Genomic DNA, 52,673 nt, shown 5'->3' with positions numbered 1-52,673 from the left:
TAACACAGAGAGGTAGATGCTAAGACAGAAAGGAAGATGCTAACAGAGATAGGCAGATGCTAACAGATGCTAAGGTAGACAGGTAGATGCTAAGGCAGACGGGTAGATGCTAACACAGACGCAGGTAGATGCTAACACGGAGGTAGATGCTTACAGAGAAAGGGAGATGCTAACACAGAGGTAGATGCTAACACAGACGCAGGTAGATGCTAACACGGAGGTAGATGCTTACAGTGAAAGGGAGATGCTAACACAAACAGGTAGACCCAGAAGATTTTCCTAGGGGCTGAAAAACCTGGGGTGGCAAATTAAAGTCGTAACTGAATTTCAGGAATTCTATTATGCAGTATTTAGACTAATGAGAAAACATGTTAAAATATGAGTTATGGAATCACAGACTGATATACTTTGGTTTCTTATTTTACAGTTAATGATACTAATTGTCTAATGTCCATAGACTAAAAACAATTCAGTTCACATTTTTAAGTCCATAAAAATCCTGTTTTAATGTGTTTGTGTGTCTGCATGTGTTGGGCAAGTGTTCTTCAAATACACTACTTGACCTTTTCCTTAAAAAACCAACTACAGCTTTTGCCTGCTCAAGATTACAGACATCAGGGAGCATAAATATTTTTCTTTCATATTAGACTATATAGTTATTTAATGGAAATATACAATGTGTCTGAACAGAGTCGTTAATTATTCTTTAACCATACTATTTTATAAAAATGGTTTCAAAACATAGATGCCAGTAAATCTACAATACTCTCTCTGGCTACTGTGTTTTTCATGTCAACAAAAAGCATGGCTCCACAGAGAGAGAGAGAGAGAGGAGTGCATTGACACAAGTTACAGAACCACTGTCACAAACTTAAAGTAAGAATGCAGTATTTAAGCCAAAACAACCGAGCTCAGAACAGATGAGCCTGCAGCAGTGAGCTGAGCACCAATGAAGTCAACAATGAGGGGCACAGACAAGTTTTAGGGATCCAGATCTTTCTATAGCTGCTTTCCACAGAGATCCCACGATCATAACAGAAAGAATGTCCGCCAATATATATCCCCTCCCCGGCTTCTTTTCTAGACATAATTATCTATTTTTGTCCAATATTACCTGTTTAATAATTAATGCGCAATATTCTCTGCTGCTATTTATTCATTAGTCCTTTTTGGTTCACCATAATAATTGTTCATAATGCAAATATTGTACATACCGACACACCTTTATATTTTTTATATTTATACTATTTATATACTCTTTATCTATCTACCTTTGACAAGTGTGCAATTGTGACAAAGAATTTCCCCTCGGGGATCAATTAAGTATTTCTGATTCTGATTTCATACAGCAGCAAGCTGGCATATTGGCATAATAATCTTGGATAATAAAGAAGCATGAAATCAATCGATCCAGCAAAACATTTGTCCCATGCAGGGAGCAGCAGCAGAGTCAGGATGATAAAAGATGATTTCACTCACCACAGCTGAGGCCTCACCTGAGGAGAAAGGCGGCAGCTCGGCGGTTTCTCCTCTGGGCAAACTTCTGTCCTCTGCAGTGCTGTTCAACATTCTCTTCAGAGTTTAATAAACATTATGATCAGACTGTCACTGAGCTCTAGCTGTTTTCCTCCACCTGTTTGTTAAGCTGTTTAATGGCTCGCCAGTGAACGTTAAGCCCAGTTTCACAGCATCGTCCAGATAACTCCCGCTGAAAAGATGAAGACGAAGACAGGTACAGGATGGTCTCCCTGAAGCCAAAGGTGCTTATCAGGACTGTCCATGGGACATTAGCTTGCTGTTAGCATGTTGCCAACCTGTTGCTGTCTGCAGACTAGCAGGGCTCTCACACACAGAACAGTAAGCAGAGTGACAAACCTATTATGACCCAGCCAGGCTACTGACTGTCTGTATATTTATTAAATTACATTCTTCTGCAGCTTGACGCCAAGTTACCTCCAGAGAAAAACAGCAGGCTGACCCTTAACTCCCAGGGCCCTTTAAAGAGAGAGTCGCGTCAGCGGGGGCCAAAACCCACGTGGTTCATTGAGACCGCAGATAGTTCCCGGAAGTCCTGGACGGAAAAACGACAAAATGTTGATTTTTGGTAATTTATACAATAAATGCCTTGATTTACAATATTTGTACCTGTATGTAGTTACATTACTATTTTTTTTAAAAAGGAGGACATATTTTTGACAATAACAGCTGCAGTCACCCACCTTGTTCACATTTCTTGGCCAACCTTGTACAGTGTTCCTCTTGAAAACACGTTTAAAATTCAGATCAGATTTACCTTTCTAACATTCCTTTTAGTGATCCCATGGGACCAGGGTTAATTGATCTTAATGACTAATGTAATCTTTATGACTTCAGACAGGTTCTATCAATGATTGTCATTTATTAACTTAATAAATCTCCAATAAACTCAGAAACAGCATCAGTTTGTGTCTGTGAACTGCAGGGTGCGACCTACCGGGGAGCCAGGGGGGGTTTAGCTCCCCTTAATAAGACATCAGCTCCCCTAAAAGCACGATTTGTGATATTTTGGGGGGGGGGGGGGTCTCTAAAATACTGACAGCATGATTTATTGCCAGTAATTTCTATATTTCTCTATCATCACAGATCAATGCGTAAATTCAGGAGCGTCAGACTTCATGAATATTACGCATGATCCACGCACTGCTGCAGCTGGAGGCTCTCCGCAGCGCCACGCAACTTTCTAAATTCCTCCCTCTCACGGAGAAAAGAAAGGACAGGTCGCCAACAGCTGTTGTGTGAAGCGTAATTGTAGCAAAATGGCTACAAATGATAATAATCTTAATGATAATAAGAATTACTATAATATAATCCTATAATAAAAAGTTTGACACCACACACACACACACACACACACACACACACACACACACACACTACTTTTTAAATCACTTACACCTGGCGTCTCTTTGATTGACAGGTTGGCCAACAGCAAGACTGCAATACCCTCTCTCACCACACAGGCTAACTGACGTTAAACCGCGTCAGTCCAGGGAGGCGCTGTTTGACTCTTCTGAAGATTCTCCCCATGTCCACCTGCTCCCATTTTCCCCCATTTTCTTTACTCATACAGACAATTATACGTAAACATTATTCGACAGTCAAAAGAGAATAAAAAATAAAAACGGAAGACAACAACACAATAAACTAGTTACATGATCAGGGGTCTAAACACAATAGTATTATAATTAACTCGAGTGTACAAAGTATTCACGTCCAGTTCAAAAGGGAAAGTATAGCATTCAAATTCCTACTTAAGTAAAAGTCATAGTCATTTTATTTGTCATCTGCACATTATAACATTGCATCATCCAGGAAATCTTGGCAGACATGGCAGTAGGCTTTAAACACACACACACACATATATAGAAATATCTATGTGTGTGTGTGTGTGTACACACAGCATTAAGAAAAGTAAATGGTGCAGCAACACAAACATGGGGAGTAGCCTATGGTCATTGTGAGTAGAAAAATCGAATTTAATAATGGTAGTGCCAGTGAAATGGTTCATTTTAAAATGTGCAAATAAACATTTATTTAATAATAAATGTAAAGTAGGAAAATGTTTCAGGAGTACCTGTTCTTCGTTACCTCTTTGAGCTTCAAATTCAGCTTAAAATATCTGAGCAGTTTAAAGGGAAAACCGATAACCCAGAGGTCACTGGGTTCACATCCTGAAAAGGCTGAAAATATCTGGTTTAATCTTTAGAAATGTGTTGAATTTCATAAGATTATCAAATGATTTTAATGTAAAATCTTCAACTGAAAATAGTAATTCCGGCTGTCAATAGGAGTAAAAAGTACAATATTAGCCTCTAAAATGTATTGTAATAAAAGTATAAAGTAGCAGAAAATGGAAATACTCAAGTACCTCAAAACTGTACTTGTACTTGTGAATGTATTAAGGCCTAGTGTTCCTTTCAGCACTGTTAATTTGCAGTGGTGGACAGTAACTAAGTGCATTCACTGAAATACTGTACTTTTGTACAAATTTGAGGTACTTGTACTGCATTTGATTATTTTGTTTTAATGCCACTTTCTACTTGTACTCCACCACATCTCAGAGGGAGATATTCTACACACAAACATAAAATATGATGTTTTGTTATGAATTAAACTGCCCAACAGCTGACAGGATTAGTCGACTGACAGAAAACTATTTTGATGGTTTAAGTAATTGTTAATGCAAAAACATTTCATGGTTCCAGCTTTACAAATGTGAAGATTTGCTGCTTTTCCTTTAAATTATTTTAGTAATTTTAATATATTGTTAATTATTTTGAAGTTTGGACTGTTGGTCAGACACAACAAACACTGTGAAGGTGTCACTTTGGGCTCTCGGTGACAGCATTTCTCACTATTTCCCGAATATTAGAAATAAATCAATCGCTTAATGGAGAAAATAATCAAAAGATTAATCCGTGATAAAAATACACTTACACATAACAAACACAAAGATGTGGTATGTTCCTGTTTAATTTTGCTTCTTTAATCTCTTATTTCAATCTGAAATCACATTTCATCTGTCAATGAAAAGAGAAAATCTTTCATTTCTCTTCACTGTTTTCAGGAAAAGGAGTAAATAAATGGTTTTAACCTTATATCTCACTGTTAGAAGTCTTGTTGTCTTTGTTCTGTGTTGATTTAGCTTCTGATCACATAACAACAGCAGTGTTTGTGTTGATGAAACATTTCGACAGTTTGACACCAGGATCTTGTTTTGACACATGCCGCCAACAGAAAATTTCCTGTTTTTCTGTCCTTCGCCAACGGACAGAACCAACGGTTGAACTGATCCCAGAGCAGCTTCTCTCCTCTGGAGACTGTCGGCGTTCTGCTCCAACAGTTTCTGTTTTCCACAAAGTCTCCAGTGTTCAGCGAGCAGGAACCTTAACAGGCTGACTGCAGCAGACTCGTTCATTAAGGTAGAGTATATTTAAAAAGACATATAAGGACTTTTAAAAGAGGTAAATGAGTAGTTTGATTGAGCATTTATTGGTGTGTTTATTTAAGGAAAAAACTTTATTATGAGCAAAACCATCAGGTTTGTATTTCTGGTAAAACCATCATTACAGGAACTTTAAATTAGGCTTGAAATGGTTCTTGTAGGACATTTATTTACAGTTTACTTCACCCTCACCAGGACATTTAGGTAAACTCTGCGTTGGTTGGAAAGGAAGATAAGACTTCAGGATGGACACCACACTGACCTTCATCCTCCTCCTGCGGTGAGCTTCTCTGATGGATCGGATCTGATCTTTCTGGTTTCTCTCTGTGTTTGTACTGAATCTGGTTCCTCCTGCTGTAGCTGCTGGTGTGTTTGGTCTCGGCCCACAGGACCGTCTGTCTCTTTCTCGATGGTCTTCAGTGTTGGAACTCAGCTGCTGGTGGACAAAGCAGCAAACTGTGATGAAGATGATCTCCATCAGAACAACACAGGTACGCAATTCAAAACACAGCGTTTGTGGTCGTTTGATTGATTTCCCAAAAACTTGTCTGTTTCTGATACTAATGAAGCAGACGTGTCGTTATTACCAGGCTGGACATCCAGTTGCATGTCATCTGCGTAACACAGGATGAGGTTATTATTATATCTGTGGAGGAGAAGCATGAGAATAGAGAATAACAGTTTGCATGACGAGCTGCTTTTACACTAAACAGAAGGTAACAAGAGTACAGATGCCAGCTGAACCACACGGATTCCATTAAATACCGTGAAACGTCTTAATTAGGCACCTGGTCTGGTTTTTCGGTTGTATTAAACCTCACTGGGTCGCCTGCTTGTGCTGCTTCAAAGCTGCTGAAATTGCACACACCAATATAAATGTATAAACTTTTGTCAGCGTGCACATGCTCCACATCGTTAGCTTGGTTAGATTCACAAAATTCAATCATTCAGTTCATTTTTATAGATAGTACATTAAAGTAATATTTGGGCTGGTGGAAATAATGTTTGATAGCAGCCTATTTCCCATCTTTGCTGAGCGAGAGTTTTGTGCCAAAGGATTTAAAGGCCTGTCCCAAATACAGGCCGGGTGAGTTCAGTGAGTGAAGCAAATAAAAGGCCGAGCTAATCATTGAAGTTTTACTGTGCTCTACGTTGATCTCACAGAAAAAAATTCCAAAAGACTTGGTAGAAATCTTTGAGCAGAATATCATAAAACTGGTTTCTTTTTCTTCTTAAATATTTTAAAAACGATCTATTATTTTTTACATTTTGCATGTAGCTAATGATTTTATGATCTCCACTTCCTGCTTTGTGTGAAGCACTTTGTTTCTTCCATCTATAAATAAAGATTATTCCTGTTCTTATTATTTCGTCCACGTCTGTCTCCAGATTCTGGTCCGTCTGTTCAGATTTTATCGTCCGTCACGCTCACTCAGGATCCAGAATCTCCTCACCTGCTGGTCTGCCTCCTCACCGGATTAAACTCAACTCTGCAGGACGTCCTGTGGTGGGTCGATGACACGCCGGTGACATCAGCGGACGCCGAGGTGTCGTGGACGATGTCAGAGGGGGGCTTAGCCTTCAGCGCCACCTCTGTGTGGGAGGTGTCAGCAGCAGACTGGAGGTCCAGATCCTCATTCTGGTGTGGGACGATCCAAGAGGGACGAGTTTACAGACAGAAGCTCTGCTCGGATGACTCAGAGGTCACAGGGTCGAACACAACCAGCACGAAGCCACCGGGGTCACGGTTTCAGCCTTGCTTTTGTGAACATTTATAGCTTCTTTCCGCTGGTTGTTTATCTGTCCGGCTTCCTGGTTCCCTCTCAGCGCTCTCATGGTGTCGTTTAAAAAACAGCAGTAAGGCTCATCAGAGAGCAGCAGGTGAACACAGTGGAGCATTTAGCAGCTAAAGAACCAGATATTTCCCTCAGCAGCTGGTGGAGACCAAACACAGAGCGAACAGAGACTCACCTTCACCAGGTGACACAAACACGCCTCACCATGTAGCAGCATGTTGCTCTGCAGCTGCTGGAGGGGGAAATAAACATATCTGTAATGCAGCTTTAAAATAAATTGATGTGGTGTCTCTCTATCATATTTATGTTCCAGGCAGTGTGAAGCAGCATTTAGTCCATCATGTTGGGAAAGTACCTGAGCAGCTGAATGAATAAATACATTTGGAAACAATTGAATGTGTCAGAAAATTTCTTGAGGGGGGCTGCATTTATGAAATCCTCACAGAATTGTACATCAGCGTGGTGATATGAAGGTTTCAAAACATAATACAGAAGGTGACATTTCACAATAAAATGCTAATTTCAGATTAATTCCAGTTTTTTTACACTGGGCCCTATTTTCACAAATGTTGGTGTGGAAATGACTCGTAGATACAAAAAGGTTTGAATGCGTGCAGTACATGCTTCTACGATGATTTTAGAGTGAGACTTTAGTTTCCTGTTAAAAACAAAGAGGGTCAGCGGGAGCCCCGAGGTCACAGCAGCGTCTGTCTGAAAAACAGAAGCCATGAGTTATTTCTATCAACTATCCTTACTTACTGAAGCCTACAGGTGATGAGAAACTGACACTGTGGTTATTTCAATCAGACTGAACCCAGATCAGTTACAGAGTCCTGCAGGACGCAAACTCTCTTTAATCAGATATGCTCAACAGAAATGAAATAATACATGCAAAGATACACGTGTAACAGCCGAGACCGTCACACTGTCAGTTTATATGTCATCCTTCAAAATAAAAAGTTTACTCCGCAAACACAAAACAAACATCATTTACTGTTTAGCCCCGCCCACCTCCACCCCCCCCGAATGACCCTTGGAAGCCGAGATAAATAGAAGCAAAATATTCATGTTTTTACATAAGAGTATATAATCAAATATACAGAGTACATGCTTTTTACCATGACAGCTAGTTTTCCAGTGTGTTCCATTTGGCAAGGACAGGTTAACGTCCTGGACAGGTAACGTCCAGCTGTAACAGATCAGGCCAACAGAAAACGTGTAGAACTCAAATTATTTAAAGAGGAACCAAACTATGAACCAAATTCTGTGTCACTCTTTGTTGACATGCTGGGGAGAGGGGGGGGTCTGAGTGGACCAGCAGGACAACCTGAAGCCTGACATCTAACAGCAGGTACTGAATTGTCCACCTGCTGCTGGCTGGTGTTTGATGTCTTCACCTGTCTCTGCTGTCTACCAGTCCAGCAGACGTCAGGATTCAGGCTTCAGTCCTGACAGATGATATTTTTTTATCTTGTCGGGGACTTTGGGGGCTCCGAAGGTTTTGGGGGGTTCGGTTCCTCTCTAAAGATAAAAGCCCTTACGGGACAAATGTGCTCCGCGTTACGATCCAGAACTTTGTACGGTGGCTGAGACAGAACAAAAAGCACAGCAACCTGAGAAAACCACGAGTGCACGAGGAACAGCAAACTGAAAGACTGGGACCTGAATTTATCAAGCATCTCAGAACCAGATCCAACCATCAGAGCAGGACCTATTCATTCGTTCATGTATTATTCATCCTCCTCTCTCTTTGTAGTTTTCTGACAGCTTGAAATATTAAAGAGTGGTAAAATTTGAAATTCAGAAAATAGCATCTCTTTATTAAGTGCAGGTTTTGTGTAAGTGTCTCTATGTTGTATACTGTATGTATATAAACATTAAATGATATAAGGAACATTTACTTTAATTCATTTAAGTTTAACTCTGACCTCAGATTTCAGAGAGTATAATGACTCCACATTAAAGGAGGGCATATCTGACCGAACACCATCACAGGGTGAAGTTTGCAGATTATTTAGTTATAGTGAGTGGTAGTAAACGGTGTTAAGAAGCCTGTCTAAAATTAAATCACCAAAATGAATCGCTGAGTCGTACAAGGTCTTAACTGATAATAAGCTAAGCTTTGATTGTAACACCACTGATTGTATAAAAAGCCAGCAGTTCTGTGATGACTTTTTTTCCCAGATCTGTTATAGAGTTTATTTTTACTTTGCTATTGCAATGCTTCTCTCAGTCTTTACCGGAAAAATGCATTAAACGTGACCTGTTGTGCTCCCTACATGCAACAAAACATTTTTCTTTCTTTAATGTCGGGAAAGGCAACAACATGAACATATCACTCAAATATTACAGCCCTACTATTATTTGAAATCTACGTATATTATTAAATCAAAGTTTGATTAAACCAGAGCGTCCTCAGCAGAGAAACGGCCGTACAGGTCGATGATGCAGCAGCTTATTAAATCAATTAATTAAGTTATATTTATATAGCACCAAATCACAACAGTTATCTCATAGCGCTTTTCATAAAAGCGCAGGTCTAGACCGTACTCTGTGATATTACGACCCATATTTAGATTTTATGTTAGGCCGCGACCTCTAGTGGCAGAAGAAGTCAAGTGACGTAGTATAAAGAGCGACAAAGTCCGTGTGGTGAATGGATGATTCAGGTAAACTCTACTTTTACTCAGGAGACCAAAGTTCGAGTCCCGTGTGAAAGAAAGTCAAAGGCGACATGTTTTAGGTCAAACAACGTTTTGTAGATGACTTCTGTGATGTATTTATTTTAACCCAAACCACTGTCTTTTCCTAAACCTAACCAAACTACCACCGTTTCACAACGTTTACCACATTTTAAACATCACTTGACTTAGGCAGAGTTCAGACGGCACGACTTTTAGCCTGATGTGTGAGTTTGCCGAACTCCTGTTTCTTATCATTTCCTGCGTCTCTCCTCACGTGTGTTTTCTTGACAAAAAGTGGTTTGGGGACCAGATCAGAGTCATTGTCAGCTGGTGTAGTGTCGCCGATCCGTCACATAGTGTGAACGACCGCAATAATTTCAAGTCTCCTGTCGCAAGACAGCAAGTCGTGCAGTCTGAACAGCACAGCGACCTGCCGACGCCGAAAGTCCCGAAGTCTGAACTGGGCTTTATGTAACGTACTGAAGGTCCGGTACGCCTGTCGCTGGACTGGTAGCGCTCGTACATGTCGTTTTGAGGAAGGGGTCATGTGTGTTGTTGTACTTTCCAACGGACATTTATGTTGTTTTGGGACACTTGACAATCGACCTGTTTTGTCTTTTAGGTAGGAGATGTGTTGATCATGTGTTGATTCCCTTTCACAATAAAGTGTAACCTTGTGAGGACATCGGACATTTTGTTTTTGTCAAAACAATCTTTTAATCAGCTTATTGTTAAAGGAGACCTATTATACTGCTTTTCCAGTCCTATATTGTAGTTCTGTGACACCTGTTTGGCAGCTTTGCATGACTCAAAGTTCAAAGAAATAATTATATACTGGCTCTTCATGTAGGCCTTCATTTCAGCCTCTGTCTGAAACGAGCTGTAGATGCTCCTGTCTCTTTAAGGCCCCCCCTCTCAAAGCCCACTGTCTTCCGATTGGCTAAGACCTGGTTGTTGTTGCTGGGCAGAACAGGCAGACTGAGCGTTGCCGTTGCTTTGGGTGCAAATGACCATATATGGAACAGCGGCTCCGTCTGGCTCCTGGTGTCGTATTACGGAGCCGTTGGTATTAAAAGCAGTTGACAACAGAGCGTTCAGAACAGGATCTGAGGTTTTTGCTCACAGGGATTTCTTATAAATACTTAAACCTCATTTTTTGAAGCTTTGGCCATGTTTAGCATGAACATCCAACATTATAACATTGTAGATAAGATGTGGAAAAGCATAATAGGTCTGCTCTAAAGCTTTCCAAAACGCCTCTCCCCGTGTGGAATATCTCTTGCCAGAGAAAGGAGTTAAGAACACTGAGTTGCTTTTACTTCTTGACTTTAAACACATCACACGCATGATGATTTCTGCCAGTTGGAATGATTTCCTGCTCTGAGATGTTTAATAAACACGGAACGTCTTGACCATCAACCTCTGACGCACCTCTGCACACAGCTTCTCTTAAGTTTTGACCTCTACTCTCGGCTGGATCAGCTGACTACAGGATGCTTGCTTCTGTTTCCTCAAACTGCAGTCCTGTTTTGGACTGTCTTGGCCACCGTACATTTGTGTGACTGGCATCAGGTCTGCCTGCTGGACTCCTCATTATTTGCTTTTCAGAGACGTCTGCGTCTTTTTATATCATTTTGGAAGCCCCTGTACAAAAAGAGGTAGAATGTGTGATTTCAGATCAGAGGAAAGGGTTAAATTTCAACAGAGGTCAAAGGTCAAATTTGGTATTTTTTGGGGGTGTGAACACTTAACGTTTCTGTGGTGAAGAAGAGCGGTAAAGATGTCAGTAAACCAAACTATGCACAGTGCAAACAGGCGACCGTCATCACTGCTGATAAAGTGTAAACAACACAATGTTTTACTAGAGGCCACGAACACAACACGCCACTTACCTGAACGCTACAGACTGGATCTATCTACTCATACAGCTGCATAACAAAGTCAGTGGGAGTCAACAGTAAAGAGTAGAAAGGATAAAAAACTCAAAGCAGATTGTCTCTTCAAGTCGCCCGGAAAGCAAACCGAACCAGAAACTTCCAGTTTTACAGCAACATGAACGTCCGAAGCAGCACGCAGGAGCTCCGACGCAAAAAGAAGGGGAAGAAGAAGAAGCAGGAAAACCAGAGCGAGATGAAGCTGCTGTCTCTCCGCCATGTTATCAAAGTTTAATAAAATACAATCAATCAGCTCCGTCCTGGGCTTCCGAGGAAAAGTTCACCGTCTGTACCAGAGAAGAAGAAGAAGTAGCCGGCGAGGAGACCAGGGTCTCTGTTTGTCCCAGATCAGGACTCTTGTAGTCTTTGTCTTTGACGGTGAGGCGTTCAAACAGATATCAGTCTCATGTTTGGAGCTCAAAAAACCAGAAAGTTATTTCTATGTCTATGTCTGTTTTCGATGCAACATGCTAAGCTAGGCTAACGGCGTCAGTGCTGCGTCTCAATTCACGCCCTCAGTACTGTGTTCACAACAGGAAGTGTGGCAGAATGTACTCATAACCGTCACAAAGTTGAGTGTGGAACGCTGGACACTTCCAACCCGTCCACATCCCAAGACCGCTCGGTGTTGCTTTTTAACACCCTTTAGTGTCTTTTTCTTTTCTTCATGTGTAGGGCGCCGCGGTCAGATAAGCAAGAATAAAAATGCAGCATCCGGTTAGACTTTCAAAATAAAACTAGTGGGTAAGGTAGAATAACGTTTCAATTTGGTTGGCTTTAGACATAGATTGTGGTTTGGGTTATAATAAATATGTTATTGTGTGACTTTTCTGTTGGTGCCAAGCGCGTTAGTACAAGACGCCGAAGCACGTGACAAAGCGTCCATATGTGACGCCCTAGTAGTGTTAATTTTGTCAGCCATTTTAAAATTTAGTCCTGTGTCAAATGTCCTTGTCAGTTTTTGTCATATTTAGTCTGTCTGTAAATTTTAGTTGACTAAAAGTTTGTGTATTTTAGTCTGATTTTAGTCATTAACCATCATTTTAGTCTTTTATAACTCAGTACTTTGGTCGATCTGCTTGAACCAAAATTGAGATGTGATTTGAACATTTGCTTCGTTCTCATTTTTATTGCAAAGGAGACATTAAAGTACCTCAGTTCTCAGGTGCATAGCCTTGATATGCCGCTTCAAGTTTGTAGTGTTTTTTCCAAAAATCTTATAACCACATCAGTGTGCGAACTCTACATGGCTTTGGGGGAGCTCAATTTTTTGTCCCTGTGACGGGGAGGAGGGCGACCAACTGTGATTCTTACTGCTGAATCATTAATAGCAGCAAGCATGTATACGCCAGGTGATCGTTCCCTCTGGCTGAAGTCTGACGCTCCGCATGATCTGTAGAGATTAATATAGAGTTTAATGGCAATAAAGCATGCTGTCAATATTTTAGAGACCCCCCCCGAAATATCATAGCTTTCTAGGTGCCTCTTTCTCCCAAGCATGTTGTGTTCGTCACCAGAGTTCGCATCCTCCACAGTAACGTTTTCCTCGCGCACCAGGCGTCGCCCCGTTCAGCCAGCATTCAAAGCACTGGGAGAAAAAAATACAGCTGAATGAACAAACTGTTCATTTAGAGGGAGAAAATCTGGCCTGTAATATTTTCTCTCCTCATTATACTGACAAAAAGAAAGAGAGATTTTATTAACGTTTTTATTTTATGAATTACATTTTAGTCTCGTCATTTTTCGTCAACAATATTGCGTGTTATTATAGTCACAGTCAGCTTCTGAGGACATTGTCGCCGTCTCGTCTTTGTCTCGTTTTTGTCGGGGACAAAAAGGTTGTTGACGAATATATTTCGTTTAGTTTCGTCTGACGAAAGTAACACTACGCCCTAGGGTGAAAATGGGCTGATGCTTCTCAGTATCAACTGTTGCCATCTTGGTGGAAAGCCTGAGACCATCAACGTATTTTCAAACATGGCAGAAAATGGCGGCATAGGAAGCTGCAGGGGTTGCGATAGTAAAAGTAAAACATTTATTTTTATTCTTTATATATATTTTTAATTCTTTATTAATAAAACTGACTGGAAGTCAAGCCGGCAGATTTACGTTGTCTAGTAATGCCAATCCGCCCGGTTAGAATTCACCATGAAGAAGAAGGAGAACAAGCAGCGTCCAAATGCTGTGATTGTCATTTCCGGGTTGGCGCACCACGTCCTTCGATTTGAGACAATTGTAATGCCGAAATGAACTCACTATGCAAGTAAGTACACCGAGTACTGCATGTTGGTGTAGTGAAGGAAGAACTGAGACGCAGCTCCGGACGCCAGATCTGTACTCAACTCACATACATGAGATTGATGAACTCAAAAAAAGTGAAAAAGTGTATTTCTCAAAATGTTGAACAGTTCCTTTAAAGTGACAGTAAACTACAGACGGGACTAAGTTTGTAACCAAAATAAAGCTGAAGACAAAACCAGGACCAATCAGACTGAGGTTCCGTGATCTGGATTACACTCCTGAATGTAGGAGAATCCGGCACAGTCACTAAAAATGTTTGACCCCCTTTAATCTATTTGATCTGGATCAATGACAACTCATATTAATGCAGCAGAACACTTACAGTCAGGCTGCTGTCATTATTTAGACGCCACTGAAGGTGCTCTGTTATTATAAAGGGCAGGAATTGTTAGACGTGGAGGAAGATTTGTGATTTTTTGATATATAAATGATGTTGACTTGAATAGATCCCTGTGCAGCTGCTACAGATGAAGTGTCTCAAATCTTTTTGATGTTTACTTTGAAAGCTTTAGGAGCCTGCTTGTCCCAGTACACATGAGTTTTTCTGAATCTCTACACCGGAGGTGGCGAGTGCAAAGTTAGCATAGTTAGAATAATAAACCGGTGCAGATGTGAAGGTCTGTGATCGGGCGTCATCATCCAGGTAAGGTATCCAGACACAGATCAATGCAAAGCTTCATCTGGTTGCAAACGGGCTAATTTACACGACACTTCAGTCCGAGAGCTGAACCTCGTTACTGTGGCAAGAAGAGCAACCAAACACAGGAAGAGACGCCGTTTTAGTTTGAGGAGTTTAAGCTTTTCTGATGGTTAGCATGCTTCACAAATGCAGTGGGATATTGTCACATGACATGAAACTGTCATGAGGAGTCTAGTTCAATGATCAGGAGGGCAGAGCCAGCTAACAAGCTAACATGCCACAGAAGTTAAGTCCTGTTCCCAACAGAAAGTTGCCTCATCACTACGTCGTCTTTGCACAATATGTGGAGTTCTCCTGACAAAGCAATTACTACATGGCTCGGTGGTGAGCTAGGTACCAAGCTAACTGCTAACCCGCTACTCACGGCCGCCCGCTAAGCTAGCTGCTACTGTCAGTTAGCAAATTTTGTTTGCTTGGTTTAAAATGCTGCTATGACTGAACTTTAACATGTTAAAGATTCACCGGAGCAGCATTGTGTTTGTTGATGCTGATCCAGCTTCAGGTCAACTCAGGAGTCCAGTAAGTTCTTCGGTTAACCCAAAGTGTTATCTAGCATGCTATCTTAGCTAAGAGATGCTAGCTAGACTGAAGTAGCAAGAGTTAGCAGAAGAAGTCTTTACTGCTGTCTGTAATTCGCGACTTTCAATTATAACAATAAATGACATATTATATGATTAAGATCAGTGTTGGGGAGTAACTAGTTACATGTAATTTCATTACATATTTGAATTAGAAAATAAATGTCTGTAAGAGTTACTGGAAAAACATGTGAAATTAAATTACAGTTACTCCTGAAAACGTTAATGATTACACTGGGGGGTTACATCTGAATATTTTCAGTAATAAGCTCGGCTATATGTTGAATAATATTAATTTTGTTGCTTTGCGTGTTTTTCATGTGCACACTATCTTCCTTTGCTGTTTCCAGCCACAGCTGTTCTGATGCTTCTGATTGGTTCTCCGCCCATCTGCCAGTTTAACTGCCTCTCAAGCTGTCTTTAGAAAATGATTAACAGCCGAAAACATTCATTAGAAATTTAGAAAAGTAATCAAAAAGTACTTAAATTTAATAAGTTATATTACTTTAATAAAGTAATTTAACTATTACATTTTAAATTGCATCACAATCGATTACCTATTACATTTAGAAAATAACCTTTCCAACACTAATTAAGATTGTAATGTATTTTTATAAAGAAAAAGGTGTAATTCTCCAGCAATATGGCAAATTTACCAGATAGAGAAATTGTGAATCAGATTGTTAAAACATTTGTCGTTTTGCTTGCAGCTAGAAAACTAGCATTTTACATGTTTTAACAATTATCTCTAAATACGTCTGTATTTATTAGAAGACAGAAAGAGTCTAAAATCTAAATGATGTTTAAACGAGAGAAGCCTTTCTTTCTGTCCAGTGGCAGCACTTCTTGACGCGCCTAGTTGTTTTTCTTACCACAGCAACAAGAGCAGATTAAATCACTCGTAAGTCCTAATGTGGGACAAGTGCTTTTTGTTTTTCACGTCCTGAATCATCTCCAGCCTTCGTACTGAAACCCTGCAGCTCAACTGTCCAGGCTGCAAAAGTACCCTACAAACCCTCAGTGAGGACATATCTGTTAGCATGTTAGCTGCAGAGCTACAGAAATGTGAGTTGTACTGGTTATGTTAGCTCTGGATGTTACAGATTATTTAGGTTCTGGTGTAATTTGGTCCCAATAAATGATTTTAGAGTTAATGGAAGGCTGAACCTCGTTATTTCTGGGATTTTTGTGTGAAACTGAAGCAGAGTGAAGCGTCTCCGCTCTGTTTGTCAGGAAATCATTGGCAGTGGGCGGTCTTACTGGCTGGCTCCGCCCCCGGCATGAAGCCGTTGCTGAGGGTGTTGGGATTCGGAGGCGTGGCCACCGAGGGCGTGGCCTCAACCCTGGCGGCAGGCCCTACCACGGAGTAGCTCTTCTGCGGCAATCGGGGCTGAACCAGCATGGATTTGGAGACGACGGACGCCTGACGTAGCCCGTCGACACGAAGCGGTGGTCTGATGGGGGCGGGGCCTGTGGGCGTGACATCAGAGGTGGGTGGTTTGGGGCTGCATGGAGGGGAGGGGCTGAGGGCACTTTGGTCGCCGGGCTTTGATCCGTCTTCCTGAGGGAGCTGCTGATCAGGGGGCAGGGCCTCTTTGTCTGCAGGGGCGGGGCTTGTTGACTCTGGGGGTGGGTCCTGCTGCATGCTGCTCTGCCTGGATGTCCCCGAGCCTGGAATCTCGCAGCTGTCAGTACGACGCCGCGAGCCCTCGTGCATCCGACTGGTGGCCACGACGGCCTTCATGGCAGCCTGTTGAAACACACGCATTCACTATTAACATACACACACTAAACATTTCCTTATATAAACACTGCAGTAAAGTTTGTCTCCAGAAACATGTCTTACATTTCTAAGATCAAACTCTAGAAACGTTTCCTACAGCAGGAACAGATCAGTGTTGTGTCAACCCACTGAATCCTTGGCAGTTGTTGCTGAGTCTCCGCTCAATGTTCAACACCGAGATCCGTCCTCACCTTAAGTTTGCGTCGAGCGTTGAACTCCTGTAGTTTCCTCTGGGTGGTGTCCATGTGGGAGAAGCGGGCGGCTTTGCCCAACACCCAGGGGTGGTGCAGAGCCTCTCGGACACTGAGGCGCTTGTGAGGGTCGAGGACGATCAGCTTACTGACCTGCAGACAGATAAACAGAGTCCAGACAAAAGAGTCCAGACAACCTGTCAGGAAGGAATCCTCTCCAGGTAGCACTGATTGTTGGAGAGGTCCAAGACAAGTCTCAAGTCCCTCCAAGACATTCCAGACAATTCAAAGTTAGGTCTCAAGATATTTGAAATAGGTCAAAGTAAAGTGCTTCCAGACAAATCGAAGTCATTCGGAACAAGTTCAGGTCTCAAGCCATTCCAAAATAAATCCAAGTCTTTCGAGATTGTCAACTGTCAAGCCATCATGTCTTGAGACGTTCAGCACAAGTCTCACAGAATAGTTCAACAGGAGTCTCGAAAATTCCGTTTAAACTCCTTTACTACAAGTCTACGGTCTCAAGTCTTTATCCTACTCATTCAAAACAGGTCCAAGTCATTCAACACCAACAAAAGTTGAACATTAACTCAAGAAACAAGTTCAAATCAAAGTTATTTAAGTCAAGTCCAACTCAAGTCTTTAGCCAATAGAGACAAGTTCAGTCATTCCAGACAAGTCTCTAGTCAAGACACGTTTTAAGGTATCCCTAAGGGCAAGTCATACGAGACCAGTCTGAGAAATTCAAAACTAGTCTCAAATAATTCTAAAACAAAGTCAAGCCATTGAAACAGGTCAAAGTAAAGTCTCAAGTCATTCACACTAATTCAAAGACAAGTCTAAAGTAATTCCAGACAAGTACAACTAGAGTATCGAGCCATTTCAGACAAGTCCAAGTCAAGTATCATGTCATTCGGTAATCCAAGCCATTCAAGACAAGTCCACGATTCAAGTAAACCCAGATAGGTTCCAGACATTAAAGAAAAGTAAAGAAGGCAAGTCTAAAGTCTAAAGCAAGTCATTCCAGACAAGTCCAATCATTTAGTCAGTCTTTCAGGTCAGTGACGTTGACACTGACACAACTGAACATTTGGTGCATTCTCACAATCAGGTGTTATATGTAGACACATACAGTTTTTATCAATTTGCTGTCAGAGCTTTTCCACTGTTGTAAGACTGTGTCTGATTAGCTTAGCGTGCTACATGTCAGGATGTCCGGAGGACGAACAGGGGAACTCACCAAATCCTTGGCATTGAGGGAGACCTCGTCCCACCACGGAGACACAAACTCGTAGTCGCAGTTGAGGATACGGCTGTACATGTACTGATCCCCCCTCGGGTCAAAGAAGGGCTCGAACCCACAGAGTCTGGGGAAAAGCTCACAGTTAATGCTACAGGTACTCAAGTTCATAACATGACCAGGGTTCGAGTTACGTGGGAGCTCAGCCCCCATAAGGAGGTCTGAGCTCCCATGGAAGCAGTAAAATCATGCGTCGGTGGGGGTCTCTAATTCATTTGTCAACAACCATTATTTTGAATCACAAATGTATTTATCATTGTAATTAGTACCATTATTTACATTAAAAATATAAACAGACTTAAATTAACATGTTTTCCTAATGAACTACGTTATCCAACGAAGGTTGAGGTCCAGGGCAACTGGACTTTCGTCCTTCATCCGAGAGACGTCTTCAGTTCTGACTGACTGGTAGGGAAACTCTATTTAACCTCAGTGGGGTCGTTTGCCAGGATCTTCGATACCGCTGGTTCGTTAGTGTTCCTGGCTGTGGTAACGACAGTCATCATGGTCGTTAGAACCACCGTGGCCAAGTCTGAACGACCATCGTTGGTATCTTCACCTGAGGCCAATAGGTTACGTTTGTTGAGTTTCCTGGGAAGTGATGAAAGGACAGCATTGTAAGTGGGGGATAAGTGGTGGCGTAGACCCCCTCCCCTGTTCAATGACGGCTTCTCCACCCTGGTGTAGATGCTTCCTTGACACCTCTTTCAAACCATCCATCTTCTCTGTCTAAAATGTGCACCTGGTGGTCCTCAAACGAGTGTCCTCTGTCCTTCAGATGTAAGTAGACTGCAGAGTCTTGACCTGAGGAGTTGGCCCTTCTGTGTTGAGCCATGCGTTTGTGTCGTGGTTGTTTAGTCTCCCCAATATACAGGTCTGTGCATTCCTCACTGCATTGGACCGCATACACTAGATTGCTTTTCTTGTGTTTGGGTGTGCGGTCTTTGGGGTGGACCAGCATCTGTCTTAGTGTGTTCTTGGGTTTAAAAAACACAGGGATGTTGTGTTTGTTGAAAATCCTCCTGAGTTTCTCTGATACTCCAGACACGTATGGAATCACAATGTTGTTGCGTTTGACCTTCTTTTCCTCCTCTGTAGTTTTGTTCTTCTTGGATCTTGTGGCTGTTTTCACAAAGGTCCATTCAGGGTCTCCACAGGCTGTAAGTGCCCCCTTCAGGTGGTTCTGTTCCTTCTCTCTGGCTTGGGCGCTTGTTGGCATGTTGTCCGCTCTGTGGTGCAGGGTTCTGTCGACCCCTAGCTTATGTTTCAGTGGTAACTGTCGTTACCACAGCCAGGAACACTAACGAACCCGCGGTATCGACGATCCTGGCTAACGACCCCAGAGCCTAAGTAGCTGAGTTTCCCTACCAGTCAGTCAGAACTGAAGAAGTCTCTTGGAGGAGGAACGAAACATCTTCTAGTATCTTCAACCAAGTCCAGTTGCCCTTGCATTTTACTCTTTGGCGTACCGGGACTTTTTCTTGCGTACTGGCACACTGTCGGTCCTCTCCTCTGCCCTCGCCATATCAGGTTCTCTGGGCGCTACGTGACGCTCACCTGTTCCCGTTCTCACCTGCCTGCTAATCTCTGTCGGCGGAAAGAGACGAGGGAGAAGAGAAGCTCGGTGCCTCTCAAGCAGCCGTGTGCTGAATGTAGCTCGTCAATGTCACTTTTCGTGAACCGACCAATCACAGCCCGGATGGGGCGGGACATTTAAACATTTTGACAGATAGGTGTCATTTACACTGGGGACGCTGGGGACAGGTCAGACTGTCTCCATCACTTTTTGAAAGCTTTTGTTAAAAAATGTTCTGAAAAACAGCAACAAGAACAAATAAAACACACTATGAACACGTTACTGAAATATAGAAGAAACAAATGTGCATCGTCCAAAAAAGTAACTTAAGCTAAAACAACAAGCTGCTGATTTCTGCTTTATATTCCATTATATTTTTATATTTTGAATTGTCACCTGCCACCTTTTTTGTTTCCCTTCATATAAATAAAGACATTTCCACCATAAATTGTCACAGAAAGTGTCTCCAGAATGCAGGAAATTAAGTGTTTAATGCTTAAAGTCTTTTTTGTTCAAATTACTGTTAGAATATCTTTGCGTCTTGTTCTTGTGACCCAAATGTGTCGTCACACCCCTAATCTGATCCCTATTTATTTATTAATTTATCTCGGCCGGTAACGTTAGTTAGTAGGCTATATTAGAGACCCCCACGAAGCTCAGATTATAACTCGAACCTTGAACATGACTCATGTAAAGCTCTTAGGCTTGTGATTTTGGCAACAACCAAGAATTGAAAGCTTAAGGGATGAATGATCTCCATAAGCTAAGAATGTCACACTTACACTGCAGGTCAAAATGATTAGAACGCCGCCATGTTTGTAGTTCTTCTGTAAATCTAAGTAGTTCAGTGAAAAACCATAAATGAAGTTAAAAACCAAAACAGACATTTTCAGATCTAAAATTAACAATTAAATGAAGGAGTTCATTGTTCATTAAAAATGTTCATTATTTCACTGTAGGATCAACTGATGATCCTACATATATATTTATATATATATCTGGGGTGGTGTTGGTGCAGTGGATAAGACGCATGCCTTTGCTGGGAGAGACGTGGGTTCAATTCCACCATGTGTCCCTGAGCAAGACACTTAACCCCTCGTGGCTCCAGAGGCGTGCGACCTCTATATAGCAATTGTAAGTCACTTTGGAGAAAAGCGTCAGCTAAATGAATAAATGATATATATCATATATATATAGATCACTTCACTGTTAAATTTCAGAGATTTACAATTTTCAGGGATCAATAATGAGTTAACAACTTCAAGTTATTCTGCAGCAGGGGAAGGAAAGTAAACACCTTGAAACAGCTTGTTAATCCACCCTCAGAAGCTTAATTTGTACAATATAAAATATATTATAAATAATCGTAATGAAGGCAGACAGAGCAGCTGGTCATCGGTTGGTCCTTCTGTGAATAATGAACCAAACTCCTTCATTTAATTGTTTATTTTAGATCTGAAAATGTCTGTTTTGGTGACGTAAATGTTGTTTTTAACTTTAGTACCATTTAAGGGTTTTCACTGGACTTGAACTACTTGAAAAATAGCCGTATTCTAACCATTTTGACCGGGTAGTTAATGTCACATTTAAACTGAGCAAATGTCCACTTGCAGAAAAGGTAAAAACCAGCGCAGTGTGTTGTTGTTGACTCAGCTGAGAGTAAACATCAAACCCATTTGAAGGCACCATTAACACATCGCCTTTAATGGCTATTAGGAGACAGGCGGATGATCCTACAACTTTAAATGTAAAATCCGTACTGACAGTAATGAGTCAGTACTGAATCACTTCATTGTGTGTGTTTGTGTGGAGGCTCGGTTGGGAGGGAGGTGTTAAAGGACTCACAGGATGTAGAGGATGACGCCCACTGACCACATGTCCACCTCAGGGCCGTAAGCATTTCCCCGCAGGATCTCAGGAGCTGCAGGCAGAGGAGCCTGTTAGCCGCCAGATGGCTGACAGAAGCTCTAACAGTGAGTAATGTGAAATCCCACAGGGCAGCGGTGGCTGTGAACGCATCACTGACCACTACCACTCATCACAGTAACACAGGTCATTAAAGATGTCTACTACACATATTATACCATCTACTACTGCTACTACACCATCTACTACTGCTACTACACCATCTACTACGGCTACTACACCATCTACTACGGCTACTACACCATCTACTACTCTTACTACACCATCTACTACTGCTACTACACCATCTACTACTCTTACTACACCATCTACTACTGCTACTACACCATCTACTACTGCTACTACACCATCTACTACTCTTACTACACCATCTACTACTGCTACTACACCATCTACTACTTCTACTACACCATCTACTACGACGACTACACCATCTAATACTTCTACTACACCATCTAATACTTCTACTACACCATCTACTACGACGACTACACCATCTAATACTTCTACTACACCATCTAATACTGCTACTACACCATCCACTACTGCTACTACACATCTAATACTGCTACTACACCATCTACTACTGCTACTACACCATTTACTACTGCTACTACACCATCTAATACTGCTACTACACCATCTAATACTGCTACTGCACCATCTACTACGACGACTACACCATCTAATACTTCTACTACACCATCTACTACTGTTACTACACCATCTACTACAACGACTACACCATCTAATACTGCTACTACACCATCTACTACGGCTACTACACCATCTACTACGACGACTACACCATCTATTATTTCTGCTACACCATCTAATAATTCTACTACATCATCTAATACTGCTACTACACCATCTACTACGGCTACTACACCATCTACTACGGCTACTACACCATCTACTACGGCTACTACACCATCTATTATTTCTGCTACACCATCTACTACGGCTACTACACCATCTATTATTTCTGCTACACCATCTACTACGGCTACTACACCATCTACTACGGCTACTACACCATCTACTACGGCTACTACACCATCTACTACTTCTACTACACCATCTATTATTACTGCTACACCATCTAATACTTCTACTACACCATCTACTACTGTTACTACACCATCTACTACGACGACTACACCATCTAATACTGCTACTAGACCATCTACTACGGCTACTACACCATCTACTACTTCTACTACACCATCTATTATTTCTGCTACACCATCTAATACTTCTACTACACCATCTAATACTGCTACTACACCATCTACTATTGCTACTACACCATCTACTACGGCTACTACACCATCTACTACTTCTACTACACCATCTATTATTTCTGCTACACCATCTAATACTTCTACTACACCATCTACTACTGTTACTAAACATCTACTACGACGACTACACCATCTACTACTTCTACTACACCATCTATTATTTCTGCTCCACCATCTAATACTTCTACTACACCATCTAATACTGCTACTACACCATCTAATACGGCTACTACACCATCTACTACGGCTACTACACCATCTACTACTTCTACTACACCATCTATTATTTCTGCTACACCATCTAACACTGCTACTACACCATCTACTACGACTACTACACCATCTACTACGGCTACTACACCATCTACTACTTCTACTACACCATCTATTATTTCTGCTACACCATCTAATACTTCTACTACACCATCTACTACTGCTACTACACTTTCTACTACAGAAACTACACCATTAACTACAGCTACTACACCACCCAGTATTCATACCCATGTAGTACTACAACTCTGTCGCAGTGTAGTGGAGGTGGTAAACTCACCGCAGTACCCTGGTGTACCACAGACGGTCTTCATGGTGACCTGGTCATCGACGATTTTGGAAAGACCAAAGTCAGCTGTAAATAAAAGAAAATCAATTTATTGTTTCTTTAACTGTAGAGGTTTGCAGATGAAAGATAGTTCTTGCATCGACGTGTTTCTGCTGTTTCCTGTTTGTATTTACAGTGAATGAGGGGGTGAAGCAGTGGAAGGTGGAGGCGGAGGAGAATGTGTATCACTGCAGGAGAGTCTCTGAACTAAAGGAAGGTGTTGGCGGAGGAGTCTCGCTGAAGCACAGTGGAGGCTGAATGTGAGCTGCTTCCATCTGTAACTGTTAGCCGGAGGTCCACCGGCCATCTGGAGCTTCTCCTGCTCCGCCAAATAAATGGACCAGACGACAGCGCCGGGCTTCTGTTACACATTCAGACTGAGGGGTCTGTACAAACTAAAGAAAGGAGAACTAGAGACCATCTTGTGATGCCACATCGGTGTGCATGGTGCAACCAGATTTCCTCACTATGACTAACCGTCCTCGCAGGATCATCCTCTAACCTGTTAGCTGTTACATGCAGATGTTTCGCTTTTATTTCCTGGTTTGATACAACAACTGTCCGGCATTAAACACGGTCAGCCATACAGTCACTAAAACAAATGTGGGCCAGGCAGTGATTCCCACAGGATTTTATGAGACTCCGGTGGTGGACCTCGCACCCTCGAGGGGGTAACCCCACCCCAGGGAAACAATTTGTAAACATTAAAGTTAAATGCATTAATCTGGTGCAACCCAAAATCAATCAATCAATCTCTCTTCAGGTCTTCTTGTCTTTGTAAAGAGAGAAATTGATAGAATAAAGTGTCTAACCTGCCTGTCAGCTGCTCTGTGACCTTTCATTTACCAACAATACGTGTGCACTCCAAATTCAGGTACAGCTAGTTTCACGGGTTTGATCCCTTAGTAAACGTCACCGTACTGACGTGTGCGAGCTGACTGCAGCGGGCCAAACACAACGTTAGAGGTCTGTAATGTTATGATGAGAAGTGTGATAATTGTTTCGCTTCATTTTGAAACTATGGCGGAACAAGTTGGACCGTGGCGGGCGCCGTTGTCTCTGTGATTAATGGGAAACACTGGGGCAACGGTCGTCAAGTGGGGGGCAGAGCAAGAAAGTTTATTTAAATAGAACAACTTGTTCATAGAAGCATTTCAGTGTGCTTTATATAGACACGAGCAAAATAAGAAGTATAACAAATAAAAAGTAGGCTACAAGGTAAATGAAAGTAATAAAAATATCTTAAAAGAATAATAAATAGTAGAATAAAAACATGGGGGAAGTTTCGGGACATAACAGCCCGAAGCATCACGTCCCCATCGGGCGTGACTAGAGCTTCACTTCTGGAATGACTGTGGGGTAAGAACAGAGTGCGAGTTTCCTCAATCACAGGCACATGAAAAGAGAAATGGTTTTAAGCTGGATTTAAAAATTTGGGGCACATTTAATATCTTCTGGTGATTTGTTCCAGCTGCGTGCAGAGAAGCAGCTAAAAGCAGCTTCACCGTGTTCAGTTTGGACTCCATGGACCTATGAGCCCTACTCGGTTTATAATCTTTTAACATATCAGTAATGTATTCGCACAAGTGCCGTCAAATATCATTATTATGCAATAACATAAAGTTCAATATCACAAAAGAGATTCTCAGTTTTCTCCAAGTTCCACAGAGGCAGTGATGGAAAGTATATTTACTGAAGTACTTTACTTTAGTATTTCTATTTTCAGCTACTCCAAACTTCTACTCCACTATATCTGAGAGGGAAAATAAATGATGATGTAATATTATTGATCCTGGGGTAAATGAACAAGCTACCCAGCAGGTCATAAAGTCATTAAAAGTAGCTGCTGCAGCATTAAAGGGATGAACACATGAATTAATCAATAATTATAATCCAGTAAATTAATGTATTATATTTCTGAAATGGGCCATTCTTTACTTTTAGTACTTTAAATATTTTTGATTTGAAATTAGGTCTTTTACTTGTAACTGAGTATTTCTAGACTTTGGTACTTCTACTTTTACATATGTAAAAGATGTGAGTACTTCTTCCACCACTAATAAATTTTTTTGTGGCCAGAAAACTTTATTAGCTGCTAATAATTTCCCTCCATCTGTTTGAAACTTAAAAGAAAATTCCCATATTTATCAGCATGTGTATTATTCTCAAATTTGAGAAAAGGTTAATCTGAGAACAATAAACACAATAAAACACGGCTGATGTACACGTGATTACGGACAGTACATGATGTCTGCGCTCTGCTGTAGCAGCTGCAGGCTTTCCAGGCTCAGACTGAGATGATTTCTGTGGCTTTAAAGACTTTTTGGAAAGCTGCAGGATGCTTAAATCCCCAGACCTCTACATTTCTTGTTGTCCACGTTGCCCAAATCTGTGAAACTGAGGCAGTGAGTAAACTCAGCAACAGACGTGGTTACAGCAAATCTGCACAGAAAAAGTCCAGTATGGGAGTAAATCAGAGTCAGAATCATTGATCATGCAGAGACAAATGTATATAATGCAATTAGAAAACACAAAAATCCATAAACAAACTCTCCATGATCCACAAACACGATTAGAACTTGTACTAAAATTTGTAGATTGTTTTGCATTTGTTTCCAGAATTTTGACACAACTGTTTCACAAATTACAATTTCTACAAATCCACTTTTGCAAACAAACACAGTCTAACTTGTATTTTCAAACTGCTGCATGCGGATAAAATTCTGTGCAAAGCTCAACATTCAAGTGTCAAACCTGTGTCTGTGGATCGCTTCCTATTTCTCTACAAATCATTTTCACACTGGTTTACCACAAAGAGTGCGACTACGATCCACAAATGTAGTCGGCCAATCACAAGTATTGCTTCTATGTGATGTCACGTTTGAACATGCCCTTCAAAATAAAAGCTGTAACGTGTCAGAACCTTTACATCAGGGGTCGGCAAATAAATCTGGCCTCGGGCCGAATGTTTTTCAAGCCGTCACACGGCGAGCCAGAGACTCTTTCAAATGTCTTTCAGAACTTTTCAAAATAAAAGCTCTCAAAAAACTCGACATAAAGCATTGCTGCAAAAAACGTGATCGCGCCTTTTTTTGGCGGCATAATCACTTAAGAGGAAGTGATTATGTGAGTAACCTGATCTAGTTCAGCACCAGCCGCTATCAGTTTATTTATTTTTTATTTTTCTGCTATCAAAGCAATTGCAGACCAGTGGACTCGTTTGTCCAGCAGGTGGCGTGTACTCCGTGTGACGCCTCTGCTCTTCAGGGAGGAGACCAGGCAGAGAGTTTGTGCTCAGCCTGTGTATTAGAAGTACCTGGAGAACTTTCAGGGTTCAGGCAATAAACCACCTGACCCATATAACAAACAAACAAACAAAAAAAACAGGAGAACTAAGTAACTAAGTACATTTACTCAAGTACAGTTCTTCAATACAGGTCTGACGTACTAGTACTTTACCAGAGCATTTGTGCAACTTTCTACTTCTTCTCCACATCTCAGAGGGAAATATTGTACTTTTTACTGCACTACATTTGTACATTTACATTTACAAGTTAAATTTGTTACTTTTAAGATTACAAATGTACATATAGATCCTTCCTGTCCTGTGAGAAACACATCTTTCAGCTTTGAGACGATGCATTTTCCAGCTGATCCAAGTTTAAAGAGTTTAGTTAATTGAAGGATTTTCCATAAAGGAACTCTTCATCCTGCAGTTTATCACTAACCCGTCCACATGTTCTACTTCACTCCGAAAAACGTCACATTACAGAAGATAAAGACGCCTCAACGTCTGTTTCCCTTCATAGAAAAACTCTTACATTTGTATGTGTGTTGCTGTCCTGACCACAGGCTGAGTTCAATAAAGTTTCATTCATTTCGTGTCATAATCTGAAATCGTGTCGTGGTGTTACCGATCTTCAGCGGGGCGTCCAGCGACAGGTCGGCGTACAGCAGGTTCTCTGGTTTGAGGTCACGATGCACGACGCCGTTCTCATGTAGATACTGAAACACACAAAAACACAGGTTGAAAACGGGCAGTGCCCTCTAGAGGCCCGGAGGTGGGGGGGGGGGGGGTCTGTGGAGGATTTGGCAGCATGGACTGACAGATGGCCTCTTCCTCCAGCTCCCAGCATCCCCTGCTGCGGTCTGACTCACATCCTCTTATGAGCTCAGCTTCTGTCAGCGAGGAGACCTGAACTCACTTACAAACTATAGAAGCTGATAAATCAGTCAGCGAGATTTATTTATTTTCTCTGTCCAACATTAAACTTAAGTTACAAAATGAAGATTTTCAATCTGTTACTTAATTAATCTGCATCATTGTCATGACAAATATCTCTACTGCGTTTCTTCTGCGTACTGTGTAGTGTGTACTGTGTAGTGTGTACTGTGTAGTGTGTACTGTGTAGTGTGTACGGCGTAGTGTGTACTGTGTAGTGTGTAGTGTGTACTGCGTAGTGTGTACTGCGTAGTGTGTACTGCGTAGTGTGTACTGCGTAGTGTGTACTGTGTAGTGTGTACTGTGTAGTGTGTACGGCGTAGTGTGTACTGTGTAGTGTGTAGTGTGTACTGCGTAGTGTGTACTGCGTAGTGTGTACTGCGTAGTGTGTAGTGTGTACAGTGTACTGCGTAGTGTGTACTGCGTAGTGTGTACTGCGTAGTGTGTAGTGTGTACAGTGTAGTGTGTACTGCGTAGTGTGTACTGCGTAGTGTGTAGTGTGTACTGTGTAGTGTGTACTGCGTAGTGTGTAGTGTGTACTGTGTAGTGCGTAGTGTGTAGTGTGTACGGCGTAGTGTGTACTGTGTAGTGTGTAGTGTGTACTGCGTAGTGTGTACTGTGTAGTGCGTACTGTGTAGTGTGTACTGTGTAGTGTGTACTGTGTACTGTGTAGTGTGTACGGCGTAGTGTGTACTGTGTAGTGTGTAGTGTGTACTGCGTAGTGTGTACTGCGTAGTGTGTAGTGTGTACTGCGTAGTGTGTACTGCGTAGTGTGTACTGCGTAGTGTGTACTGCGTAGTGTGTAGTGTGTACAGTGTACTGCGTAGTGTGTACTGCGTAGTGTGTACTGCGTAGTGTGTAGTGTGTACAGTGTAGTGTGTAGTGTGTACTGCGTAGTGTGTAGTGTGTAGTGTGTACTGTGTAGTGCGTAGTGTGTAGTGTGTACGGCGTAGTGTGTACTGTGTAGTGTGTAGTGTGTACTGCGTAGTGTGTACTGTGTAGTGCGTACTGTGTAGTGTGTACTGTGTAGTGTGTACTGTGTAGTGTGTACTGTGTAGTGTGTACTGTGTAGTGTGTACGGCGTAGTGTGTACTGTGTAGTGTGTAGTGTGTACTGCGTAGTGTGTACTGCGTAGTGTGTACTGCGTAGTGTGTACTGCGTAGTGTGTACTGTGTAGTGTGTACTGTGTAGTGTGTAGTGTGTACTGCGTAGTGTGTACTGTGTAGTGTGTACTGCGTAGTGTGTACTGTGTAGTGCGTACTGTGTAGTGCGTACTGTGTAGTGCGTACTGTGTAGTGTGTACGGCGTAGTGTGTACTGTGTAGTGTGTAGTGTGTACGGCGTAGTGTGTACTGTGTAGTGTGTAGTGTGTACTGCGTAGTGTGTACTGCGTAGTGTGTAGTGTGTACTGCGTAGTGCGTAGTGTGTACTGCGTAGTGCGTAGTGTGTAGTGTGTACTGTGTAGTGTGTACTGCGTAGTGTGTACTGTCTAGTGTGTACTGTTTAGTGTGTACTGTATAGTGTGTACTGTGTACTGCGTAGTGTGTACTGCGTACTGTTTAGTGTGTACTGTGTAGTGTGTACTGTGTACTGTGTAGTGTGTACTGTGTACTGTGTACTGCGTACTGTGTACTGCGTAGTGTGTACTGCGTAGTGTGTACTGCGTAGTGTGTAGTGCGTAGTGTATAGTGTGTACTGCGTAGTGTGTACTGCGTAGTGTATAGTGTGTAGTGTATAGTGTGTACTGCGTAGTGTATAGTGTGTAGTGTGTACTGTTTAGTGTGTACTGTGTACTGTTTAGTGTGTACTGTGTAGTGTGTACTGTGTAGTGTGTAGTGTGTAGTGTGTACTGCGTAGTGTGTACTGCGTAGTGTGTACTGCGTAGTGTGTACTGCGTAGTGTGTAGTGTGTACGGCGTAGTGTATAGTGTGTACTGCGTAGTGTGTAGTGTGTACTGCGTAGTGTATAGTGTGTACTGCGTAGTGTATAGTGTGTACTGCGTAGTGTGTACTGTGTAGTGTGTACTGCGTAGTGTATAGTGTGTAGTGTGTAGTGTGTACTGTTTAGTGTGTACTGTGTACTGTGTAGTGTGTACTGTGTAATGTGTACTGTGTAGCGTTTAGTGTTAGTGTGTAGCGTTTAGTGTGTACTGTGTAGTGTGTACTGTGTACTGTGTAGTGTGTACTGTGTAGTGTGTACTGTGTAGTGTGTACTGTGTAGTGTGTAGTGTGTAGTGTTTAGTGTTTAGTGTGTAGTGTGTAGTGTTTAGTGTGTACTGTGTAGTGTGTGTTGTGTGTTCTGTGTAGTGTGTACTGTGTAGTGTGTACTGTTTAGTGTGTAGTGTGTAGTGTGTAGTGTGTAGTGTGTACTGTGTAGTGTGTAGTGTGTAGTGTTTAGTGTGTACTGTGTACTGTGTACTGTGTAGTGTGTACTGTTTAGTGTGTAGTGTGTAGTGTGTAGTGTGTACTGTGTAGTGTGTAGTGTGTACTGCGTAGTGTGTAGTGTGTACTGTGTAGTGCGTAGTGCGTAGTGTGTAGTGTATACGGCGTAGTGTGTACTGTGTAGTGTGTAGTGTGTACTGCGTAGTGTGTACTGCGTAGTGTGTACTGTGTAGTGTGTACTGTGTAGTGTGTACTGTGTAGTGTGTACTGTGTAGTGTGTACGGCGTAGTGTGTACTGTGTAGTGTGTAGTGTGTACTGCGTAGTGTGTACTGCGTAGTGTGTAGTGTGTACTGCGTAGTGTGTACTGCGTAGTGTGTACTGCGTAGTGTGTACTGCGTAGTGTGTAGTGTGTACAGTGTACTGCGTAGTGTGTACTGCGTAGTGTGTACTGCGTAGTGTGTACTGCGTAGTGTGTAGTGTGTACAGTGTAGTGTGTAGTGTGTACTGCGTAGTGTGTAGTGTGTAGTGTGTAGTGTGTACTGTGTAGTGCGTAGTGTGTACTGTGTAGTGCGTAGTGTGTACTGTGTAGTGTGTACTGCGTAGTGCGTAGTGTGTAGTGTGTAGTGTGTACTGCGTAGTGTGTACTGCGTAGTGTGTACTGCGTAGTGTGTAGTGTGTACAGTGTAGTGTGTAGTGTGTACTGCGTAGTGTGTACTGTGTAGTGTGTACTGTGTAGTGCGTAGTGTGTAGTGTGTACTGCGTAGTGTGTACTGCGTAGTGTGTACTGCGTAGTGTGTAGTGTGTACAGTGTAGTGTGTACTGCGTAGTGTGTAGTGTGTACTGCGTAGTGCGTAGTGTGTACTGCGTAGTGTGTACTGCGTAGTGTGTAGTGCGTACTGCGTAGTGTGTACTGTATAGTGTGTACTGTTTAGTGTGTACTGTGTAGTGTGTACTGTGTAGTGTGTACTGTATAGTGTGTACTGTTTAGTGTGTACTGTTTAGTGTGTACTGTATAGTGTGTACTGTGTACTGCGTAGTGTGTACTGCGTAGTGTGTACTGTATAGTGTGTACTGTTTAGTGTGTACTGTGTAGTGTGTACTGTGTACTGTTTAGTGTGTACTGTGTAGTGTGTACTGTGTACTGTGTAGTGTGTACTGTGTACTGTGTACTGCGTAGTGTGTACTGCGTAGTGTGTACTGCGTAGTGTGTAGTGCGTAGTGTATAGTGTGTACTGCGTAGTGTGTACTGTGTAGTGTGTACTGCGTAGTGTATAGTGTGTAGTGTGTACTGTTTAGTGTGTACTGTGTAGTGTGTACTGTGTAGTGTGTAGTGTGTACTGTGTAGTGTGTACTGCGTAGTGTGTACTGCGTAGTGTGTAGTGTGTACGGCGTAGTGTATAGTGTGTACTGCGTAGTGTGTAGTGTGTAGTGTGTACTGCGTAGTGTATAGTGTGTACTGCGTAGTGTATAGTGTGTACTGCGTAGTGTGTACTGTGTAGTGTGTACTGCGTAGTGTATAGTGTGTACTGTGTAGTGTGTACTGTGTAGTGTGTACTGTGTAGTGTGTAGTGTGTACTGTGTAGTGTGTACTGTGTAGTGTGTACTGTGTAGTGTGTACTGTGTAGTGTGTAGTGTGTAGTGTGTAGTGTTTAGTGTTTAGTGTGTACTGTGTAGTGTGTAGTGTGTAGTGTGTTCTGTGTAGTGTGTTCTGTGTAGTGTGTACTGTGTACTGTGTACTGTGTAGTGTGTAGTGTGTAGTGTTTAGTGTGTAGTGTGTAGTGTGTTCTGTGTAGTGTGTACTGTGTAGTGTGTAGTGTGTAGTGTGTAGTGTTTAGTGTTTAGTGTGTAGTGTGTAGTGTGTAGTGTTTAGTGTGTACTGTGTAGTGTGTGTTGTGTGTTCTGTGTAGTGTGTACTGTGTACTGTGTACTGTGTAGTGTGTAGTGTGTAGTGTGTACTGTGTAGTGTGTAGTGTGTTCTGTGTAGTGTGTACTGTGTACTGTGTAGTGTGTACTGTGTACTGTGTAGTGTGTACTGTGTACTGTTTAGTGTGTAGTGTGTAGTGTGTAGTGTTTAGTGTGTACTGTGTACTGTTCTGTACTCGGCCTGCTGGTGTTCCTCTTTAATGACACTGCAGCGTTTCACTGCATATGAGAGTGAAAACGTGTTGAAGGAAACACGTTGTCAACACGTCCGCCTGGAGGGGTCGCCACCCTGAGTTTGAGAAACTGGTGGAAAAAAGACATTGATGTGTTCGGGGGCTGCAGGAATTTTCTGTGCTGCAGATTAACGCCACACATATCTGATACAACTGTACCGGAATCTGAACACACACACGCAGAAACACAAACAAACATAAACACACGCAGATATAAACACACAAACATACACAGGCGTATGTTTGCCTGCGTGCTGATGTAGGTCAGCTGTGGTCAGTGTTTCTGTGTGTGCGTGTTTCTGTGTGTGCGTGTTTTTGTGTGCGCGTGTTTCTGTGTGTGTGTTTCTGTGTGCGCATGTTTCTGTGTGTGCGTGTTTCTGTGTGTGCGCGTGTTTCTGTGTGCGCATGTTTCTGTGTGTGCGTGTTTCTGTGTGTGCGCGTGTTTCTGTGTGTGTGTGTTTCTGTGTGCGCGTGTTTCTGTGTGTGTGTGTTTCTGTGTGTGCGTGTTTCTGTGTGCGCGTGTTTCTGTGTGTGCGTGTTTCTGTGTGTGCGTGTTTCTGTGTGTGCGTGTTTCTGTGTGTGTGTGTTTCTGTGTGTATTAATCCTCTCTGCTTTTAATCTGTTCAGCAGCAGGAAGGAAGCTGCTGTTACATAAGAGACTGCAGCGCTGCTACACGCTGCCACTACAGCGCTAACACCTGAAACACCTGCAACCGACTACAGCAACCGACTACAGCAACACCTGCAACTGACTACAGCAACTACAGCAACCGACTACAGCAACCGACTACAGCAACACCTGCAACTGACTACAGCAACCGACTACAGCAACTCCTGCAACCGACTACAGCAACTACAGCAACACTGCAACCAACTACAGCAACTACAGTAACACATGCAACCAACTACAGCAAACTACAGCAACACCTGCAACTGACTACAGCAACTACAGCAACCGACTACAGCAACACCTGCAACTGACTACAGCAACTACAGCAACCGACTACAGCAACCGACTACAGCAACACCTGCAACTGACTACAGCAACCGACTACAGCAACTCCTGCAACCGACTACAGCAACTCCTGCAACCGACTACAGCAACTACAGCAACACTGCAACCAACTACAGCAACTACAGTAACACATGCAACCAACTACAGCAAACTACAGCAACACCTGCAACTGACTACAGCAACTACAGCAACCGACTACAGCAACACCTGCAACTGACTACAGCAACTACAGCAACCGACTACAGCAACACCTGCAACTGACTACAGCAACTACAGCAACCGACTACAGCAACTCCTGCAACTGACTACAGCAACTCCTGCAACCGACTACAGCAACTACAGCAACACTGCAACCGACTACAGCAACTACAGCAACACTGCAACCAACTACAGCAACTACAGTAACACATGCAACCAACTACAGCAAACTACAGCAACACCTGCAACTGACTACAGCAACTACAGCAACCGACTACAGCAACTCCTGCAACTGACTACAGCAACTACAGCAACACGTGCAACCAACTACAGCAACTACAGAAAGACATGCAACTGACTACAGCAACTACAGCAACACCTGCAACCAACTACAGCAACACATGCAACCAACTACAGCAACTACAGCAACTCCTGCAACCAACCACAGCAACGCCTACAACTGACTACAGCAACTACAGCAACACCTGCAACCGACTATAGCAACTACAGCAACACCTGCAACCAACTACAGCAACACCTGCAACCGACTACCGCAACTAAAGCAACAGCAACACCTTCAACTGACTACAGCAACTACAGCAACACCTGCAACCAACTACAGCAACTACAGCAACTCCTGCAACCAACCACAGCAACGCCTACAACTGACTACAGCAACTACAGCAACACCTGCAACCGACTATAGCAACTACAGCAACACCTGCAACCAACTACAGCAACACCTGCAACCGACTACCGCAACTAAAGCAACAGCAACACCTTCAACTGACTACAGCAACTACAGCAACACCTGCAACCAACTACAGCAACTATAGCAACACCTGCAACCGACTACAGCAACTACAGCAACATCTGCAACCAACTACAGCAACTACAGCAATACCTGCAACACCTTCAACCAACCACAGCAACACCTGCAACTACAGCAACACCTGCAACCAACTACAGCAACTACAGCAACACCTGCAACCAACTACAGCAACTACCGCAACACCTGCAACCAACTACAGCAACTACAGAAATACATGCAACTGACTACAGCAACACCTGCAACCAACTACAGCAACTAGAGCAACACCTGCAACCGACTACAGCAACTAAAGCAACAGCAACACCTTCAACCGACTACAGCAACTATAGCAACACCTGCAACCGACTACAGCAACTACAGCAACACCTGCAACCAACCACAGCAACACCTGCAACTACAGCAACACCTGGAACCAAGCAAAGCAACTACAGCAACACCTGCAACCAACTACAGCAACTACAGCAACACCTGCAACTGACTACAGCTGATCCGTGCAGAACCCAGCTGATCTGTGCAGAACCCATCTGATCTCTGCAGAACCCAGCTGATCCGTGCAGAACCCAGCTGATCTGTGCAGAACCCAGCTGATCTGTGCAGAACCCATCTGATCTCTGCAGAACCCAGCTGATCCGTGCAGAACCCTGCTGATCTGTGCAGAACCCATCTGACGCCAGTGGGCATTAAAATGAAGGGCATTGGGCCTTGTTTCCCCTGAGCTGGTCTTCTCAGGCAGAGCTTCCTCCCACCCTGCTTCATTTGACAGAACAGCAGCTGCTCTAAAGCTTCTGACGATCAATCAGAAGATTATTTTCACTCAGACTGGTAATAATCACATGTTATGATTATCTCTGACTTTGTTAATCAATTACAGTGCTTTTCCTGTCGCTGCGTATTCGGCCATGTTGCTGTGAAAAGCCCGGTGTTGCGTAAGCATGTCAGTGAACGCCTCGTGTGTTTTTAATCATCAACACGTTGCCATTTAAATATGATTTTGTGGCACTTTCACGTTTGATTAAATCTGCAAAGAAACAGGAAGGCTGTGATTCATCAGCTGGAGGAGGAAGAACTCCTACACAACACAAAATCTGCTTCTGAACAGCAGCAGGAAATCAGTACAGACTTCTGTCAGAGCAGAACCATGGCAGAGGTTCCAGATGGATCGGTCCAGCCTAGCTTAGCACAGAGACTGAAAGCAGAGGGAAACTGTTAGCCTAGCTCCATCAAAAGAGAAGAAAACTTCAAGTCTGTCTGATTCACGTGTTGTATCTTGTTAGCTCACGAGCTAATCAGCTAGAAGGTATTTCTGAGCTAACAGGAAGTTAACAGAAGCTAACTCTAAGATAATAAAACCTAGAAGATAACTCTGTTGTAAAACTGGTTTTGTTGGTGTTTTGATGCTTTTTAATCTTTATAAGACTTGATTTGATCTCTAAGCTAACAGCTAACTCTTAGCTGAGAGGAACTCAAAGATCTCTCTAATCTGACAGCAGCTGACGTCTCTGTGCCTCAGATGTAAGAACAACATCAGGGGAAAGAAAGTTTGAGAGCAGCTGGTTTATGATCTGTGGTTTAGCGTGAGAGACTGAACAGAGACGGAGGAAGTGAACAGTAATCTAATGATTGAAGGGACGGGTGGAGCTGGAGGATCCGGTCACAGAAGTGGCTGCTTTGTGATGAGAAGCAGAATCTCAGACGGCGCCGGATTTCCCGACAGTGACAACAGACACTGAACACAGCAGTCTTACCGCCACGGCCTCCAGGATCTGTTTGATGACGTGAGCGGCGTCTCGCTCGCTGTAGTAACCACGCTCTACGATCCTGCAACACACACAGAGAGAGGAACAGGACGTAACCTTCACCAGAGGGGACCAAAGACCGGTCTGGCCCGGACGTGGATCAGGTTTCAACTCCTCATTATTCTCCTGGGCACTTTAATCTGCTGAACCCTCAAACTCATGAAGATAATTCTGTATTTAATTGCGGCCTAAAAAACAGATCTCTCCTCAGTCTGTTCCCAACAAGTCTTTATTTTCTTATTTTAAAAGGGCCAGTGCTTTAGCCAGAAAGCTAATTTCCGTCTGTTGTCCCTGGCAGGTCGTTTCAAAGGTCAACATAATAAAACAATAGAAAGAATAATACAATACACCACAATAAACAAGCTATGCAGATCATGAGCTAGCTACTACAGTAAATCTGTTATAAAGTGCGAGATGTTAAGTTATGCAGTTTAAAGCGCTTTTCTATGCTTTAAGTGCAATTTAATGGTTTATTTTAAATCTGTGTGGAAGTGAGTCTGTAGCCACAAGCTGCTCCTTAGCAAGTAAATAAGTACATTTTTATTTATATAGCACCTTTTTAAAACCCATGTTACACAGTGCTTTCCAGAGGGGATGGGAGGTAAACACAATAAACACAAAGACAAACTAAAACAGTTTCATCGCTTACAGAAGGTTAAAATAAATGTTACAACAGCAGACAATTCAGTTCAACTCTCTAAAGGGACAATTCACAATAAAAGGAATTGCACTTTTCCCATGGAGCAGGTCCAGGAAGACTGACAAGTGTAATATTATCTGCTTCAATACTGTAGTTTTTCATCAACTCTGCCAGTACTCATTGTTACTGTTAGTATTTAATTCACCACTTTTTATCATATATTTCTGTTAATACTGTAAAATACTGTACATATCCACACTGCTTTATATTTATATTTGTATATTTTGTTATATTTTACTATTTATTGACATAAATGCAATATAAGATCCATACCTGTGTTCTCAGTGGTGTATAAAGACCTTCCATAATGAACCGTTATGTTTTTATTACCTTAGAATGAGACATGTATATCTGCATAACCGCGGGCACCCCCTGCTGTGGACAGCGCTGTATTTTGTCGTCATGATTCTACAATAGCCGACAACGGACAATCTGTCTGTTTTCTGCTGGATAGTTAATTAACTTAAGTTTGTCAGACTTTAGCTTGAAGCTGGCCGTGAGGTGTTTTCCCTGTCAATATGTAGTTGCGTTAATTTCATGGCGCCTACTTATTCTCCAGCCTGTGGTTTGGCTTGTGGTGTAAAATATGTTGTTGGATTAGTTTCATGTAGTGACTCTCTCTCTCTCTCTCCAGCGCTCTGTTTGGGTTTTGTTACGTTCGTGACACAATCAGCTGATCACTAATTGGCAATAAAACGGCAGCTTCCAGCATCGGAGCTCAGATCAGCAGCTAAACATTTAATGCGCTGGTAGAAAAAACATGTAGTTAGATTGTAACTTCATGTAGTTCTTCTCCAGACTCTGTTATGGCTTTGTTACGTGGACAGAAATGTGCCGTTACCTTCGTGAGACAAACAGCTGATGAATATTATTGGTAATGAAACAGAAACAGCAGGGAAGCTCAGATCAGCAGCTAAACTTCACGTCTTACTGCCCTGGTGGAAAACATGTATTTCTTTTTACTGCTAATGGTGATATATAACAAGACCGTGTGTCTATCAAGTGACCAATAATGAATACTTTCCGAATTTGCATTAAAAAAGGTGTTTTTTGGATATTGCTTCCCACTGTGCACACAAATGTGTAATTTGTTCTTTCACATGCTAAATTAAAAACGTTGCACTGTTTTACCACAAGCTGAAATTATGGCTGTCAGTACTACTTTGTGTTTCCGTTGTATTTTAAAAATTAAAAAAATACATTTTGGTAATATTTGCAGATTACTTATCTAATTAAGCAAAGTGAGAGGAGCCTTAATCCTCCCCAGCCAATGACTTTGTAAACTTTATATGAGCTTATAATGGACTGTGGTGCAGAAACAGTGAGGCTCACATTGTATCTGTCAGTGGTCAGACTTGATGCACTAGATGTGATAGTGTTTGAGAATTTCTTAGTCCAGATGAGCCAACCCTCCCAAGATGTAAAATAATGTATTACAGGAGTGTGAGACATCATGCAGCACTTTATTTCTTCATGTGGATGGAAAAAACATTTAGTTTTACTGAATAATTAAGTAAATATAATGTCTTAATTTATCTGTCTAAAGAAACCTCATTTCTTGACTGGCTACACTCTGCTATCTCACAGAGGACATCTTTTGTCCTGTCTCAGGCACCGTAGCTATACAACTCACTTGGATGGGGGAGGGGTGGGGGTGCAATTTGCAACCCTCACCACTAGATGCCACTAAAACTTACACACTGAACCTTTAAGCCAAGGACCCCTAAATTATTTGATAAAACTTTATAGGATTTTTGCTTTTAGATGTTTTATTACAGAAAGATAGTCACACATTCTGTCACATTATGGGTAAAACTTATAGAATTAAAGATTTTTTTAAATTGTGCCAAGCTTTCTTTTAAATTACAATTTCAAAAAGCTGCTTTGAGAACCACTGGCTGAAGCAGTTCACTTAAATACTCTGAAGCCTTATAGAGACGAGGAGATCTGGGATTGGATCCCAAATTTAATCGGAAGCGAGTTTAGCGACATCAGAATCGGGGTGATGTGAGAACGATTTGAGGTCTTAGTGACGTCCTGTTGCAGAGTTTTTGGACTAACTGCAACTGTAGTAGTTGATTGATTTTTCTAACTAACACAATTTAATAATATAATATAATAAGACGTAATCGCCCATGTGGGTATCAAAACTTTGCAGCTGTGGTTTGTGGAACGGTCAATAAAAATGAGCGAATTAACTTGATTTATCTGACAGCAAAAATGTCCAAGATTACTGTCAGCAGTAAGTTTTCCTCCAAATGCAGCACAAATTTAAACAGTTTACAGAAACTCATAATCAACTTTAACTTGATAAACAGCTGATTCTCCCATCGCTGCAGGTGAAACATTGCAGAAGAAGAAGAAATACACAGCATTGAAAGAGCTTCAGTGAAAACTCAAACGATGGAAAACCATGTGGAGACATTTCTGTTGTGTTAATGTGAGGAAGATTACAACGCAGATTGAGACTGTGAATAAAAACTGGTGCATGGAAACGCGCCTAGTAACACTGGAGAGTTCGAAGCAGATAACGGCAATATGAGTGAGTTACATCAGATGTTAAAGAAGCTTCTGTCATTTCTTAAACATGATGAAAGCGTAGGCCTGCGTAGTGTACATGTAAGCTCATTTTACGTGCAGCGAGACTGAGCTGTATAAATAAAACTTACCTGTCGAACAGCTCTCCTCCTGTCACCAGCTCCAGCACCAGAGCGATGTCAGTGTCCGTCTCAAAGATCTCCTTCAGCTGGATCTGAAAAGAAGAAAAACATCTTCTGCATAACTTTGTAAATATAGATGTTCTGTTTTACACATGTTTAAAACAACCAGAGACATAAAGACAGAACTAGTGAGACAGTTAATGTGTTGCTGGCTGTCGTGCAGCTTTCTGAGCTCAGGTCGGAGAACCAGAACCAGTTCTGACGGAGAACCTCAGGTTTGCTGAGAACGTGCATACATCATCACACGTGTGCAAAATTTCATACATGGCGGAACAGATTGAGCGCCACAAAGTTTCTGAAGTTTACAAAAGACAGTGGAGACGCAGTGAAATGTGAAGGTGGTCGAACTTGACGCAGCGTTTCCTGCAGCAGGAATAAAAACATGTTGCTAATGCAGATAACCCTACAGGTAACGTTCAACTGCATGAAGACAAAGAAAGCATTTATATTTTACAGCATTTTCCCTTTGAACAAAAAAACTTAATGATTAAAGACAGTGAAATGAGTGCTGTGTTGATTATTAATTCTTGTGACCAAGCAGGAACCTGCGGGTCTGAAAAGTGAAGCCAGCGCTGAAGCACCTTAAACCTGCGTTCTCAGCCTGCAGAAAGAAGTCTCTGAGAAAATGTTTCTACTTGTCAGCTGATTTATTCCCTCAGTAAACACTTTCCTGATGAGTTTCTGGTCTCAGTCGCTAGTTTCAAGTCTTCTTCAACACAGCATGATGTTCATTTAGTAAATTATGGTCCCATTTAGAGGAACAGAGACCAGGAAGCAGGGGAGGCTTTAGGGCGGGGCTACAAGCTGACTGACAGGTCGTTACCATGGCGACCTGTCAGTCAGGATAGAGGCGACTCGTATCCGCTGCTCTGTGAACATTTAACCAGCGCCGCTGAAAAAGCTCATCAGGAGTCGGCTGCTCATTTTTCAGTAAGAACGTTTTGTTTGAAGGTTGTTTGTCGCTAGCTAAAATTAGCCTCCCAGCTAATATCACAGATAACATGAATTACAGATGCACCTTGCTAACCAAGCTAGCTAGCTCCACCCTCTTTTTAAATATAAGATCATGATTATTACTTTATTATTATTAACCTCGAGAAAAACTCAAAAGGGCAGGGAAATACACACGTACTGTAACATTTTATATTTATGTAATATAAATATATAAAATAGCCCTGCGATTGACTGGTGACCTGTCCAGGTTGTACCCCGCCTTTCGCCTGATGTCAGCTGGGACTAGCTCCAGCCCCCGCGACCCTGTACGCAGGACAAGCGTTTGACGATGGATAGATGGATGGAAATATATAAAATACACATAAAACATATAAAATAACCCTGTCAGCTCCTCCTGAGCCACAGCCGCTCAATTGATCAGAGAATCAGTGAGAAACATACTTACGATATTTGGGTGGGAAAGACGCAGCAGGACGCCAATTTCAGTGCGAACGATTTTCTTGTCGATCTGCGACACAAGAAACAACATGAGATCGAACATGTGATGTGTTCAGATGTTCAAACACTGACAGGAAGTGAACACAAACTGTCCAATAACACAAACTGAGTGAAGAAACACGTCACATTTATCTTTTACAGTAACCATTAATAGTATAGATCAGTTTCATCTCCGTGCGGGCAGTGCAGAGTGTCTGTAGGTCCAGGGCATGGTTAGCCTAGCTTAGCACAAAGACTGGAAGCAGATGGAAACTGCTAGCTTTTGTGTAACTTTTTTGAAATGAAGACAAAAACTTTACTTATTTAATTATGAGTGTGTAAGCATATGCTGTATCTCATTAGCCAACATGCTAATCCCCTAAATTTACAGTATGAGTCAGCTGGGTTTGATAAAGATACAACATGTAGCCTAAATCAGAGTTTAACACAAAGTAGAGTTAAAGTTACATTAGTGTTGTGGTAGTTAGAGTTAGCTTCTAGGTCATGTTGTTTTAGAGTTTGCTTGTAGGTCCAGTTAACCTATGAGCTTCTGGGCCCAGTTACCTTAAGCTGATGATACACGGGGCAACTTTTTGAGCAATCTTGCTAGTGGCAAGTCCGACTATGTTTTGAACGGTGCGGGGCGGGTGGCGGAGTGGTGGGAGAAGGATATTACGGTAGTAATCTTTACTCTTTACCATTTACGACAACATTGCCCTGCACGATTGCTCTAAAAGTTGCTCTGTGTATCATCAGCTTTAGAGTTAGCTTCTTGGTCCTGTTAGCTTAGAGTTAGCTTCTTGGTCCTGTTAGCTTAGAGTTAGCCTCTAGGTCTACTTAACTTACGGTTAGCTTATTGGTCCTGTTAGCCTCTGTCTTTTTAGCTTCGAGTTAGCCTCGTGGTCCTACTATCCTAGGTCTTGTTAGCTTAGAGTTAGCCTCTAGGTCTTATTATATTAAAGTTAGCCTCTAGATCTTGTTAGCTTGGAGTTAGCTTCTAGGTCCTGTTATCTTAAGAGTTAGCCTCAAGATCCTGCTATCTTAAAGTTAGCCTCTAGGTCTTGTTAGCTTAGAGTTAGCCTCTATGTCTTGTTAGCTTGGAGTTAGCCTCTGGGTTCTGCTATCTTAAAGTTAGCCTAGCAGTTAGGCTAGCAGTTTCCTCCTGTTTCCAGAAGTTGTTAAGCTAGGAGAAACACTTCCAGGAACCATGTCTGTGCTCCTGACCTCAGCTTCCTCCGAACACTGACCGTTTTCTTCAGGACCTTGAGGGCGAAGGGCTTCTGAGTCTGTTTCTCCTCACAGCGATACACGATGGACGTCGCTCCTCTGTAAGAAAACACAAAACAAACAAATGCAGCTTTAAATCTGCACGCTGTCCTGACGGCATGCGTTTGTGCTGCTGTAGACAACATGTCAGGAATGTGGGGCTGTGGAGACCCTAGCACAAGACTGGACTCAGACGTACAAAATTAATGTTTCTTCCATATGTGCATTTATTTTAACAGTTGTTCTTAGCTTCTATATATATTTTATTATTATTATTATGGACATGAATGTGTGTAGTTGTGTTTTGGCACTCCAAACTTCGTGGTATGGTTTTTAATGATGCAATGACAATAAAGTTTATTCTTTAAAACCAAGGTGTTCGTAAAACAGGTCAAACTGCTGGTTTTACCAACCAACAGTGTTGTTAGTCTATATATCAATATTTTTTTGAGATACTTACAATGAACTCCCCCTTCAAACCAATCACTATTGGTTTGCATAAAAAATATAACTACCGGTTCACCAGTGTGGGAACGCCGTCACAGACACCAGGGCCCTGTACCATGAAGCGAGTTCAATATACTCAGGATATCTTTTGTTATCTGGCTCCACTAACCCTTACAACAGGGATCGGGATAAGGAGTCATACAAAGCTGGTCATCAACTCGGTAAGGCAACCCAGGGTTTCCCAATCCAGCCAAGAGTGCCTTCACATAAAAGAGGCGGAGTTAGCAGCAGAGGACCAATCGCAAAACAAATAGACTTAGTTAACTGACACATGCAGGAGGACAGAAAATCACTGAGAGTGTGAATGCCTAAATGTGTTGATTTGATGTGTTCTTATGGCGTGTAACTCCCCCCCATTACCTGGTAGCAAAAGGTGGGCGCTACAAGACCAGTGTCTGTAATTTAAGATACTAACCTAAAATAAACACATTCATATTAAACTTAATTTCAGTAGGGCTACCAAACTAGCTGCTCATCATATTCATCCTCACATCAGAAACTCTGTAGAGCAGTTTGTCCCTTTGGGCTACTGTAGAAACATGGCGGACCCGCAGCGTATGTAGATAGAAATGTCTCATTCTAAGGTAATAAAAACATAATGGTTCATTATTGAAGGTCTTTATACACCACTGAAAACATAGTTTATATATAAATATAATATAATATCTTATATTGTATTTCAAAAGATCCTCCTAAATATTACACACTGGCCCTTTAAATAAAAGGAGGTGAAAAGTTTTTAAAGTATAATTTCTCTAAAAGTCAAGACACATGTCGGACACATGATTAATTTTACAGCTGCAGGAACCGTCTCCTTGTTTATTCGTCATCCTGCAAAAGTCATGTTGACACAACAAAAATACAAATAAGACTGCGTGTGAACATGAGTGTGTGTGTGTACTTGTACTCCCTACAAAGCGAGGACCAGAACAAGATTTTAACCAACCTAACAAACATTTTTGGGAAGTGAGGACATTTTGGCCGGTCCTCACAATGTCAAAGGCTTTAAGACTTGGTTAGACTTGGTTGTAGGCGTTAGAGTAGGTCGGCATTGTAGTTGTGATGGTTAAGATCAGGGTCCACAGAACGCATTATATCACCGACGGTCCTCACAAAGATAGAAGTACAAGGATGTATGTGTATGTGTGTGTATGTGTGTGCGCGTGCGAGTGTGAACGTGAGCATGAGTGTGTGAGTGTGTGTCGGGGGGGGTGTATCTGTTATTCTGCTGGGACAGATGGAGGAAACAGATCCATCTGAAAAGCAACCCCACGCACGCACGCACACACACACACACGGTCCTGGCTGGTCTCCGTGGCAACAGGACACCTGGTAACGGCGCTCACAAGTTTCACTGATGCTGACATCATTTTTACTGTTTCCACAAAGCCGTTAGTGTCGCTGTTGTTGTTTACTGAAATAACGACAATACTGTGTGCAAACACCCAGTACACAACACAAACACACACAGTACACAAGCACAAACACACACAGTACACAAGCACAAACACACAGTACACAAGCACAAACACACACAGTACACAAGCACAAACACACACAGTACACAAGCACAAACAGTACACAAACACAAACAGTACACAAACACAAACACACAGTACGCAACACAAGCACACACCATACACAAACACAAGCACACACCAACAATGAACAAAATCTTCAGCTCCAACAGACGGCCCTGTCCTGTGGAGCAGGAAGTGAGGTCAGCGAGGTCACTTCAGGTTTCCAGCACCATGACGGCGTTCACGTCTTCTAACCGGGTACATCGCCAATGTAACTGACGCTGGCCGGCTAACCTGTTATTTACACAATACTAACGTTTATATTAATGCGCTCATGGCTGTGTTGGGAAACTCTGGGTTGACGTAGCGAGCTGATAGCCAGCGTCATGTGACCGCTGAGCCTGATCGATCGTTAGCGAAGCCAGATAACGAACAGATACCCCGGGTATGTGTTGGACTCGCTTCGTAGCACTTTTAGCTCCGGTTTGGTTCATGTTCACACTCATTTATATACAAACAAACCAAGAACATAAAGTCATGTGACTGACAGAAGTTGCTGATTGGATAATTTTGGTGATGGCCACTTTATTAGATACACCTGTAAAACCGAATGCAGTCATGTTAACGTGTCCAACACTGTTGTTCATGACATTCCCCTCAGCCTCAGCTGGACTCTGCGTTTACTGCTAATTAGCTAATGTTAGCATGCTAACACGCTTAGCTATAGTGGTGAACATGGTGAACATGATAAACGACAGCATGGGACTATCCAGCATACCTGTCAGCTCTCCAGTATTTTCCAGGATTCTCTTGTATTCTCTCATTGAAATATTTACAATAATCTCCCATATTTTTAACCTTTCTAAAAATAATAAAACCCTGCAGGGCGTTTTGAAATGTTTGCGACGCTTCCCTCCAGTAAAGCAGGTGGCAGTATGTAGAACATTAGCTGTAACAGTGGCAAGAAGTCACCTTCTAATAAAACAAAAAGAAGAAGAACAGCTGTGGAGGGGTCCAGGATGGATGATGCATTGATCTACAGAGTATTTCTCTCGAGTAAGCTGTTGTCATTAGGCTGTAACTATGGTAAACTCAGAATTTTTCCTCACATATGTCCCTAAAAATAAAATAAGTACGGACCAGAAAATGTTATTTTCAAATCCCAAACTTGACAGATACGCTATGAAGACTCTCAGGAAGTTCTGCAGCTTCCGCCCCTGCACGTTTTTCACGGCTCCGGTTCTAGAAGTAAATTCCCACCCATTCATTTTAACCCACTGACTTTTCCCAAAAATCCTTTTTTTAACCCTTGAACCGAACCGAGCAGCTACGATATGAATCATGACCATAAAACATTTGAATATGAGCAAAAAAACTATAAGAAAAACAGACATAAAGGAACTACAGATCCCATAAACCATTGCAAATCAGCCCTTTTCCAAAGACGTCCAACCTAACGATAGTCTAGCTGAACTGAATCCTTCCCATAGTGTTTATATTGTTGATATATTGGTACAGCGCTTTGCTTCTGACTGTAATCACTGCTCGGGCGTCCAGCAGGGTCGGTGACGTAGAAGAACCGGTGGATTAGATTTACAAGGTAAAGTTACTCGTCTCGTGATCCAGCTTGTGTAGCTAACGTTATGCTAATATGACGTGATTTAGTCTCAGAGGATAAGCACGGAGCTCTACGGTTCAGTGCTGGCAGGACCCAACATGACATTAGAGGGTTTTAAACGTTCCAATAGTAACAGCGAGCTGGTACAGCTGAGGACTCTGGGTAGTGTAGTACTTCTCTGTGCCATCGCAAATAAACCATATTTTTCTTACAACCAGTTTGATATCATACGGACTTCTACAGGAGCATAAACCATCCACCCCTCCAGGATTTCATGATGTCGTGATCACACCTATCAACACAAATTCAACAAATCGCCGTGAATTCAGCGCAACCTGTAATTTTGACAAATCATCACAACTTTTCTGCAAATCTGACCTCTCGTCTGCGTTTCCTGCTAAACGCTGTCACAGGTCACCAAACTCACTTCCTTGTTCACAAGACGCAGCAGACGTGTGTGATACCAACGTCTCGCATAATCTACAGATATAACAGCAAAGGATTTCTTTACCAAAGCGTCTCCTGACAAACACTTTGAGAGAGGACGTCAGAGAGTCACTGAGACACTGAGGCTGCTGCATCCCGCTCAGCTGCAGGACAGAATCAAGGTCAGCTGGTTTAAATATGCAGGGTCAGGGTCAGGGTCAAGGTCAGGCCCGCCGAGTCCTGGAGGGACCGTTTAATGATTCAGCTACAATTCTAAAGGTAAAAATATCACTTATTCCCACAACAAGACGTCTCCAATCTGTCATCGCAATTCTTTAGAAAAGCTGCTGCAAAATCACAACAGGTCTCTCCACAGCGCCCCCTGCTGCGTGGGGTGCGTACTGGTGACCAGGACTGAGGAGGTGGGGCACACTGAGAGCTTCAGGGTCTCCGTCTGTCCCCGTTTACCTGCTGCACCTTGTGAGTCTGCAGTGTGTCGTGTGTGAACTCAGATAAATGGAATAAAAACTGTAATAAAACAGTTATCTAATAAATTATGTAATGGGGGACGGAACTGATGGTTTGTGTCTTCCAGACCTCCTTGCCTGCCCCCCTAAAGGTGTGGTCCACAACACACAGCCCCTCCACACAACATATCATTCAGTTTACATAATCCTGGACCTGAGGTGGATCACATGGACCCCTCAGGCGGGCAACTTTGGCCCAAAGAGGGGTCCATGTGAACTCATCCCCACCAGTGTGTCACTTTACCCCTGTGCCCCCTAATAATGTGGTCCAGACCTGCCCAGCTCCGAGCTCAGGGTGTAGAACTCCTCCACCGTCCCGTCCCGTCTCGACCCATCCACCCAGAACTCCACCGGCTCCGAACCAGGCCGGGACGTCGGCATGGCAACAGAAGAACTCCCCAAACCAGGACCAAGAGGACCAAGAACCAGTTTTAAGATCACACCAGGACCGGGACTGGCGTGACCCGGTCTGAACCAGGAGCAGAGTAATCCAGATCAGATCTCAGCTTTAAATCCAGCTCGGTAAAACCCAGATTAGAGGAGCAGAGGGGGGATGATTCATGATCCTGATGGGCTCTAATCCAGACCAGGAGGAGGAGGAGGAGGACCCGCAAACTCTCAATCAGGACCTTTTATCAGAGAAACTGAAAAACTCAAACAAAACAAATTCATTAAATCCTCAGTGACACAGAGGGCTCTTTAGACTAGGCAGGAACCGGGATCCAGGCGCACCAGGTCCACATATGTCGCAGCTTCCATCGGGCCTAAAACCCTCTCAGATGTCGGATCACTTCAGTCCATCAACCCTCCCGGGTTTTATTCGTATTTCCGTGTTTCTAACCGGGAGAAACGGTGCGTCCGTCCCTCCGGAGCGCAGCAGCCTCCCGGTGGAGATGCAGCCCGGAGCCGCGACAACAACACCGGAGCGCGGCTGCGTTCTCACCGGGAAACAGGCAGCGAGAGCCGGGCAGGGTGGGTGCGGGACGTCGGTGTTCGGTGCTCGGAGGTTTGATTCCCGGACAGGGCTGTTCCAGATGTCCGCTGGATCCGCAGAGAGAGAGATGCTGCTGTAATCTCACAGCCCCGCCCCTCTGTCACCGTGCCGACCAACCACAGCCCTGCACGGGAGGCAAGCTGCGCTCCCATTGGACGGCCGCCCTGTCCGTCGGTGCAGCCTCTGTCAGCAACCTAAATACAGAAATAACCTAAATACAGAAATGTACATTAGCGTGACATCTTTGGTCCTGCGGGACTCAAACCCGCAACCCCGACACGTCACACGGAAACACGTGATTCTGTTCAACAGTCAGGTGTTCAAACAAGTGAGATGCTGTGATTAGACAAAGCTGCACTTCAACTTTATTTAAATCACAGACAGGAAGCCTCTTCAAACCTGTAAACTTAAAAATAAAAGCTTTAAAGATGAAGTTAAACTTTGTTTCCCTCTTCCTTAAAATGACCTCAAACCTACACACAGGCCTGTCTCTGATTAATCAATACCAATCAATGCTTAGGCCTACAATGGAAATCAATAATGAACTTAATGGGAGGAAATTAATATTTCTGTAAACGTCAGGCAATAACGGTGAAGATAATAAGATAAAGAGCATATGGACATTTATTTACTTTTTATTTGTATAACCCAGAGGTACAATCTGGTTATGTGTCAGCGAGGGTCCTCAAAAGTACAGAAGAATATGGTGTATGAAATTAAAGTGAAATCTCTGTGGGATTATTATCAGGACATTAGATAAACATAAACAAACCCATCAAAAATGGGTAAATAAAAATCTTAATGTAAATATCAGACAAAATAACAAAATATCCGAAAATACTGGTGAAATATCTGAAAATATATTTTTTATAAAGATATTATATCATGCATTCACTGCAGCGGAGCCAAGCAGGAACCTCCGGGTCTGAAAAGTGAAGCCAGTGCTGAAGAGCCTTAAACCTGCGTCCTCTCCAGCAGCCAGCAGGGGGCGACTTAAACCTGCGTCCTCTCCAGCAGCCAGCAGGGGGCGACTTAAACCTGCGTCCTCTCCAGCAGCCAGCAGGGGGCGACTAAACCTGCGTCCTCTCCAGCAGCCAGCAGGGGGCGCCTTAAACCTGCGTCCTCTCCAGCAGCCAGCAGGGGGCGACTTAAACCTGCGTCCTCTCCAGCAGCCAGCAGGGGGCGACTTAAACCTGCGTCCTCTCCAGCAGCCAGCAGGGGGCGACTTAAACCTGCGTCCTCTCCAGCAGCCAGCAGGGGGCGACTTAAACCTGCGTCCTCTCCAGCAGCCAGCAGGGGGCGACTTAAACCTGCGTCCTCTCCAGCGGCCAGCAGGGGGCGACTTAAACCTGCGTCCTCTCCAGCAGCCAGCAGGGGGCGACTTAAACCTGCGTCCTCTCCAGCAGCCAGGAGGGGGCGACTTAAACCTGCGTCCTCTCCAGCAGCCAGGGGGGCGACTTAAACCTGCGTCCTCTCCAGCAGCCAGGAGGGGGCGACTTAAACCTGCGTTCTCTCCAGCAGCCAGCAGGGGGCGACTTAAACCTGCGTCCTCTCCAGCAGCCAGCAGGGGGCGACTTAAACCTGCGTCCTCTCCAGCAGCAGGCAGGGGGCGACTTAAACCTGCGTCCTCTCCAGCAGCCAGCAGGGGGCGACTTAAACCTGCGTCCTCTCCAGCAGCCAGCAGGGGGCGACTTAAACCTGCGTCCTCTCTAGCAGCCAGCAGGGGGCGACTTAAACCTGCGTCCTCTCTAGCAGCCAGCAGGGGGCGACTCCAGCGGCTGCAGAAAGAAGTGTGATTGTATAGAAGTCGATGAGAAAATGTTTCTACTTGTCAGCTGATTTATTCCCTCAGTAAACACTTTCCTGATGAGTTTCTGGTCTCAGTCGCTAGTTTCAAGTCTTCTTCAACACAGCATGATGTTCATTTAGTAAATTATGGTCCCATTTAGAGGAACAGAGACCAGGAAGCAGGGGAGGCTTTAGGGCGGGGCTACAAAATGATTGACAAGTCGCTACCATGGCAACCTGTCAATCAGGATAGAGGCGACTCGTTTCTGCTGCTCTGTACATTTAACCAGCACCGCTGAAAAAGCTCATCAGGAGTCGGCTGCTCATTTTTCAGTAAGAACGTTTAGTTTTAAGCCTGTTTGTCGCTAGCTAAAATTAGCATCCGAGCTAATATCACAGCTAACCTGAATTACAGATGCACCTTGCTAACCAAGCTAGCTAGCTCCACCCTCATTTTTAGAAAAACAAGATGGTGACGGCAAAAATGCCAAACTGGAGGCTTCAAAGCGACAGTCCACAAACCGACAGGGGACATCATGGCGGCTACGTCCTTTTATACAGGTTAAGAGTGGAGACGCCACAGCGCCCCCTGTGGACAAACGCTCTGCTGATATTAAACTTTCTCCTCCAGTTTCCACTCAGTCCACATTATTTTAACATCTTCACAAAAGCGAGAGAATCTGAATCCGTCTTAATATTATTACTGTAAACAAACTTTGTAGATTCGGAAAAATAAAACTCTGGACAGCGTATATCTGACCCAGACAGCAGTGACCTGTCAGGACGGACAGGTGAGAGTGGATTCATTATCACTGAGTGATGTCAGCCGTCCAGATGTGAGCGTGCTCAGTGCTCATCAGTTAAAAGGCTTCGGGCAGGTAGACAGCTGCTGAGCCACGGGAGGCCGCATTAAAGCTGACGGTTAAACTGAACCGCCGCCGACATCAAGACACAAACATGATTAGAAAAGGAACCGTCAGAACCTGTGAAGGTATCCAGATGTTCCCACAGAGGCCGGATCCAGCTGTGACCTGCCACAGAGGGGGGACGGTGCCCAAACACACCTCCACCTCCAGGGAAAAGTCTAGACAGGAGCCAGATGGGAGATTTCATATTGATCCAGGCTCCAAGTCCTTTTATTTGTTTCTGATCCTGTGATACTGTAATGAGCTCATCAAATATTAACCTGTTTACATGTTTAACCAAATTAAAAACAACAAAGATTATTTTTGTCCCTGAGTTTTGCCTGTCAGGTTACACAGAGGCTCTGTGATGGAGGCTGCAGATACTCAGCGACAAAACGTTCACTTCTGTATTTATAATTCTGTTCAGCTGGCTGGATTACAATAACACCTCCTGCCTGTCAGAGAGGAGGAATAACAACAGCAGCAGCAGCAGCGGAGGCAGAAACAGAGTTCTGTCAATGAAATCCTTCATTCTGTAGTTGTTAGTTCTTGTAAATATGTTTGACATTAATGCCAAGAGATAATCTGTTTACATTATTTCTTGAAGAGACATTTGAGCCACAAAAAAGGACACTTACCTAAAACTCTGCTCACTGCAATCCTGTGAAACCTTCAAGATGTGTAGGTACCAGGAAATGTACGTCTATATTTTAGCTTTACTGTAAAACAAAATAACACAAGTGGGTTTTGTTTAAATTGTTGACAAATCAGCTCTGTAATGTAACAATCAATCAATGAAAAAGGATTTATGGAGCACTTTAAACACGGCCATTTAATGTGCAGGTGAGGAGTCACACGGCTTGGACTTGATTGTGTGATCAGTTTCAGATGAGAACGGCCTAAGGTCAGATGTGATTGGACGGCTGCTGATTGATCTATTGATCTCACTAAAGGCAAAGAGAGCAGGTTGGCCTTTGAACAAAGCAGTGAACCTCCAGCTGCTCAGTGTCCTACAGGTGAGACTAAAGTTGTCCAGGTCAGACTTGATTTACGCTTTATCAATATCTGGATCTATGTGTATTGTATTTTAAGGTGTTTTCTGTCTGTCTCTCTGCTGCTCTTACAGGTCAGTTGTCCCTGGAGGACCTAAAGGTTTAACAAAAACACAAAAATTACACTTAACAGCATATTTACCTCTGCCTCTGCTTGACAAATAAACAAATCAATTTAAAATAAGTATTTTAAATTATAATATAAAATTATTTACTATTATATATTGCATACTTTTATATAAAACAGTCATTAGAATCAGGAGCAGAAAGAGCTTTACTGCCAAGTATATTTTACATGTATGAGGAATTTGCTGAGGTGATAAAGTGGTGGACGCAGACAAACATCAAGTTGACATAAATAGATTTAAAAATATATAAATATGGAATAACCAGATGCAGATGTTATAAAATAATTATAGAACTTTGTGTACATGAGAAACAAAACATTGTGGCTGTTATTTACATGCGCAGTAATACTAATTTCTTGATATGTGACAGAAACTAAAGTTACCTTCATAACAGCCCTACATCCTAAACTCCATCCATAAATCTCACAATTTAATGATTAGTCTCATATCAGAAGGTTTTCATGATTTGCTAAATATGATTAATATGTTTTTCTAAAGCTGGAGGAGCCACTCTTCAGTTCGGCATCAATCTGATCTGAAAATATTTAATTTTAGACAAACAGATGACTGTATTTTGTCCATGTTGTTGCCTGAACACAGAATTTATTCGTTATATTGTGGTTGTGTAATTAAAACCCTCCGTGTGATCTTGCAGGCGCCTGGCTTCGCTGATTGGTCGGCAGGAACGTTGAAGTCATTCAGAGGTAGAATTTGCCCCAGAAGCCTCTCCGTGACGTCAGCAGTAGGTGGACGTGAACTTTACATCAACAAAGCCGGAGTTGAGCAAACGCGACGTGTTTCTGGGAAAGTCCGGTTCTGGTTAAAAAGTCCAA

At 42.8% G+C, this 52,673-nt stretch overlaps 1 protein-coding gene across 1 annotated transcript; it reads right to left on the bottom strand.

Annotated features, from left to right (window-relative positions):
- Positions 1–14,438: 14,438 nt before the first annotated feature.
- si:ch73-60h1.1 (calcium/calmodulin-dependent protein kinase type IV) lies at positions 14,439–48,300 on the bottom strand. Its single transcript, XM_038699640.1, has 11 exons — positions 47,248–48,300; positions 42,357–42,435; positions 41,078–41,140; positions 39,628–39,710; positions 36,208–36,280; positions 27,573–27,663; positions 23,611–23,685; positions 21,670–21,745; positions 18,189–18,315; positions 16,952–17,104; positions 14,439–16,727 (listed from the first exon to the last, which is right to left on the bottom strand). Exons 1-11 carry the CDS (start codon positions 47,352–47,354, stop codon positions 16,215–16,217), a joined length of 1,440 nt encoding a protein of 479 aa, XP_038555568.1. The 5' UTR covers positions 47,355–48,300; the 3' UTR covers positions 14,439–16,214.
- Between the last annotated feature and the right edge of the window lie 4,373 nt (positions 48,301–52,673).

This window comes from Micropterus salmoides, unplaced genomic scaffold (assembly GCF_014851395.1).
Source record: "Micropterus salmoides isolate LMB-PRFRI ecotype aquatic unplaced genomic scaffold, ASM1485139v1 Ms_hic_scaffold_5, whole genome shotgun sequence".
Lineage (NCBI taxonomy): Eukaryota > Metazoa > Chordata > Actinopteri > Centrarchiformes > Centrarchidae > Micropterus > Micropterus salmoides.
The sequence above is the reverse complement of the archived record's forward strand: the minus strand, read 5'-3'. Positions and strand labels throughout refer to the sequence as shown.

Bases quoted from the DNA above. Each gene is read 5' to 3' on its own strand.
- si:ch73-60h1.1 (XM_038699640.1), bottom strand. From the start codon at position 47,354: ATGCCGACGTCCCGGCCTGGTTCGGAGCCGGTGGAGTTCTGGGTGGAT. The intron at 41,141-42,356 runs GTCAGTGTTCGG...CTTGTGTCGCAG, and splicing joins TCAAGGTCCTGAAGAAAACG to ATCGACAAGAAAATCGTTCG. The intron at 16,728-16,951 runs GTGAGGACGGAT...GTGTTTCAACAG, and splicing joins ACGCTCGACGCAAACTTAAG to GCTGCCATGAAGGCCGTCGT.